This window comes from Bubalus kerabau, unplaced genomic scaffold, assembly GCF_029407905.1.
Source record: "Bubalus kerabau isolate K-KA32 ecotype Philippines breed swamp buffalo unplaced genomic scaffold, PCC_UOA_SB_1v2 scaffold_38, whole genome shotgun sequence".
Taxonomy (NCBI): domain Eukaryota; kingdom Metazoa; phylum Chordata; class Mammalia; order Artiodactyla; family Bovidae; genus Bubalus; species Bubalus kerabau.
The window spans coordinates 2,538,458-2,608,458 of NW_026577892.1; the positions used below are offsets into that span (position 1 = coordinate 2,538,458).

The window sequence follows — 70,001 nt, forward strand, 5'->3', positions numbered from 1 at the left end:
AGTTAGAGGGGCCTCTCGGGACTCCACTAGGTTTGACGAAATGAAAGAGGGCCTCATCTCGATTGGAGGCAGGAACCTCAGGCTTCCTCTCCATTTCTGACTCCGACCGCAGGGTCCCTGCAGAGTTGGGACAGGAGAGTCAGGCCTCGTCTTGTCTGAGTAACGGAACTCTGCTTGCCTCTCGAGTCGTTCAGGGGGTCTCAGGGCCCTTGACAAGCTGTGTGTGGAACCTGCAGGTGTTTCCAGAAGATGCATGGGGGTGTCAGTGCCCCTTCGTTTTGTGCCTTCCCCCACAGGGTTGCCTTCAAAGAGGTGTCCGGGCATCGGGTTCATTTCAAGAGCGGACCGGGAAATCGGGGTCATTCGGCATGTGGCACCAACCACGTGGCTCATCTCGAATTTCCTCCTGAGACCAGCATCATCCTGAGGTGCGCCAGGAAGGCCGGGAACCCCTTCCACACAAAGTAGGGGAATCGATTCTCCTGTCGCGATCAGGAGGGGAGATGGGGCTCAGATGAAGTGGTGCCGGGACCCTCGGTGTTCCACTCGAGGGAACCCGGCGTTTCAGGGAACTTTAGGTGTCGCATCAAGGGAGCCAAGTACCGTTTCCCACTTCAGGACGGAACATGGGACTTCCCTGGAGACGCTGTAGCGGGCAAGGGCCTCATCCTGTGAAGACGTTGGAACCACGTCGTTTTTCTTGAGTTGCATCGGGATTCTCGAAAACGACAGGAATTTCAGGTCTCTCTTGGGTTGGCCCTGGGAAGCCCAATCTTCAATTCGAGTTGCGATGGAAAGCTGGGGGTTCTGCTCGAGTCACTACAGGGCCAAAGAGACCTCATCGAGACGTGTGTCCAGGACCTAATATTCCTCTCAAGGGAAGACAGGGATCCAGGGTTTCCATTCCAGACTCCCCAGGGGAGTCAGGATTCGCCTGGAGGGGAAGCAAAGGACTCCGCTTTCCTCTCAAGTCGCGACACGGATCTCTTGGAGCCCACTGAGTGGACTCAAGGGTGTCGAGCCTCCTCTTCAGTTTGGAGAGAGGACTCGGGATTGCTCTCCAGGCCAGGCAGGAAAAGAAGGCCCTCATCTCGCGATGACGGGGGCGTCTCATGGGTTTCCTCAGGCTGCTGCGCCCATGGGGGTTTTCTCACGAGGCACGACGAGGACCTCAGGGAGCCTCTCGTGCGGCGCCAGGGAAGTCAGGTCTCCATGCGCATGGCGAGGGGGAGCTGGTCATCACTCTCGAGTCATGGGAAGCGGCTAGGTCCTCAAGAGGCGTTGAAGAAGGACTCTCGAGGTCTTTCTTGGGTTGCGGCGGGAAACCCTCGTTTCCCTCGACTTCTGCAGCGGACCTTAGGGAACTTCCCACGGTGCCTCTGAGAGGTGAGGGATGCTGTGTAGTTGGCAGGGCCTCTCGGGACTCTGCTGGGTTCGGCGCAATGGAAGAGGGCCTCATCTCGAGGGGAGGCAGGAACCTCAGGCTTCCTCTCGGTTTCGGACTCTGACTGCACGGTCCCTGCAGTGTTGGGACAGGAGAGTCATGCCTCGTCTTGTCTGAGGAATGGAATTCTGGTTACCTCTCGAGTTGTTCCGGGAGTCTCAGGCCCCTTGTCGAGCTGTGTGTAGACCCTGCGGGTTTTTCCGGATGATGCACGGGGGTGTCAGTGCCCCTTCGTGTTGTGACTTCACCCACAGGGTTGCCTTCGAAGAGGTGTCCGGGCATCGGGTTCTTATCAAGAGCGGACCGGAAAATCGGGGTCGTTCGGCACGTGGCACCTCACACGTGGCTAGTCTCGAATTTCCTCCTGAGACCGGCCTCATCCTGAGGTGCGCCAGGAAGGCCGGGAACCCCTTCCAGACCACGCAGGGGAATCGACTCTCCTGTCGCGATCAGGAGGGGAGAAAGGGCTCAGATGAAGTGGTGCGGGACTCTCGGTGTTCCCCTCGAGGGAACCCAGCGTGTCGGGGAACTTTTGCGGTCGCATCAAGGGTGTCAAGTACCGTTTCGCACTTAAGGACGGAATATGGGACTTCCCTGGAGACACCAGGAACTTCGGTGTTCCCTTGGAGTGAGACCGGTATGTTGGGGAACTTTGGGGTCGCATCAAGGGTGCCAAGTAGCATTTCGAACTTTAAGATGGAACGTGGGACTTCTCTTGAGACTCTAGCTGGCAAGGGCCTCATATTGGGATGAAGGGGGAACCACATGGTTTTTAAGACTTGAGGCTGAATTCTCGAATTACGATGGGAAATTCAGACTTCCTCTTGTGTTGACCGTGGGAAGACCAATCTTCCATTCAAATTGTGAGGGAGAGATGGAGGTTGCTCTCGAGTCACTGTAGGGCAAAATAGACCTCATCTAGGCTTGTGTCTAGGACAAAATGTTCCACTCCAGGGGCGACAGGGATCTCGGGGTTGCATTCCAAACTCACCCGGGGAGTCAGGCCTCGTCTCCAGGGAAGCAAAGGACTCCGCTCTCCTCTCGAGTCGCACCGGGTATTTCTTGGACCCAACTGAGTGGCCTAAAGGGAGTCAATACTCCTGTGAAGTTTGGAGAGAGGACCAGGAATTGCTCTCCAGGTCAGGCAGGAAAAGAAGGCCCCCATCTCTCCTTGACGGGGGCATCTTGTGGTTTTTCTCAAACTGCGGCGCCAGTGTGGGTTTTCTCACGAGGTACGATGGGGTACTCAGGGAGCCTCTTGTGTGGTACTAGGGAAGTCAGTTTTCCTGCTTGTGGCGAGGGGAGCGCGTCCTTGCTCTGGAGTCATGGTAGGGGAATCGGGCATCAAGAGACGTTGAAAAAGGACTCTCCAAGTCTTTCTCGGGTTACTTCAGGAAACTCTGGGTTCCCTCGACTTGTGCCAGTGACCTCAGGTAGCTTCTCACGGAGCCTCTGAGAATTCAGGGATACTGTGGTGTTGGGAGGGGCCTCTCGGGACACCACTGAGTTTGGTTCAATGGAAGAGGGCCTCTTCTCTAGTTGAGGCAGGAACCTCAGGGTTCCTCTCCATTTCTGACTCCAATTGCAGGGTCCCTGAAGAGTTGGGACAGGAGAGTAAGGCCTCGTCTTGTGTGAAGGAATGCAACTTCACTTGCCTCTCGAGTTGTTCACGAGGTGACAGTCCACATTTGGAGCTGTGAGTGGAATCTGCGGGTTTTTCCAGACGATGCATGGGGATGTCAGTGTCCCTTCGTGTTGTGCCTTCATCCACAGGGTTGCCTTTGAAGAGATGTCCGGGCGTCAGGTTCTTATCTAGAGTGGACCGGGAATTCGGGATCTTTCAGCGTATGGCACCAACCATGAGGCTACTTTTCGAATTTCCTCATGAGACCGGCCTCATCCGGAGGTTCGCGGGGAACGTCGGGAACCCCTTGCAGACAAAACATGGGAATCGACCCTTCTGTCGCGATCAGGAGGGGTGAAGGGGCTCACAGGAAGTGGTGCCGTGAACTTTGGTGTTTCCCTCGAGTGAGACCGGTATGTCAGGGAACTTTGGGGGTCGCATCAAGGGTGCCAAGTACCGTTTTGTACTTCAGGATGGAACGTGGGACTTCTCTTGATACGCTGTAGTGGCCAAGGGCCTCATCTTGCGATGACGGGGGAGCCACGTGGTTTTTCTCGAGTTGCGGCGGGATTCTCGAGTTACGACGGGGATTTCAGGCTTCCTCTTGTGTTGGGCCAGGGAAGTCCAATCATCCATTCGAGTTGCGAGGGAGAGCTGGGGGTTGCGCTCGAGTCACTGCAGGGCAAAGGAGACCTCATCTAGGCTTCTGTCCAGGACCTAATGTTCCTCTCCAAGGGCCACAGGGATCTCAGGTTTGCATTCCAGACTCACCCAGGGAGTCAGGCCTCATGTCGAAGGGAAGCAAAGGACTCCGCTCTCCTTTCGAGTCGCGACGGGCCCCTCTTGGAGCCCACTTTGTGGCCTAAAGGGAGTCAAGCCTCCTGTGAAGTTTGGAGAGAGGACTTGGGACTGCTCTCCAGGCCATGCAGGAAAAGATGGCCCTCATCTCGCGATGACGGAGGGATCTTGTGGGTTTTCTCGAGCTGCGGCGCCAGTGTGGGGTTTCACACGAGGTAGGACGGGGAGCTCAGGGAGCCTCTCGTGTGGTGCCAGGGAAGTCAGGTCTCCATGTGCGTGGCGAGGGGGAGCGCATTATTGCTCTCGAGCTATGGTAGGGGAATCTGACCTCAAGACGCATTGAAGAAGGACTCTCGAGGTCTTTCTTCGGTTGTGGCAGGAAACTCTTATTTCCCTCGACTTTTGCCGGTGGCCTCAAGGAGCTTCTCAGAATGCCTATGAGAAGTCAGGGATACTGTGGAGATGGGAGGGGCCTCTCGGGACTCCGCTGGCGTTGTCGCAATGGAAGAGGGCCTTATCTCGAGGGGAGGCAGTAACCTCAGGCTTCCTCTCTGTTTCTGACTCCGACCCTCCGACCTCAGGGTCCCTGCAGAGTTGGGAGCGGAGAGTTAGGCCTCGTCTTGTCTGAGGAAGGGAACTCCGCTTGCCTCTCGAGTTGCTCAGGGGGTCTCAGGCCCCTCTTCGAGCTGTGTGTGGAACCCACGGGTGTTTCTGGACGATGCACGGGAGTGTCAGTGCCCCTTCGTGTTGTGCCATCACCCACAGGGTTGCCTTCGAAGAGGTGTCCGTGCAACGGGTTCTTCTCAAGAGTGGACCGGGAAATCGAGGTCGATCGGCATGTGGCACCACCCCCGTGGCTCATCTCGAATTTCCTTGTGCGGACGGCCTCATCCTGAGATGCGCCGGGAAGGCCGGGAATCCCTTCCAGACCACGCAGGGGAATCGACACTCCTGTCGCCATCAGGAGGGGAGAAGGGGCTCAGATGAAGTGGTGTCGGGACCCTCGGTGTTTCCCTCGAGGGAACTCAATGTGTCGGGGAAATTCTGGGGGTCGCATGAAAGGTGTCAGGTACTGTTTGGCACTTCAGGACAGAAACTGGGACTTCCCTTGAGACGCCATAGCGGGCAAGAGGCTCATCTTGCAAAGACGTAGGAACCACGTGGTTTTCCTCGAGTTGCGGCGGGATACTCGAGTTACGACGGGGATCTCAGGCTTCCCCTTGGGTTGGCCCTGGGAAGCCCAATCTTCCCCTCGAGTGAGAGGGAAAGCTGGGGGTTGCGCTCGAGTCACTGCAGGGCCAAGAGACCTCACCTAGGCGTGTGTCCGGGACCTAATATTCCTCTCCAGGGAAGGCAAGGATCTCGGGGTTGCATTCCAGGCTCCCCTGGGGAGTCAGGCCTCGTCTCGAGGGGAAGCCAAGGACTCCGCTCTCCTCTCGAGTCGCGACGCGGGTCTCTGGGAGCCCCCTGAGCGGCCTCAAGGGAGTCCAGCCTCCTTTTCAGTTTGGAGACAGGACACGGGATTGCTCTGCAGGCCATGCAGGAAAAGAAGGCCCTCAGCTCGCGAGGACGGGGGCGTCTCAGGGGTTTCCTCGAGCTGCGGTGCCCATTGGGGTTTTCTCCCGAGGCACTACGAGGATCTCAGGGAGCCTCTCGTGCGGCGCCAGGGAAGTCAGGTCTCCATGCGGTGGCGATGGGGATCGAATCATGGCTCTCGAGTCATGGGAGGGGACTAGGGCCTCGAGACGCGTTGAAGAAGGACTCTCGAGGTCTTTTTCGGGGGGCGGCGGGAAACCCTCGTTTCCCTCGCCTTCTGCCGGGGACCTTAGGGAACTTCCCAGGGTGCCTCTGAGAGGCGAGGGATCCTGTGGAGTTGGCGGGGCCTCTCGGGACTCCGCTGGGTCTGGCAAAACGGAAGAGGGCCTCACCTCGAGGGGAGGCAGGAACCCCAGGCTGCCTCTCCGTTTCGGACTCCGACCGCAGGGTCCCTGCAGAGTTGGGACAGGAGAGTCAGGCCTCGTCTTGCCTGAGGAAGAGAACCCCGCTTGCCTCTCGAGTTGTTCAGGGGGTCTCAGGCCCCTCGTCGTGCTGTGTGTGGAATCCGCGGGTCTTTGCGGACGATGCACGGGGGTGGCAGTGCCCCTTTGTGTTGCGCCTTCACCCACAGGGTTGCCTTCGAAGAGGGGTCCGGGCCTCGGGTCCTTCTCAAGGGCGGACCGGGGAACCGGGGGCGTTCGGCATGTGGCACCACCCACGTGGCTCGTCTCGAATTTACTTGTGAGACCGGCCTCATCCTGAGGTGCGCCGGGAAGGCCGGGAACCCCTTCCAGACCACGCAGGGGAATCGCCTCTCCTGTCGCGATCAGGAGGGGAGAAGGGGCTCAGAGGAAGCGGTGCCGGGACCCTCGGTGTTCCCCTCGAGGGAACCCGGCGTGTCGGGGGACTTTTGGGGGTCGCAGGAAGGCTGTCAGGGACCGTTTCACCCTTCAGGGCGGAACAGGGGCTTCCCTTGAAACGCCGTGGCGAGCAAGGGCCTCATCTTGCCAAGAGGTGGGAACCACGTGGTTTGTCTCGAGTTGCGGCGGGATTCTCGAGTTACGACGGGGATCTCAGCCTTCCACTTGGGTTGGCCCTGGGAAGCCCAATCTTCCCCTCGGGTTGCGAGGGAAAGCTGGGGGTTGCGCTCGAGTCACTGCAGGGCCGAAGAGACCTCACCTAGGCGTGTGTCCGGGACCTAATATTCCTCTCCAGGGAAGGCAGGTATCTCGGGGTTGCATTCCAGGCTCCCTCGGGGAGTCAGGCCTCGTCTCGAGGGGAAGCCAAGGACTCCGCTCTCCTCTCGAGTCGCGACGCGGGTCTCTTGGAGCCCCCTGAGCGGCCTCAAGGGAGTCCAGCCTCCTCTTCCGTTTGGAGAGAGGACCCGGGATTGCTCTCCAGGCCATGCAGGAAAAGAAGGCCCTCAGCTCGCGAGGACGGGGGCGTCTCAGGGGTTTGCTCGAGCTGCGGCGCCCGTGGGGGTTTTCTCCCGAGGCACGACGAGGATCTCAGGGAGCCTCTCGTGCGGCGCCAGGGAAGTCAGGTCTCCATGCGCGTGGCGAGGGGGAGCGCGTCCTGGCTCTCGAGTCACGGGAGGGGACTAGGGCCTCGAGACGCGTTGAAGAAGGACTCTCGAGGTCTTTCTCGGGGGGCGGCGGGAAACCCTCGTGTCCCTCGCCTTCTGCCGGGGACCTTAGGGAACTTCCCAGGGTGCCTCTGAGAGGCGAGGAATCCTGTGGAGGTGGCGGGGACCCTCGGGACTCCGCTGGGTCTGGCGCAACAGAAGAGGGCCTCACCTCGAGGGGAGGCAGGAACCTCAGGCTTCCTCTACGTTTCGGACTCCGACCGCAGGGTCCCTGCAGAGTTGGGACAGGAGAGTCAGGCCTCGTCTTGTCTGAGGAAGGGAATCCCGCTGTCCTCTCGAGTTGCTCAGGGGGTCTCAGGCCCCTCGTCAAGCTGTGTGTGGAACCCGCGGGTCCTTGCGGACGATGCACGTGGGTGGCAGTGCCCCTTCGTGTTGTGCCTTCACCCACAGGGTTGCCTTCGAAGAGGGGTCCGGGCTCGGGTCCTTCTCAAGGGCGGACCGGGGAACCGAGGGCTTTCGGCATGTGTCCCCACCCACGTGGCTCGTCTCGAATTTCCTCGTGAGACCGGCCTCATCCTGAGGTGCGCCGGGAAGGCCGGGAACCCCTTCCAGACCACGCAGGGGAATCGCCTCTCCTGTCGCGATCAGGAGGGGAGAAGGGGCTCAGAGGAAGCGGTGCCGGGACCCTCGGTGTTCCCTTCGGGGGAACCCGGCGTGTCGGGGGACTTTTGGGGGTCGCAGGAAGGCTGTCAGGGACCGTTTCGCCCTTCAGGGCGGAACAGGGGACTTCCCTTGAGACGCCGTCGCGGGCAAGGGCCTCATCTTGCCAAGAGGTGGGAACCACATGGTTTTTCTCGAGTTGCGGCGGGATTCTCGAGTTACGACGGGGATCTCAGCCTTCCCCTTGGGTTGGCCCTGGGAAGCCCAATCTTCCCCTCGGGTTGCGAGGGAAAGCTGGGGGTGGCGCTCGAGTCACTGCAGGGCCGAAGAGACCTCACCTAGGCGTGTGTCCGGGACCTAATATTCCTCTCCAGGGAAGGCAGGGATCTCGGGGTTGCATTCCAGGCTCCCCCGGGGAGTCAGGCCTCGTCTCGAGGGAAAGCCAAGGACTCCGCTCTCCTCTCGAGTCGCGACGCGGGTCTCTTGGAGCCCCCTGAGCGGCCTCAAGGGAGTCCAGCCTCCTCTTCCGTTTGGAGAGAGGACCCGGGATTGCTCTCCAGGCCATGCAGGAAAAGAAGGCCCTCAGCTCGCGAGGACGGGGGCGTCTCAGGGGTTTCCTCGAGCTGCGGCGCCCGTGGGGGTTTTCTCCCGAGGCACGACGAGGATCTCAGGGAGCCTCTCGTGCGGCGCCAGGGAAGTCAGGTCTCCATGCGCGTGGCGAGGGGGAGCGCGTCCTGGCTCTCGAGTCACGGGAGGGGACTAGGGCCTCGAGACGCGTTGAAGAAGGACTCTCGAGGTCTTTCTCGGGGGGCGGCGGGAAACCCTCGTGTCCCTCGCCTTCTGCCGGGGACCTTAGGGAACTTCCCAGGGTGCCTCTGAGAGGCGAGGGATCCTGTGGAGGTGGCGGGGCCCCTCGGGACTCCGCTGGGTCTGGCGCAACGGAAGAGGGCCTCACCTCGAGGGGAGGCAGCAACCTCAGGCTTCCTCTCCGTTTCGGACTCCGACCGCAGGGTCCCTGCAGAGTTGGGACAGGAGAGTCAGGCCTCGTCTTGTCTGAGGAAGTGAACCCCGCTGGCCTCTCGAGTTGCTCAGGGGGTCTCAGGCCCCTCGTCGAGCTGTGTGTGGAACCCGCGGGTCTTTGCGAGCGATGCACGGGGGTGGCAGTGCCCCTTCGTGTTGTGCCTTCACCCACAGGTTTGCCTTCGAAGAGGGGTCCGGGCCTCGGGTCCTTCTCAAGGGCGGACCGGGGAACCGGGGGCGTTCGGCATGTGGCACCACCCACGTGGCTTGTCTCGAATTTCCTCGTGAGACCAGCCTCATCCTGAGGTGCGCCGGAAAGGCCGGGAACCCCTTCCAGACCACGCAGGGTAATCGCCTCTCCTGTCGCGATCAGGAGGGGAGAAGGGGCTCAGAGGAAGCGGTGCCGGGACCCTCGGTGTTCCCCTCGGGGGAACCCGGCGTGTCGGGGGACTTTTGGGGGTCGCAGGAAGGCTGTCAGGGACCGCTTCGCCCTTCAGGGCGGAACAGGGGACTTCCCTTGAGACGCCGTGGCGGGCAAGGGCCTCATCTTGCCAAGAGGTGGGAACCACGTGGATTTTCTCGAGTTGCGGCGGGATTCTCGAGTTACGACGGGGATCTCAGCCTTCCCCTTGGGTTGGCCCTGGGAAGCCCAATCTTCCCCTCGGTTTGCGAGGGAAAGCAGGGGGTTGTGCTCGATTCACTGCAGGGCCGAAGAGACCTCACCTAGGTGTGTGTCCGGGACCTAGTATTCCTCTCCAGGGAAGGCAGGGATCTCGGGGTTGCATTCCAGGCTCCCCCAGGGAGTCAGGCCTCGTCTCGAGGGGAAGCCAAGGACTCCGCTCTCCTCTCGAGTCGCGACGCGGGTCTCTTGGAGCCCCCTGAGCGGCCTCAAGGGAGTCCAGCCTCCTCTTCCGTTTGGAGAGAGGACCCGGGATTGCTCTCCAGGCCATGCAGGAAAAGAAGGCCCTCAGCTCGCGAGGACGGGGGAGTCTCAGGGGTTTCCTCGAGCTGCGGCGCCCGTGGGTGCCGGGGTCCAGCTCCGGCTGATCCAGGGTCTTCGAAGGAGAGACGGCTAGGCGACCTATTCAAATGTTAATTAGATATAATAAAGAGGAATAGAATGATGATAGCTCAGTAGGAAAATTCAGTGGAGAAAAGAAGCTGAGTGGCTTGGTTTACGCGGAAAATCAATATAACCCGTGACACCAGGTTAGCTCTGACCACGGAGGCCGCAGGCGCCCTCTCGAATAGCGGAAGGTGCCCCACCTTAGACACCTTCTCGAGTGGGTCTTAGAAGCCCAGGCAAATAAATGGTCGCAGAGGACATCCACGCTCCAGATGGACACTCAGCTAGAAGTTAAAGGGAAGAATGACATGGGGAGACCAAGCGTTGGTGAGCAAGGCCCATAGCTTTATTTTCAACAGGGGCTTTTATACCCTAAGTTACACATAGAGGACAATAGGGGATGCAAAATCAGCAGTCTTTGATGCTTATCAAAAACCAGGGTTTCTTTCCTGCAGATTTATCGTATACAAATGGTTTAGGTGATTTACATCATCTTCTGGCCAGAGGCCTATTAACATTTTATGACTCTTGACAAGGACTTATCAACAAAGACTTATTTTCTCTAAGAGTAATTATTTTAAGGTTTGGCGCCATCCTCCGAAGATAAGATTACGTTCCTATAGGGTGGATGTGTAATGGGTTTACAAAGGAAAGAATTTACTACCTTAAGGGTCTAAAGTTACTAACACCAAGGCCACTACTTATTTTTTCTACATACCAACTATATTATTTAATGCACATTCAAGGATACAATTCAAGGGATGTGAAAACTTGGCAACAAACATTGGCTCATCAATGAAATCTTTTACTAGTTTTATTCTGACAGTTTCTAATTCTCTGAGAGGCTCTAAGCTATTTGAATATCTTAAGCTTCCCGTGCCTCTGGAGGCTGGGAGACTGTAAACAATCGTATGCATAGCTGTAGGTGTCTGGGTAAACTTGTCAGGCGAGTTAGAGAGCCATCTGAGGGGTTTGGATTTAAACACTCCTAATTGCCCAGGAACTTTATTAATTGGAGCTGTAAGTTAACTCTTTGACAGAGAGAGTGAGATGGTGGTGGGGGACAGCCCCCAGTAAAGTCAGAGGCGAGAGCACAAAGCAATAAAGTAGGCAGACTCTGGTTTTTGGGGGGTAGATGCTCGAGAATATCCGGGGGCACGCCCGAGGCTCGATCCCGCCTTTGCGCATGCCGAGCCCCCTTCCTCATGACCTTTGTCACGAGTGGAATGTCTCTCGCCGGCTCCCGGCATCTCCCCCTTTTTTATTTCTTAAAACAGCCAGATGTAGCTCAGTCGCGAGCCTCTGAATGCTCTGCCGAAGAATCCTGACAATACAAGGAAGAATGAATATGAGAAGCAGAATTAAAACAGCCACAGTAACATAGCTAAGGAAGGTAGACAGCATATTTTTTCCTGAAATGTAGTTAGAGAAAGTATGGAAGAAATCATTTGCTGTTCCAGCGGCAGTAAAATCTAATCGGGAGTGTTCCATAGTTGCTATTTGATTGTGAAGTTTCCCTAAGTCTAGACCAATGTCAGAGCTGTTCCAGATACCTGAAATATGGTTTTTAATCTTTTCCCATTCAAAATCTGTCTCATTTACTTTCAGGGGTGTTACACATATCCACCGATAGTCAGCATGACAGGACAATGCCATTTTCACCTTTAAAGCCTGCAATTCAGTCCCAATGTGTATTACTGCTTCCTCTAGGGCGTCTACCCTCATTTCTAATTTCGTGTCTATAGCTTCCTGTGTTGCCAATGCTAAAGAAACATTTTTGGACATAGAATCAACATATTGAGCAGTATGTACTTGTTGAGTCAATGATATTGCTGTCACAGTAACAGAAGTGATTGCACTTATCAAAGCTGCTATTCCCAAGATAAGTAAGCCCACAAACTGTCGGGTTCGCATTAAATCCTGCAGTTGTTGTGATACAGCCAAACCGTAATTATCATACCAATAAGAATGCACAGACACAGGTATCATGAGATAGGGTGGGCGTTTCAACACAACAAAAGAACAAACATTATATTGGGGGGTCAAACAAGATGAAAGCACACATTGTTCACAACACCACTACCACAAAGGAGCAAACAGTATATTGAGGGTTTAAACAAGATGAGCCAGGAAGCAGCTGCAGGCGTCGGCCCCGGGGAGCAGTGTCCCCAGCTCAGGAGGCAGAACGCGAGCGGCAAGCTGTGGGCCTCGGCGCTTACGGCGGGCGGAGGGGCGGGGCTCGCGGCCTTGGGCTAGCCGCCGCGGCTTGGGCTCTCAGCGTTCCCCTCTCGCCGGCGGGAGCGCGCTGGTCTGGACTGCATTCCGCGGGCGCGCTTTCCTCTCTGGCCCTCACTCACCGCACAGACTTCTTTGCTCTAGGTCGCAGGGTGCAGCGAGAAGGGTACTGGGCGCTGCTGGCGGCGCGGAGGCGAGAGCTGGCTGGGGGAGGGGGAGCGAGCGAGTGCGCGCCGCGAACCTGGTCTTTGGGGAACGTGACATGACGAATTTGTCTGAGATCCAAATCGAAGAATCTGCATTCTGTAGAAATATACAAGCATACCCTCTCCCACAAGTTAGCAACACATCTGGCCTTTTTCACTCTCCAGTATGGAGGTCTTTTTACCTGACCAGGGGCCGAGTCGTAGCCTGTAATTCAGGCATCTAGTGTCTCATCATTGTAGTCTGCCCCTGTGTGTTTACGTTTAAGTGATTAATTACAATTTGGACATAACTATTTGTCTAGCTGTTTACCTAGAGATATGAAATTTATACCTTGAACCAGCTGCATTTTGATGGTGAATTTTGTGAGAATTTTTGGCCTTATCAATCTTTTTATTTAAGTTTAAAACAATTACTTTAGTCAATGCATCTGCCAAAGCATTTCCTTCATGTAAAGGGCCGGGCAAGCTGGAATGGGCTCTATGTCCCACAAAATATTTTTTATCTCTGTGTTTAATCTTTCTGTAAATCAGATAACAAGGAGAAGATAGTTTTATTTTTTGGAATATTAGCAGTTTCAATATGAGGAAACAACCCTACAATATATCAGGAGTCAGTCAAAAGATTAAAGGTGTGGTCTCCTAAATGTTGAAAGGCCTAAATAACTGCTTGTAACTCAGTCTTGACATTTTATTCCCTTGAATTAAAAGATCTTTTAAAGGCCTTGGAGCTGTAATTTCCTGCACCCAAAAGGCTAGATCACTAGATTCAAATGTTTTGTGGCTCTTATCTTGAGAAGTCAAGTTTTTTCTTTTCTGATAATAAGGTAAAAGCAAAAGCTATGTTACTCTTTAACCTTTATTAATTTATACAGTTTTGGTAGACAGTGAGATCAAGACTTTAATTTCTCAATATCATCAGAATCTACTACACCATGCACCACCGAAATTTCTTTTTTTCTTTCTTTTTTTTTTTTTTTTATTTGAAAAGAAAGCGAGCTACGCCCCAGGACAAATCTTCCAAAGTCCTCGGGTAGGGGGCCAGCCACTCCCGTTGGAATTGAAGTAAGCGGCACGTCAGGGGTTAATATTGTTGCTCAATCCTCTTGCCTTTTCTCCTAGCCTGGGTGAGACCCCCCCTGAGGGGGTTTTCTCCAAGGAGCACGCTCTGCATATTGTGTACTAAAAGCTCCTTTGTTTAAAAAACTTTTTATCTTCCTCAGGCTTAGGCAACTCTTTGAGAGGCTTTGGGGGCAAAGTGGGGAACTCCTGGGTCCTGGGAGGCACAAACGGAGGCGGTGGCAATCGCCTTAAATCAGAAAGTGGTGGATAAGTTTTTTAAAGGTTTGCGCAGAGGGGGAGGGAGCTCGCCAGGGCGCTCAGCCGCAGCGTCCTGTAAGCCCTCTCCTTCCTTGGGAGGTAAAGCACTTTCTCCCTCTTTTTTTTTTTTTTCCAATAGCAGAAATTATGATCTGTGCAGAAAGTGGAGACTCACCAACATCCACCGCTATAGCCTCTCTCATAGGCTATTTAACAGCCTCATGACGGAGGTCCAGGACATGTCTAATCATAATACACAGAGCCAATAAACATTTGTCTATTCTTAGATGCAGAGAAACCCATTTTTTTTTTTGAGAATATTTTTATTTATTTTGTACCCTCTTTACCCTATCTAAACTGCAGAGGGGACTAAAAAAGAAGCCTCAAGGTGAGGATCAAATTTATCCTCGGGACTAGAGAAAACCCCTTTCCGGGAAACTCCTAGCGGAGGCCCTTTACCCCCACATGGAGGAGGAGGCATGGGGGGATGGGAGCGTCCCGTATTTCTCTTCTCCTGTTCTGGAGATCTTTTAACTGTTTGGTGACTAAATCTTACAGACTGTCTGATAAGGGATGTTTCCCTCAAGCTCCTAGGAACGGGTGGTCTGACAGGGGAAGTTCCTCTTAGGCCTTTTGGGGCATCATTGTTTAAGAGATGCCGATCTCCATCAGAGTGATATTTAGCTATTATCTCGCCTAAATTCTCTTTTTCTTTTGGGGAAGGCTGATCTTGTTTCTCATCCCTAACTTTAAGTTGTTCCTGAGTAGTCATGGCTGCTAACATTTTTCTTAGTTGCCGATAGTCAGGTGGGTCTTCATTTTTCTCATTTTCCTGAGGTTTAACTACAGTTTCGACCTCATTTTCCTCTTTAAAGGTTACTTTTTTAGATTCAGGGGCAGGTTTAGCCACAGCATTTTCTTCACTATCCCCTTTAAGATGTACTTTTTCTGAATCGGGGGCAGGGTCTAAGACATCTCTAATGATGTTCCATAAGGAAAAAGCGTCATTAGGGACATTTTCTGAGCCATGTTCGGCATGGTAAGTTTTTAGCTGTTTTCCTACTTTTTCCCAGACATCTAAGTTAACAGAGCCTTCGTCTGGGAACCAGGGACAGTGCTCTTGTACAAATGAAAAAAATGATTGAATGGCAGATTTTTTAACTTTGATTCCTCTTTTATTTAATAACTGTAAGATTACTCCTATAAAGAGCTGTCTTTCATTTGATTCAGTGTTACCCATGTCAGAAAATTAAGTATAGTAAAAGATTTTGCTTTTAGCTATCAAAAGATCAGGCTTTTCTTTGGCCTTTTAACTTCAGAAACTGTTTTCTCTCTCTAAGTCTAACACTTTAACACTTTCAACACTTCCCACTCCTCTCGCCCTGTCTGTCCTACAGGGGGGTCCGCGGCACCCTTGAGTGGGGTCCTAGCCGTCCCGAACACTGGAAGGACATTAGGGCTGATGACCCAGATTGTCCCGGGGGGGGAACAGAAGGCTGGTGACCCAAACTGTTCCGAGGGGGGAGCAGTATTGCTGATGACCCAAACTGCTCCGTGGGGGAACAAGAGAGCTGATGACCCAGTTGTTCCGAGAACGGGGGAGCAAAAGGGCTGATGACCCTAATTGCTTTGGGGAGCTTACCTTCGAAAAACCTGTTTCGGGCGCCACCTGCCGGGGTCCAGCCCCGGCTGATCCAGGGTCTTCGAAGGAGAGACGGCTAGGCGACCTATTCAAATGTTAATTAGATATAATAAAGAGGAATAGAATGAGGATAGCTCAGTAGGAAAATTCAGTGGAGAAAAGAAGCTGAGTGGCTTGGTTTACGCTGAAAATCAATATAACCCGTGACACCAGGTTAGCTCTGACCACGGAGGCCGCAGGCGCCCTCTCGAATAGCGGAAGGTGCCCCACCTTAGACACCTTCTCGAGTGGGTCTTAGAAGCCCAGGCAAATAAATGGTCGCAGAGGACATCCACGCTCCAGATGGACACTCAGCTAGAAGTTAAAGGGAAGAATGACATGGGGAGACCAAGCGTTGGTGAGCAAGGCCCATAGCTTTATTTTCAACAGGGGCTTTTATACCCTAAGTTACACATAGAGGACAATAGGGGATGCAAAATCAGCAGTCTTTGATGCTTATCAAAAACCAGGGTTTCTTTCCTGCAGAATTATCGTATACAAATGGTTTAGGTGATTTACATCATCTTCTGGCCAGAGGCCTATTAACATTTTATGACTCTTGACAAGGACTTATCAACAAAGACTTATTTTCTCTAAGAGTAATTATTTTAAGGTTTGGCGCCATCCTCCGAAGATAAGATTACGTTCCTATAGGGTGGATGTGTAATGGGTTTACAAAGGAAAGAATTTACTACCTTAAGGGTCTAAAGTTACTAACACCAAGGCCACTACTTATTTTTTCTACATACCAACCATATTAATTAATGCACATTCAAGGATACAATTCAAGGGATGTGAAAACTTGGCAACAAACATTGGCTCATCAATGAAATCTTTTACTAGTTTTATTCTGACAGTTTCTAATTCTCTGAGAGGCTCTAAGCTATTTGAATATCTTAAGCTTCCCGTGCCTCTGGAGGCTGGGAGACTGTAAACAATCGTATGCATAGCTGTAGGTGTCCGGGTAAACTTGTCAGGCGAGTTAGAGAGCCATCTGAGGGGTTTGGATTTAAACACTCCTAATTGCCCAGGAACTTTATTAATTGGAGCTGTAAGTTAACTCTTTGACAGAGAGAGTGAGATGGTGGTGGGGGACAGCCCTCAGTAAAGTCAGAGGCGAAAGCACAAAGCAATAAAGTAGGCAGACTCTGGTTATTGGGGGGTAGATGCTCGAGAATATCCGGGGGCACGCCCGAGGCTCGATCCCGCCTTTGCGTATGCCGAGCCCCCTTCCTCATGACCTTTGTCACGAGTGGAATGTCTCTCGCCGGCTCCCGACACGTGGGGGTTTTCTCCCGAGGCACGACGAGGATCTCAGGGAGCCTCTCGTGCGGCGCCAGGGAAGTCAGGTCTCCATGCGCGTGGCGAGGGGGAGCGCGTCCTGGCTCTCGAGTCACGGGAGGGGACTAGGGCCTCGAGACGCGTTGAAGAAGGACTCTCGAGGTCTTTCTCGGGGGGCGGCGGGAAACCCTCGTGTCCCTCGCCTTCTGCCGGGGACCTTAGGGAACTTGCCAGGGTGCCTCTGAGAGGCGAGGGATCCTGTGGAGGTGGCGGGGCCCCTCGGGACTCCGCTGGGTCTGGCGCAACGGAAGAGGGCCTCACCTCGAGGGGAGGCAGGAACCTCAGGCTTCCTCTCCGTTTCGGACTCCGACCACAGGGTCCCTGCAGAGTTGGGACAGGAGAGTCAGGCCTCGTCTTGTCTGAGGAAGGGAACCCCGCTGGCCTCTCGAGTTGCTCAGGGGGTCTCAGGCCCCTCGTCGAGCTTGGTGTGGAACCCGCGGGTCTTTGCGGACGATGCACGGGGGTGGCAGTGCCCCTTCGTGTTGTGCCTTCACCCACAGGGTTTCCTTCGAAGAGGGGTCCGGGCCTCGGGTCCTTCTCAAGGGCGGACCGGGGAACCGGGGGCGATTGCCATGTGGCACCAAACACGTGGCTCGTCTCGAATTTCCTCGTGAGACCGGCCTCATCCTGAGGTGCGCCGGGAAGGCCGGGAACCCCTTCCAGACCACGCAGGGGAATCGCCTCTCCTGTCGCGATCAGGAGGGGAGAAGGGGCTCAGAGGAAGCGGTGCCGGGACCCTCGGTGTTCCCCTCTGGGGAACCCGGCGTGTCGGGGGACTTTTGGGGGTCGCAGGAAGGCTGTCAGGGACCGTTTCGCCCTTCAGGGCGGAACAGGGGACTTCCCTTGAGACGCCGTGGCGGGCAAGGGCCTCCTCTTCCCAAGAGGTGGGAACCACGTGGTTTATCTCGAGTTGCGGCGGGATTCTCGAGTTACGACGGGGATCTCAGCCTTCCCCTTGGGTTGGCCCTGGGAAGCCCAATCTTCCCCTCGGGTTGCGAGGGAAAGCTGGGGGTTGCGCTCGAGTCACTGCAGGGCCGAAGAGACCTCACCTAGGCGTGTGTCCGGGACCTCATATTCCTCTCCAGGGAAGGCAGGGATCTCGGGGTTGCATTCCAGGCTCCCCCGGGGAGTCAGGCCTCGTCTCGAGGGGAAGCCAAGGACTCCGCTCTCCTCTCGAGTGGCGACGCGGGTCTCTTGGAGCCCCCTGAGCGGCCTCAAGGGAGTCCAGCCTGCTCTTCCGTTTGGAGAGAGGAACCGGGATTGCTCTCCAGGAAATGCAGGAAAAGAAGGCCCTCAGCTCGCGAGGACGGGGGCGTCTCAGGGGTTTCCTCGAGCTGCGGCGCCCGTGGGGGTTTTCTCCCGAGGCACGACGACGATCTCAGGGAGCCTCTCGTGCAGCACCAAGGAAGTCAGGAGTCCATGTGCGTGGCGAGGGGGAGCGCGTCCTGGCTCTCGAGTCACGGGAGGGGACTAGGGCCTCTAGACGCGTTGAAGAAGGACTCTCGAGGTCTTTCTCGGGGGGCGGCGGGAAACCCTCGTGTCCCTCGCCTTCTGCCGGGGACCTTAGGGAACTTCCCAGGGTGCCTCTGAGAGGCGAGGGATCCTGTGGAGGTGGCGGGGCCCCTCGGGACTCCGCTGGGTCTGGCGCAACGGAAGAGGGCCTCACCTCGAGGGGAGGCAGGAACCTCAGGCTTCCTCTCCGTTTCGGACTCCGACCGCAGGGTCCCTGCAGATTTGGGACAGGAGAGTCAGGCCTCGTCTTGCCTGAGGAAGGGAACCCCGCTGGCCTCTCGAGTTGCTCAGGGGGTCTCAGGCCCCTCGTCGAGCTGTGTGTGGAACCCGCGGGTCTTTGCGGACGATGCACGGGGGTGGCAGTGCCCCTTCGTGTTGTGCCTTCACCCACAGGGTTGCCTTTGAAGAGGGGTCCGGGCCTCGGGTCCTTCTCAAGGGCGGACCGGGGAACCGGGGGCGTTCGGCATGTGGCCCCAGCCACGTGGCTCGTCTCGAATTTCCTCGTGAGACCGGCCTCATCCTGAGATGCGCTGGGAAGGCCGGGAACCCCTTCCAGACCACGCAGGGGAATCGCCTCTCCTGTCGCGATCAGGAGGGGAGAAGGGGCTCAGATGAAGCGGTGCCGGCACCCTCGGTGTTCCACTCGAGGGAACCCGGCGTATCGGGGAACTTTTTGGGGTCGCATGAAGGCTGTCAGGTTCCGTTTCGCACTTCAGGGCGGAACAGGGGACTTCCCTTGAGACGCCGTCACGGGCAAGTGCCTCATCTTGCCAAGAGGTGGAACCACGTGGTTTTTCTCGAGTTTCGGCGGGATTCTCATGTTACGACAAGGGATTACAGGCTTCCTCTTGTGTCGGCCCTGGGTAACCCAACCTTCTATTCTACTAGCGAGGGAAAGCTGGGGGTTGCGCTCGAGTCACTGCAGGGCCAAAGAGACCTCATCTAGGCGTGTGTCCAGGACCTAATGCTCCTCTCCAGGGAAGACAAGGATCTCGGGGTTGCATCCCATGCTCCCCCGGGGAGTCAGGCCTCGCCTCGAGAAGAAGCAAAGGACTCCGCTCTCCTCCCGAGTCGCGACGCGGATATCTTGGTGCCCCCTGAGTGGCCTCAAGGGCGTCCAGCCTCCTCTTCACTTTTGAGAGAGGACTCCTGATTGCTCTCCATGCCAGGCAGGAAAAGACGGCCCTCACCTCGCGAGGACGGTGGCATCTCAGGGGTTTCCTCGAGCTGCGGCACCCGTGGGGGTTTTCTCCCGAGGCACGACGAGGATCTCAGGGAGCCTCTCGTGCGGCGCCAGGGAAGTCATGTCTCCATGCACGTGGCGAGAAGGAGCGCGTCATTGTTCTCGAGTCAATGGAGGGGACTAGGGCCTCAAGACGCGTTGAAGAAGGACTCTCGATGTCTTTCTCGGGTTGCAGCGGGAAACCCTCGTTTCCCCCGACTTTTGTCGGGGACATGAGGGAACTTCCGAGGGTGCCTATGAGAGGTGAGGGTCGCTGTGGTGTTGGTGGGGCCTCTCGGGACTCCACTGGGTTTGTCGCAATGGAAGAGGGCCTCATCTCGAGTGGAGTCAGGAACCTCAGTCTTCCTCTCCAATTCTGACTCTGATCGTAGTGTCCCTGCAGAGTTGGGACAGGAGAGTCAGGCTATGTCTTTTCTGAGGAATGGAACTCCGCTTGCCTCTTGAGTTGTTCATGGGGTTTCAGGCCCCTTGTCAAACTGTGTGTGAAATCTGCAGGTTTTTCCAGACGATGCATGGGGGTGTCAGTGACCCTTCGTTTTGTGTCTTCATCCACAGGGTTGCCTTCGAAGAGGTGTCCGGGCATCGTGTTCTTATGAAGAGTGGACTGGGAAATCGGGGTCGTTCAGCATTTGGCACCACCCACGTGGCTAATCTCGAATTTCCTCATGAAACCGGCCTCATCCTGAGGTGTGCCGCGAAGGTCATGAAAGCCTTCCAGACAAAGAAGAGGATTCGACCCTCCTGTGGCGATCAGGAGGAGAGAAGTGGCTCAGATGAAATGCTGCTGGGAACCTCGGTGTTTCCCTCAAGTGAGACAGGTATGTCGGGTAACTTTTTGGGTCGCATAAGGAGTTCCAAGTACCGTTTCTCTCTTCAAATTGGAACGTGGGACTTCTCTTGGGGTGCTCCAGCGGGCAAGGGCCTCATCTTGGAATGACTGGGGAACCACTTGGTTTTTCTCTAGTTGCGGTGGGATATTTGAGTTACCATAGGGAATTCATGCTTCCTCTTGTGTTGGCCCACAAAAGTCTTATCTTCCATTCGAGATTCGAGGAAGAGCTGGAGGTGCGCTCTAGTCACTGAAGGCAAAAGAGACCCCACCAAGGCTTGTGTGCAGGACCTAATGTTCATGTCAAGGGGCGACAGGAATCTCGGGGTTGCATTCCAGACTCACCCTGGAGTCAGGCCTCGTCTCGAGGGGAAGCAAAGGACTCTGCTCTCCTCTCGAGTCGGACGGGTATGTCTTGGAGCCCACTGAGTGGCTTAAAGGGAGTCAAACCTCCTCTGGTGTTTGGAGGGAGGACACAGGATTGCTCTCCAGGCAATGCAGGAAATGAAGGCCCTCGTCTCCCGATGACTGGGGCGTCTCGTAGGTTTTCTCGAGCTGTGGCGCTAGTGTGGGGTTTCTCACGAAGTAAGACTGGGAGCTCAGTGAGCCTCTCATGTGGTGCCAGGGCAGTCAGGTCTCTATGCACGTGGTGAGAGGGAGCCCGTCATTGTTCTCGAGTCATGGTAGGGGAATTGGGCCTGAAAACGTGTTAAAGAAGGACTCTCGAGGTCTTTCTTGGGTTGAAGCAGGAAACCCTGGGTTCCATCGACTTGTGCCAGTGACCTCAGGAAGCTTCTCAGCGTGCCTCTGAGAAGTCAGGGTCACTGTGGAGTTGGGAGGGGCCTCTCGGAACTCCACTGGGTTTGGTGCAATGGAAGAGGGCCTCATGACAAGTTGAGGCAGGAACCTCAGGGTTCCTCTCCTGGCTTCGAATGCGCCGGATCTGACTCGGATCGCAGAGTCCCTGCAGAGCTGGGACAGGAGAGTCAGGCCTCGTCTTGTGTGGAGGAATGGAACTCCGCTTGACTCTCGCGTTGTTCATGGGGTGACAGGCCACTTGTCGATTTGTATGTGGAACTTGCGGGTTTTTCTGGACGATGCACTGGGGTGTCACTGCCCCTTCGTGTTGTGCCTTGTTCCACAGGATTGCCTTCGAGTTGGGTTCTGCCATCGGGTTCTTATCAAGAGCGGACCAGGGAATCGGGGTCTTTTGGCATGCCGCACCACCCACGAGGCTATGTCTCGAATTTCCTCGTGAGACTGGCCTCATCTTGATGTGCGCCAGGAAGGTCGGGAACGCCTTCCAGACAAAGCAGGGGAATCGAACCTCCTGTTGCGATCAAGAGGGGAGAAGAGTCTCAGATGAAGTGGTGCCGGGAACCTCGGTGTTCTCCTCAAGTGAGACTGGTATGTCGGGGAACTATTGGGGTCGCATCAAGGGTTCCAAGTAACTTTTCGCTCTTCAATACGGAACGTGGGACTTCTCTTGAGACGCTGTAGTGGGCAAGGGCCTCATCTTGGGATGACGGGGGAACCACGTGGTTTTTCTTGAGTTGGGGCGGGATTCTCGAGTTACAACCGGGAATTCAGGCTTCCTCTTCAACTGGCCCAGGGAAGTCCAGTTTTCATTCGAATTGTGAGTTAGAACTGGGGATTGCTCTCGAGACACTGCAGGGCCAAATAGACCTCATCTAGGCTTGTGTCCAGGACCTAATGTTCCTCTGCTGGGGCGAAAGCGATCTCAGCATTGCATTCTCGACTCACCCGGGGAGTCAGGCCTCGTCTCGAGGGGAAGCCAAGGACACCGCTCTCCTGTCAAGTCGCGACGGGTATATCTTGGAGCTCACTGTGTGGCCTAAAATGAGTCAAGCCTCCTGTGGAGTTTGGAGAGAGGACTCAGGATTGCTCTCCAGGCCATACAGCAAAAGAAGGCCCTCATCTCGTGAGGACTGGGGCGTCTCGTGGGTATTCTCGAGCTGTGGCTCCAGTGTGGTGTTGCTCACGAGGTATAATGGGGAGCTCAGGGAGCCTCTCCTGTGGCGCCAGGGAAGTCAGGTTTCTATGCGCGTGGCTAGGGGGAGCGCGTCATTGCTCTCGAGTCATGGTAGGGGAATCGCACCTCAAGACGCGTTGAAGAAGGACTCTCGAGGTCTTTTACGGGTTGGGGCAGGAAACCCTTGGTTCCCTCGACTTGTGCCGGTGATCTCAGGAAGGTCTAAGGGTGCCTCTGAGAAGTCAGGGATACTGTGCAGTTGGGAGGGGTCTCTTGGGACTCCACTGGGTTCGGTGCAATGGAAGAGGGCCTCATCTCGAGTGGAGGCAGGAAACTCATGTTTCCTCTCCTGACTTCCCCTGGGCCAGATCTGACTCGGATCGCAGTTTCGCTGCAGAGTTCGAACAGGAGAGTCAGGCCTCGTCTTGTGTGGAGGAATGGAACTCTGCTTGCCTCTCCAGTTGTTCACGGGGTGACAGGTCACTTCTCGAGCTGTGTGTGGTACCTGCGGGTTTCTCCGGACGATACCCAGGGGTGTCAGTGCCCCTAAGTGTTGTGCCTTCATCAAAAGGGTTATCTTCAAAGAGGTGTCCGGGCATCAGGATCTTATCAAGAGTGGACCGGGAAATCGGGGTCTTTTGGCATGTGTCACCATCCACGTGGCTATGTCTCGAATATCCTCGTGAGACCGGCCTCATCCTGAGATGCACCAGGAAAGGCGGGAACCCCTTCAAGACAAAACTGGGGAATCGACCCTCCTGTCACGATCAGGAGGGGAGAAGGGGCCCAGATGTAGTGGTGCCAGGAACCTCGGTGTTCTCCTCGAGTCAGACTGGTGTGTCGAGGAACTTTTGAGGTCGCATCAAGGGTGCCAATACCGTTTCGCACTTCAAGACGGAACGTGGGACTTCTCTTGAGACGCTGTAGGGGGCAAGGGCCTCATCTTGGGATGACGGGGGAACCACGTGGCGTTTCTCGAGTTGTGGCGGGATTCTCGAGTTTCGACGGGGAATACAGTCTTCCTCATGTGTTGGGCCAGGGAAGTCATATCTTCCATTCGAGTTTAAAGGGAGAGCTGGGGATTGCTCTCGAGTCACTGCAGGGCAAAATAGACCTCATCTAGGCTTGTGTCCAGGACTTAATGTTCGTCCCTAGGGGCGACATGGATCTTGGGGTTGCATACCAGACTCACCCGGGGAATCAGGCCTCGTCTCGAGGGGAAGCAAAGAACTCCGCTGTCCTTTTGAGTCGCGATGGGTATCTCTTGGAGCCCACTGTGTGCCCTAAAGGGAGTCAAGCCTCCTGTGCTGTTTGGATAGAGGACTCGGGATTCCTCTCCAGGCCATGCAGGAAAAGAAGGCCCTCATCTCGCGATGATGGCGGCGTCTCGTGGGTTTTCTAGACTGCTGCGCTAGTGCCGGGTTTCTGACGAGGTACGAGAGGGAGCTCAGGGAGCCTCTCGTGTGGCGCCAGGGAAGTCAGGTCCCCATGAGATGGCTAGGGGGAGCTCGTTATTGCTCTCAAGTCATGGTAGGGTAATCGGGCCTCAAGACGGGTTGAAGAAGGACTCTCGAGGTCTTTCTCGGGTCACTGCATAAAACCCAGGGTTCCCTTGACTTGTGCCTGCGACCTCAGGGAGCTTCTCAGAGTGCCTCTGAGAAGTCAGGGATACTGTGCAGTTTGGAGGGGCCTCTCGAGACTCCTCTGCATTTGGTGGAATGTAAGAGGGACTCATCTCGAGTTGAAGCAGGAACCTCAGTGTTCCTCTCCATTTCTGACTCAGATCGCAAGGTCCCTGCATGTTGGTACAGGAGAGTCAGGCCTCGTCTTTTCTGGAGGATGGGACTCCTCTTGCCTCTCGAGTTGTTCTCGAGGTGACAGGCCACTTGTCGAGCTGTGTGTGTAACCTGCCCGTTTTTCTGGATGATGCACAGGTGTGTTAGTGCCCCTTCGTGTTGTACCTTCATACTCAAGGCTGCCTTCCAAGAGGTGTCTGAGCATCGGATTCTTATCAAGAGCGGACCGGGAAATTGGAGTCTTTCAGCAAGTGGCACCACCCACAAAGCTACGTATCAAATTTCCCCATGAGACCGGCCTCATCATGAGTTGTGCAGGGAAGGTCGGGCCCCCTTGCAGACAAAGCAGGGGAATCGACCCACGGGTCACGATCAGGAGGGGAGAAGGGGCTTAAATGAAGTGGTGCCGGGAACCTCGGTGTTCCCCTTGAGTGAGACCGGCGTGTTGGGGGACTTTTGGGGTCGCATCAAGGGTGCCAAGTACCGTTTCGCATTTCAAGACGGAACCTGGGACATCTTTTGAAACGCTGTAGCGGGCAAGGGCCTCATCTTGCGATGACGGGAGAACCACGTGGTTTTGCTCGAGTTGCGGCGGGATTCTCGAGTTATGACCGGGAATTTAGGCTTCCTCTTGTTGGCCTTGAAATCCAATCTTCCATTCGGGTTGCGAGGGGGAGCTGGGGATTGCGCTAGAGTCACTGCAGGGCAAAAGAGACCTAATCTAGGCTTGTGTCCAGGATCTAACGTTGCTCTCCAGGGGCGAGAGGGATCTCGGGTTTGCATTCCAGACTCATCCGGGGAGTCAGTTCTCACCTCGAGGGTAAGCAAAGAATTCCGCTCTCGTCTCGAGTCGCGATGGGTATCTCTTGGAGCCCACTGTGTGTACTAAAGGGAGTCAAGCCTCCTGTGGAGTTTGGAGAGAGGACTCGGGATTGGACTCCAGGCCATGCAGGAAAAGAAGGCCCTCATCTCGAGATGACGGTGGCGTCTCGTGGGTTTTCTCGAGCTGCGGCGCCAGTGTGGGGTGTCTCATGAAGTACCACGGGGATCTCAGGGAGCCTCTTGTGTGGCGCCAGGAAAATCCAGTATTCCATTCGAGTTGCAAGTTAGAACTGGGGATTGCTCTCCAGTCACTGCAGGGCAAAATAGACCTCATCTACGCTTGTGTCCAGGACCTAGTGTTCCACTACTGGGCCAACAGAGATCTCAGGGTTGCATTCTCGACTCACCCGGAGAGTCAGGCCTCGTCTTGAGGGGAAAAAAAGGACTCCGCTCTCCTGTCGAGTCGCGACGGGTATCTCTTGGAGCCCACTGCGTGGCGTAAAGGGAGTGAAGCCTCCTATGGAGTTTGGAGAGATGACTCGGGATTGTTTTCCTGGCCATGCAGGAAAAAAGGCCCTCATCTCGCGATGACGGGGGCATCTCGTGGGTTTTCTCCAGCTGCGGCGCCAGTATCAGATTTCTCACGAGGTACAACAGGGAGCTCAGAGAGCCTCTCGTGTGGTGCTAGGGACGTCAGGTCTCCGTGCGTGTGGTGAAGGGGAGTGCGTGATTGCTCTCGAGTCATAGTAGGCGAATCGGGCCTCAAGACGCATTGAAGAAAGACTCTTGAGGTCTTTCTCGGGTTGCGGCAGGGAACCCTGGGTTCCCTTGATTTGTGTCGGTGACCTCAGGCAACTTCTAAGGGTGCCTCTGAGAAGTCAGGGACACTGTGGATTTGGGAGGGGCCCTTCGTTACTCAACTGGGTTTGGTGCAATCGAAGAGGGCCTCATCTCGAATGGAGGCAGGAACGTCAGGGGTCCTCTCCATTTCTGACTAGGGTCGCAGGGTACCTGCAGAGTATGGACAAGAGAGTCACGCCTCGTCTTCTGTGGAGGAATGGATTTCCCCTTGCCTTTCGAGTTGTTCACGGAGTGACAGGCCACTTGTTGAGCTGAGTGTGGAACCTGCGGGGTTTTCCGGACGATGCACGGGGGTGTCAGTGCCCCTTCGTGTTGTGCCTTTATCCAAAGGGTTGCCTTCAAAGAGGTTTCCGGGCATCGGGTTCTTTTCAAGAGCGTACCGGAAAATTGGGGTCTTTCAGCATGTGGTACCACCCACGAGGCTACGTCTCGAATTTCCTCGGGATACCGGCCTCATCCTGAGGTGCGCCGGGAAGGTCGGGAACCCCTTGCAGACAAAGCAGGGGAATCGACCCACCGCTCGCGATCAGAAGGGGAGAAGGGGCTCAGATGAAGTGGTGCCGGGAACCTCGGTGGTCCCCTCGAGTGAGACCGGTATGTCACGGCACTTTTGAGGTCGCATCAAGGCTGCCAAGTACAGTTTCGCACTTCAAGACGGAACGTGGGAATTCTCTGGAGATGCTCTAGCGGGCAAGGGCCTCATATTGCGATGACGAGGGAAACACGTGGTTTTTCTCGAGTTGAGGCGGGATTCTCGAGTTACAACGGGGAATTCAGGCTTCCTCTTGTGTTGGCCCAGGAAGTCCAATCTTCCATTCAACTTGTCAGAGAGAGCTGGGGGTTGCTCTCGAGTCACTTCAGGGCAAAGAGTCCTCATCTAGGCTTGGGTCCAGGACGTAATGTTCCTCTCCAGGGGCGACAGGGATATCGGGGTCGCATTCCAGTCTCACCCGGTGGGTCACGCCTCGTCTCGAGTGGAAGCAAAGGACTCCACTATCCTCTCGAGTCGCGACACGTAACTCTTGGAGCCCAATGAGTGGCCTAAAGGGAGTCAAGAGTCCTGTGTAGCTTCGACAGAAGGTTCACGCTTGATCTGCATACCATGCAGTTAAAGATGGCCCTCCTCTCGAGATGATGGGGGCGTCTCATGGGTTTTCTCGAGCTGCGGCGCCAGTGTGGGGTTTCTCACGAGATATGATGGGGAGTTCAGGGAGCCTCTTGTGCAGCGCCAGAGAAGCCTGACTCCATGCGTGTGGCCAGGCAGATCGCGTCATTGCTCTCGAGTCATGGGAGGGACTAGGGCCTCAAGAGGCATTTAAGAAGGACTCTCAAGGTCTTTCTTGGGTTGGGGCGGGAAACACTCGTTTCCCTCGACCTCTACAGGGGACCTTAGGGAACTTCCCAGGTGCCTCTGAGAGGTGAGGGATACTGAGGAGTTAGAGGGGCCTCTCGGGACTCCACTAGGTTTGACGAAATGAAAGAGGGCCTCATCTCGATTGGAGGCAGGAACCTCAGGCTTCCTCTCCATTTCTGACTCCGACCGCAGGGTCCCTGCAGAGTTGGGACAGGAGAGTCAGGCCTCGTCTTGTCTGAGTAACGGAACTCTGCTTGCCTTTCGAGTCGTTCAGGGGGTCTCAGGGCCCTTGACAAGCTGTGTGTGGAACCTGCAGGTGTTTCCAGAAGATGCATGGGGGTGTCAGTGCCCCTTCGTTTTGTGCCTTCCCCCACAGGGTTGCATTCAAAGAGGTGTCCGGGCATCGGGTTCATTTCAAGAGCGGACCGGGAAATCGGGGTCATTCGGCATGTGGCACCAACCACGTGGCTCATCTCGAATTTCCTCATGAGACCAGCATCATCCTGAGGTGCGCCAGGAAGGCCGGGAACCCCTTCCACACAAAGTAGGGGAATCGATTCTCCTGTCGCGATCAGGAGGGGAGATGGGGCTCAGATGAAGTGGTGCCGGGACCCTCGGTGTTCCACTCGAGGGAACCCGGCGTTTCAGGGAACTTTAGGTGTCGCATCAAGGGAGCCAAGTACCGTTTCCCACTTCAGGACGGAACATGGGACTTCCCTGGAGACGCTGTAGCGGGCAAGGGCCTCATCCTGTGAAGACGTTGGAACCACGTCGTTTTTCTTGAGTTGCATCGGGATTCTCGAAAACGACAGGAATTTCAGGTCTCTCTTGGGTTGGCCCTGGGAAGCCCAATCTTCAATTCGAGTTGCGATGGAAAGCTGGGGGTTCTGCTCGAGTCACTACAGGGCCAAAGAGACCTCATCGAGACGTGTGTCCAGGACCTAATATTCCTCTCAAGGGAAGACAGGGATCCAGGGTTTCCATTCCAGACTCCCCAGGGGAGTCAGGATTCGCCTGGAGGGGAAGCAAAGGACTCCGCTTTCCTCTCAAGTCGCGACACGGATCTCTTGGAGCCCACTGAGTGGACTCAAGGTTGTCGAGCCTCCTCTTCAGTTTGGAGAGAGGACTCGGGATTGCTCTCCAGGCCAGGCAGGAAAAGAAGGCCCTCATCTCGCGATGACGGGGGCGTCTCATGGGTTTCCTCAGGCTGCTGCGCCCATGGGGGTTTTCTCACGAGGCACGACGAGGACCTCAGGGAGCCTCTCGTGCGGCGCCAGGGAAGTCAGGTCTCCATGCGCATGGCGAGGGGGAGCTGGTCATCACTCTCGAGTCATGGGAAGCGGCTAGGTCCTCAAGAGGCGTTGAAGAAGGACTCTCGAGGTCTTTCTTGGGTTGCGGCGGGAAACCCTCGTTTCCCTCGACTTCTGCAGCGGACCTTAGGGAACTTCCCACGGTGCCTCTGAGAGGTGAGGGATGCTGTGTAGTTGGCAGGGCCTCTCGGGACTCTGCTGGGTTCGGCGCAATGGAAGAGGGCCTCATCTCGAGGGGAGGCAGGAACCTCAGGCTTCCTCTCGGTTTCGGACTCTGACTGCACGGTCCCTGCAGTGTTGGGACAGGAGAGTCATGCCTCGTCTTGTCTGAGGAATGGAATTCTGGTTACCTCTCGAGTTGTTCCGGGAGTCTCAGGCCCCTTGTCGAGCTGTGTGTAGACCCTGCGGGTTTTTCCGGATGATGCACGGGGGTGTCAGTGCCCCTTCGTGTTGTGCCTTCACCCACAGGGTTGCCTTCGAAGAGGTGTCCGGGCATCGGGTTCTTATCAAGAGCGGACCGGAAAATCGGGGTCGTTCGGCACGTGGCACCTCACACGTGGCTAGTCTCGAATTTCCTCCTGAGACCGGCCTCATCCTGAGGTGCGCCAGGAAGGCCGGGAACCCCTTCCAGACCACGCAGGGGAATCGACTCTCCTGTCGCGATCAGGAGGGGAGAAGGGGCTCAGATGAAGTGGTGCGGGACTCTCGGTGTTCCCCTCGAGGGAACCCAGCGTGTCGGGGAACTTTTGCGGTCGCATCAAGGGTGTCAAGTACCGTTTCGCACTTAAGGACGGAATATGGGACTTCCCTGGAGACACCAGGAACTTCGGTGTTCCCTTGGAGTGAGACCGGTATGTTGGGGAACTTTGGGGTCGCATCAAGGGTGCCAAGTAGCATTTCGAACTTTAAGATGGAACGTGGGACTTCTCTTGAGACTCTAGCTGGCAAGGGCCTCATATTGGGATGAAGGGGGAACCACATGGTTTTTAAGACTTGAGGCTGAATTCTCGAATTACGATGGGAAATTCAGACTTCCTCTTGTGTTGACCGTGGGAAGACCAATCTTCCATTCAAATTGTGAGGGAGAGATGGAGGTTGCTCTCGAGTCACTGTAGGGCAAAATAGACCTCATCTAGGCTTGTGTCTAGGACAAAATGTTCCACTCCAGGGGCGACAGGGATCTCGGGGTTGCATTCCAAACTCACCCGGGGAGTCAGGCCTCGTCTCCAGGGAAGCAAAGGACTCCGCTCTCCTCTCGAGTCGCACCGGGTATTTCTTGGACCCAACTGAGTGGCCTAAAGGGAGTCAATACTCCTGTGAAGTTTGGAGAGAGGACCAGGAATTGCTCTCCAGGTCAGGCAGGAAAAGAAGGCCCCCATCTCTCCTTGACGGGGGCATCTTGTGGTTTTTCTCAAACTGCGGCGCCAGTGTGGGTTTTCTCACGAGGTACGATGGGGTACTCAGGGAGCCTCTTGTGTGGTACTAGGGAAGTCAGTTTTCCTGCTTGTGGCGAGGGGAGCGCGTCCTTGCTCTGGAGTCATGGTAGGGGAATCGGGCATCAAGAGACGTTGAAAAAGGACTCTCCAAGTCTTTCTCGGGTTACTTCAGGAAACTCTGGGTTCCCTCGACTTGTGCCAGTGACCTCAGGTAGCTTCTCACGGAGCCTCTGAGAATTCAGGGATACTGTGGTGTTGGGAGGGGCCTCTCGGGACACCACTGAGTTTGGTTCAATGGAAGAGGGCCTCTTCTCTAGTTGAGGCAGGAACCTCAGGGTTCCTCTCCATTTCTGACTCCAATTGCAGGGTCCCTGAAGAGTTGGGACAGGAGAGTAAGGCCTCGTCTTGTGTGAAGGAATGCAACTTCACTTGCCTCTCGAGTTGTTCACGAGGTGACAGTCCACATTTGGAGCTGTGAGTGGAATCTGCGGGTTTTTCCAGACGATGCATGGGGATGTCAGTGTCCCTTCGTGTTGTGCCTTCATCCACAGGGTTGCCTTTGAAGAGATGTCCGGGCGTCAGGTTCTTATCTAGAGTGGACCGGGAATTCGGGATCTTTCAGCGTATGGCACCAACCATGAGGCTACTTTTCGAATTTCCTCATGAGACCGGCCTCATCCGGAGGTTCGCGGGGAACGTCGGGAACCCCTTGCAGACAAAACATGGGAATCGACCCTTCTGTCGCGATCAGGAGGGGTGAAGGGGCTCACAGGAAGTGGTGCCGTGAACTTTGGTGTTTCCCTCGAGTGAGACCGGTATGTCAGGGAACTTTGGGGGTCGCATCAAGGGTGCCAAGTACCGTTTTGTACTTCAGGATGGAACGTGGGACTTCTCTTGATACGCTGTAGCAGCCAAGGGCCTCATCTTGCGATGACGGGGGAGCCACGTGGTTTTTCTCGAGTTGCGGCGGGATTCTCGAGTTACGACGGGGATTTCAGGCTTCCTCTTGTGTTGGGCCAGGGAAGTCCAATCATCCATTCGAGTTGCGAGGGAGAGCTGGGGGTTGCGCTCGAGTCACTGCAGGGCAAAGGAGACCTCATCTAGGCTTCTGTCCAGGACCTAATGTTCCTCTCCAAGGGCCACAGGGATCTCAGGTTTGCATTCCAGACTCACCCAGGGAGTCAGGCCTCATGTCGAAGGGAAGCAAAGGACTCCGCTCTCCTTTCGAGTCGCGACGGGCACCTCTTGGAGCCCACTTTGTGGCCTAAAGGGAGTCAAGCCTCCTGTGAAGTTTGGAGAGAGGACTTGGGACTGCTCTCCAGGCCATGCAGGAAAAGATGGCCCTCATCTCGCGATGACGGAGGGATCTTGTGGGTTTTCTCGAGCTGCGGCGCCAGTGTGGGGTTTCACACGAGGTACGACGGGGAGCTCAGGGAGCCTCTCGTGTGGTGCCAGGGAAGTCAGGTCTCCATGTGCGTGGCGAGGGGGAGCGCATTATTGCTCTCGAGCTATGGTAGGGGAATCTGACCTCAAGACGCATTGAAGAAGGACTCTCGAGGTCTTTCTTCGGTTGTGGCAGGAAACTCTTATTTCCCTCGACTTTTGCCGGTGGCCTCAAGGAGCTTCTCAGAATGCCTATGAGAAGTCAGGGATACTGTGGAGATGGGAGGGGCCTCTCGGGACTCCGCTGGCGTTGTCGCAATGGAAGAGGGCCTTATCTCGAGGGGAGGCAGTAACCTCAGGCTTCCTCTCTGTTTCTGACTCCGACCCTCCGACCTCAGGGTCCCTGCAGAGTTGGGAGCGGAGAGTTAGGCCTCGTCTTGTCTGAGGAAGGGAACTCCGCTTGCCTCTCGAGTTGCTCAGGGGGTCTCAGGCCCCTCTTCGAGCTGTGTGTGGAACCCACGGGTGTTTCTGGACGATGCACGGGAGTGTCAGTGCCCCTTCGTGTTGTGCCTTCACCCACAGGGTTGCCTTCGAAGAGGTGTCCGTGCAACGGGTTCTTCTCAAGAGTGGACCGGGAAATCGAGGTCGATCGGCATGTGGCACCACCCCCGTGGCTCATCTCGAATTTCCTTGTGCGGACGGCCTCATCCTGAGATGCGCCGGGAAGGCCGGGAATCCCTTCCAGACCACGCAGGGGAATCGACACTCCTGTCGCCATCAGGAGGGGAGAAGGGGCTCAGATGAAGTGGTGTCGGGACCCTCGGTGTTTCCCTCGAGGGAACTCAATGTGTCGGGGAAATTCTGGGGGTCGCATGAAAGGTGTCAGGTACTGTTTGGCACTTCAGGACAGAAACTGGGACTTCCCTTGAGACGCCATAGCGGGCAAGAGGCTCATCTTGCAAAGACGTAGGAACCACGTGGTTTTCCTCGAGTTGCGGCAGGATACTCGAGTTACGACGGGGATCTCAGGCTTCCCCTTGGGTTGGCCCTGGGAAGCCCAATCTTCCCCTCGAGTGAGAGGGAAAGCTGGGGGTTGCGCTCGAGTCACTGCAGGGCCAAGAGACCTCACCTAGGCGTGTGTCCGGGACCTAATATTCCTCTCCAGGGAAGGCAAGGATCTCGGGGTTGCATTCCAGGCTCCCCTGGGGAGTCAGGCCTCGTCTCGAGGGGAAGCCAAGGACTCCGCTCTCCTCTCGAGTCGCGACGCGGGTCTCTGGGAGCCCCCTGAGCGGCCTCAAGGGAGTCCAGCCTCCTTTTCAGTTTGGAGACAGGACACGGGATTGCTCTGCAGGCCATGCAGGAAAAGAAGGCCCTCAGCTCGCGAGGACGGGGGCGTCTCAGGGGTTTCCTCGAGCTGCGGTGCCCATTGGGGTTTTCTCCCGAGGCACTACGAGGATCTCAGGGAGCCTCTCGTGCGGCGCCAGGGAAGTCAGGTCTCCATGCGGTGGCGATGGGGATCGAATCATGGCTCTCGAGTCATGGGAGGGGACTAGGGCCTCGAGACGCGTTGAAGAAGGACTCTCGAGGTCTTTGTCGGGGGCGGCGGGAAACCCTCGTTTCCCTCGCCTTCTGCCATGGACCTTAGGGAACTTCCCAGGGTGCCTCTGAGAGGCGAGGGATACTGTGGAGGTGGCGGGGCCCCTCGGGACTCCGCTGGGTCTGGCGCAACGGAAGAGGGCCTCACCTCGAGGGGAGGCAGGAACCTCAGGCTTCCTCTCTGTTTCGGACTCCGACCGCAGGGTCCCTGCAGAGTTGGGACAGGAGAGTCAGGCCTCGTCTTGTCTGAGGAAGGGAACCCCGCTGGCCTCTCGAGTTGCTCGGGGGGTCTCAGGCCCCTCGTCGAGCTGTGTGTGGAACCCGCGGGTCTTTGCGGACGATGCACGGGGGTGGCAGTGCCCCTTCGTGTTGTGCCTTCACCCACAGGGTTGCCTTTGAAGAGGGGTCCGTTCCTCGGGTCCTTCTCAAGGGCGGACCGGGGAATCGGGGGCGTTAGGCATGTGGCACGACCCACTGGCTCGTCTCGAATTTCCTCATGAGACCGGCCTCATCCTGAGGTGCGCCGGGAAGGCCGGGAACCCCTTCCAGACCACGCAGGGGAATCGCCTCTCCTGTCGCGATCAGGAGGGGAGAAGGGGCTCAGAGGAAGCGGTGCCGGGACCCTCGGTGTTCCTCTCGGGGGAACCCGGCGTGTCGGGGGACTTTTGGGGGTCGCAGGAAGGCTGTCAGGGACCGTTTCGCCCTTCAGGGCGGAACAGGGGACTTCCCTTGAGACGCCGTCGCGGGCAAGGGCCTCATCTTGCCAAGAGGTGGGAACCACGTGGTTTTTCTCGAGTTGCGGCGGGATTCTCGAGTTACGACGGGGATCTCAGCCTTCCCCTTGGGTTGGCACTGGGAAGCCCAATCTTCCCCTCGGGTTGCGAGGGAAAGCTGGGGGTTGCGCTCGAGTCACTGCAGGGCCGAAGAGACCTCACCTAGGCGTGTGTCCGGGACCTCATATTCCTCTCCAGGGAAGGCAGGGATCTCGGGGTTGCATTCCAGGCTCCCCCGGGGAGTCAGGCCTCGTCTCGAGGGGAAGCCAAGGACTCCGCTCTCCTCTCGAGTCGCGACGCGGGTCTCTTGGAGCCCCCTGAGCGGCCTCAAGGGAGTCCAGCCTCCTCTTCCGTTTGGAGAGAGGACCCGGGATTGCTCTCCAGGCCATGCAGGAAAAGAAGGCCCTCAGCTCGCGAGGACGGGGGCGTCTCAGGGGTTTCCTCGAGCTGCGGCGCCCGTGGGGGTTTTCTCCCGAGGCGCGACGAGGATCTCAGGGAGCCTCTTGTGCGGCGCCAGGGAAGTCAGGTCTCCATGCGCGTGGCGAGGGGGAGCGCGTCCTGGCTCTCGAGTCACGGGAGGGGACTAGGGCCTCGAGACGCGTTGAAGAAGGACTCTCGAGGTCTTTGTCAGGGGGCGGCGGGAAACCCTCGTTTCCCTCGCCTTCTGCCGGGGACCTTAGGGAACTTCCCAGGGTGCCTCTGAGAGGCGAGGGATCCTGTGGAGGTGGCGGGGCCCCTCAGGACTCCGCTGGGTCTGGCGCAACGGAAGAGGGCCTCACCTGGAGGGGAGGCAGGAACCTCAGGCTTCCTCTCCGTTTCGGACTCCGACCCCAGGGTCCCTGCAGAGTTGGGACAGGAGAGTCAGGCCTCGTCTTGTCTGAGGAAGGGAACCCCGCTGGACTCTCGAGTTGCTCGGGGGGTCTCCGGCCCCTCGTCGAGCTGTGTTTGGATCCCGCGTTTCTTTGAGGACGATGCACGGGGGTGGCAGTGCCCATTCGTGTTATGCCTTCACCCACAGAGTTGCCTTCGAAGAGGGGTCCGGGCCTCGGGTCCTTCTCAAGGGCGGACCGGGGAATCGGGGTCCTTCGGCATGTGGCCCCACCCACGTGGCTCGTCTCGAGTTTCCTCGTGAGACCGGCCTCATCCTGAGGTGCGCCGGGAAGGCCGGGAACCCCTTCCAGACCACGCAGGGGAATCGCCTCTCCTGTCGCGATCAGGAGGGGAGAAGGGGCTCAGAGGAAGCGGTGCTGGGACCCTCGGTGTTCCCCTCGAGGCAACCCGGCGTGTCGGGGGACTTTTGGGGGTCGCAGGAAGGCTGTCAGGGACCGTTTCGCACTTCAGGGTGGAACAGGGGACTTCCCTTGAGACGCCGTGGCGGGCAAGGGCCTCCTCTTGCCAAGAGGTGGGAACCACGTGGTTTTTCTCGAGTTGCGGCGGGATTCTCGAGTTACGACGGGGATCTCAGCCTTCCCCTTGGGTTGGCCCTGGGAAGCCCAATCTTCCCCTCGGGTTGCGAGGGAAAGCTGGGGGTTGCGCTCGAGTCACTGCAGGGCCGAAGAGACCTCACTTAGGCGTGTGTCCGGGACCTCATATTCCTCTCCAGGGAAGGCAGGGATCTCGGGGTTGCATTCCAGGCTCCCCCGGGGAGTCAGGCCTCGTCTCGAGGGGAAGCCAAGGACTCCGCTCTCCTCTCGAGTCGCGACGCGGGTCTCTTGGAGCCCCCTGAGCGGCCTCAAGGGAGTCCAGCCTCCTCTTCCGTTTGGAGAGAGGACCCGGGATTGCTCTCCAGGCCATGCAGGAAAAGAAGGCCCTCAGCTCGCGAGGACGGGGGCGTCTCAGGGGTTTCCTCGAGCTGCGGCGCCCGTGGGGGTTTTCTCCCGAGGCGCGACGAGGATCTCAGGGAGCCTCTCGTGCGGCGCCAGGGAAGTCAGGTCTCCATGCGCGTGGCGAGGGGGAGCGCGTCCTGGCTCTCGAGTCACGGGAGGGGACTAGGGCCTCGAGACGCGTTGAAGAAGGACTCTCGAGGTCTTTGTCGGGGGGCGGCGGGAAACCCTCGTTTCCCTCGCCTTCTGCCGGGGACCTTAGGGAACTTCCCAGGGTGCCTCTGAGAGGCGAGGGATCCTGTGGAGGTGGCGGGGCCCCTCGGGATTCCGCTGGGTCTGGCGCAACGGAAGAGGGCCTCACCTCGAGGGGAGGCAGGAACCTCAGGCTTCCTCTCCGTTTCGGACTCCGACCGCAGGGTCCCTGCAGAGTTGGGACAGGAGAGTCAGGCCTCGTCTTGTCTGAGGAAGGGAACCCCGCTGGCCTCTCGAGTTGCTCGGGGGTTCTCAGGCCCCTCGTCGAGCTCTGTGTGGAACCCGCGGGTCTTTGCGGACGATGCACGGGGGTGGCAGTGCCCCTTCGTGTTGTGCCTTCACCCACAGGGTTGCCTTCGAAGAGGGGTCCGGGCTTCGAGTCCTTCTCAAGGGCGGACCGGGGAATCGGGGGCATTCGGCATGTGGCACCACCCACGTGGCTCGTCTCGAATTTCCTCGTGAGACCGGCCTCATCCTGAGGTGCGCCGGGAAGGCCGGGAACCCCTTCCAGACCACGCAGGGGAATCGCCTCTCCTGTCGCGATCAGGAGGGGAGAAGGGGCTCAGAGGAAGCGGTGCCGGGACCCTCGGTGTTCCTCTCGGGGGAACCCGGCATGTCGGGGGACTTTTGGGGGTCGCAGGAAGGCTGTCAGGGACCGTTTCGCCCTTCAGGGCGGAACAGGGGACTTCCCTTGAGACGCCGTCGCGGGCAAGGGCCTCATCTTGCCAAGAGGTGGGAACCACGTGATTTTTCTCGAGTTGCGGCGGGATTCTCGAGTTACGACGGGGATCTCAGCCTTCCCCTTGGGTTGGCCCTGGGAAGCCCAATCTTCCCCTCGGGTTGCGAGGGAAAGCTGGGGGTTGCGCTCGAGTCACTGCAGGGCCGAAGAGACCTCACCTAGGCGTGTGTCCGGGACCTCATATTCCTCTCCAGGGAAGGCAGGGATCTCGGGGTTGCATTCCAGGCTCCCCCGGGGAGTCAGGCCTCGTCTCGAGGGGAAGCCAAGGACTCCGCTCTCCTCTCGAGTCGCGACGCGGGTTTCTTGGAGCCCCCTGAGCGGCCTCAAGGGAGTCCAGCCTCCTCTTCCGTTTGGAGAGAGGACCCGGGATTGCTCTCCAGGCCATGCAGGAAAAGAAGGCCCTCAGCTCGCGAGGACGGGGGCGTCTCAGGGGTTTCCTCGAGCTGCGGCGCCCGTGGGGGTTTTCTCCCGAGGCGCGACGAGGATCTCAGGGAGCCTCTCGTGCGGCGCCAGGGAAGTCAGGTCTCCATACGCGTGGCGAGGGGGAGCGCGTCCTGGCTCTCGAGTCACGGGAGGGGACTAGGGCCTCGAGACGCGTTGAAGAAGGACTCTCGAGGTCTTTGTCGGGGGGCGGCGGGAAACCCTCGTTTCCCTCGCCTTCTGCCGGGGACCTTAGGGAACTTCCCAGGGTGCCTCTGAGAGGCGAGGGATCCTGTGGAGGTGGCGGGGCCCCTCGGGACTCCGCTGGGTCTGGCGCAACGGAAGAGGGCCTCACCTGGAGGGGAGGCAGGAACCTCAGGCTTCCTCTCCGTTTCGGACTCCGACCGCAGGGTCCCTGCAGAGTTGGGACAGGAGAGTCAGGCCTCGTCTTGTCTGAGGAAGGGAACCCCGCTGGCCTCTCGAGTTGCTCGGGGGGTCTCCGGCCCCTCGTCGAGCTATGTTTGGATCCCGCGGTCCTTTGCGGACGATGCACGGGGGTGGCAGTGCCCATTCGTGTTATGCCTTCACCCACAGGGTTGCCTTCGAAGAGGGGTCCGGGCCTCGGGTCCTTCTCAATGGCGGACCGGGGAATCGGGGGCCTTCGGCATGTGGCACCACCCACGTGGCTCGTCTCGAGTTTCCTCGTTAGACCGGCCTCATCCTGAGGTGCGCCGGGAAGGCCGGGAACCCCTTCCAGACCACGCAGGGGAATCGCCTCTCCTGTCGCGATCAGGAGGGGAGAAGGGGCTCAGAGGAAGCGGTGCTGGGACCCTCGGTGTTCCCCTCGAGGCAACCCGGCGTGTCGGGGGACTTTTGGGGGTCGCAGGAAGGCTGTCAGGGACCGTTTCGCACTTCAGGGTGGAACAGGGGACTTCCCTTGAGACGCCGTGGCGGGCAAGGGCCTCCTCTTGCCAAGAGGTGGGAACCACGTGGTTTTTCTCGAGTTGCGGCGGGATTCTCGAGTTACGACGGGGATCTCAGCCTTCCCCTTGGGTTGGCCCTGGAAAGCCCAATCTTCCCCTCGGGTTGCGAGGGAAAGCTGGGGGTTGCGCTCGAGTCACTGCAGGGCCGAAGAGACCTCACTTAGGCGTGTGTCCGGGACCTCATATTCCTCTCCAGGGAAGGCAGGGATCTCGGGGTTGCATTCCAGGCTCCCCCGGGGAGTCAGGCCTCGTCTCGAGGGGAAGCCAAGGACTCCGCTCTCCTCTCGAGTCGCGACGCGGGGCTCTTGGAGCCCCCTGAGCGGCCTCAAGGGAGTCCAGCCTCCTCTTCCGTTTGGAGAGAGGACCCGGGATTGCTCTCCAGGCCATGCATGAAAAGAAGGCCCTCAGCTCGCGAGGACGGGGGCGTCTCAGGGGTTTCCTCGAGCTGCGGCGCCCGTGGGGGTTTTCTCCCGAGGCGCGACGAGGATCTCAGGGAGCCTCTCGTGCGGCGCCAGGGAAGTCAGGTCTCCATGCGCGTGGCGAGGGGGAGCGCGTCCTGGCTCTCGAGTCACGGGAGGGGACTAGGGCCTCGAGACGCGTTGAAGAAGGACTCTCGAGGTCTTTGTCGGGGGGCGGCGGGAAACCCTCGTTTCCCTCGCCTTCTGCCGGGGACCTTAGGGAACTTCCCAGGGTGCCTCTGAGAGGCGAGGGATCCTGTGGAGGTGGCGGGGCCCCTCGGGACTCCGCTGGGTCTGGCGCAACGGAAGAGGGCCTCACCTGGAGGGGAGGCAGGAACCTCAGGCTTCCTCTCCGTTTCGGACTCCGACCGCAGGGTCCCTGCAGAGTTGGGACAGGAGAGTCAGGCCTCGTCTTGTCTGAGGAAGGGAACCCCGCTGGCCTCTCGAGTTGCTCAGGGGGTCTCAGGCCCCTCGTCGAGCTGTGTGTGGAACCCGCGGGTCTTTGCGGACGATGCACGGGGGTGGCAGTGCCCCTTCGTGTTGTGCCTTCACCCACAGGGTTGCCTTCGAAGAGGGGTCCGGGCCTCGGGTCCTTCTCAAGGGCGGACCGGGGAATCGGGGGCCTTCGCCATGTGGCCCCACCCACGTGGCTCGTCTCGAATTTCCTCGTGAGACCGGCCTCATCCTGAGGTGCGCCGGGAAGGCTGGGAACCCCTTCCAGACCACGCAGGGGAATCGCCTCTCCTGTCGCGGTCAGGAGGGGCAAGGGGCTCTGAGGAAGCGGTGCCGGGAACCTCGGTGTTCCCCTCGAGGGAACCCGGCGTGTCGGGGGACTTTTGGGGGTCGCAGGAAGGCTGTCAGGGACCGTTTCGCCCTTCAGGGCGGAACGGGGTCTTCCCTTGAGACGCCGTCGCGGGCAAGGGCCTCCTCTTGCCAAGAGGTCGGAACCACGTGGTTTCTCTCGAGTTGCGGCGGGATTCTCGAGTTACGACGGGGATCTCAGCCTTCCCCTTGGGTTGGCCCTGGGAAGCCCAATCTTCCCCTCAGGTTGCGAGGGAAAGCTGGGGGTTGCGCTCGAGTCACTGCAGGGCCGAAGAGACCTCACCTAGGCGTGTGTCCGGGACCTACTATATCTCTCCAGGGAAGGCAGGGATCGCGGGGTTGCATTCCAGGCTCCCCCGGGGAGTCAGGCCTCGTCTCGAGGGGAAGCCAAGGACTCCGCTCTCCTCTCGAGTCGCGACGCGGGTCTCTTGGAGCCCCCTGAGCGGCCTCAAGGGAGTCCTGCCTCCTCTTCCGTTTGGAGAGAGGACCCGGGATTGCTCTCCAGGCCATGCAGGAAAAGAAGGCCCTCAGCTCGCGAGGACGGGGGCGTCTCAGGGGTTTCCTCGAGCTGCGGCGCCCGTGGGGGTTTTCTCCCGAGGCACGACGAGGATCTCAGGGAGCCTCTCGTGCGGCGGCAGGGAAGTCAGGTCTCCATGCGCGTGGCGAGGGGGAGCGCGTCCTGGCTCTCGAGTCACGGGAGGGGACTAGGGCCTCGAGACGCGTTGAAGAAGGACTCTCGAGGTCTTTCTCGGGGGGGCGGCGGGAAACCCTCGTGTCCCTCGCCTTCTGCCAGGGACCTTAGGGAACTTCCCAGTGTGCCTCTGAGAGGCGAGGGATCCTGTGGAGGTGGCGGGGCCCCTCGGGACACCGCTGGGTCTGGCGCAACGGAAGAGGGCCTCACCTCGAGGGGAGGCAGGAACCTCAGGCTTCCTCTCCGTTTCGGACTCCGACCGCAGGGTCCCTGCAGAGTTGGGACAGGAGAGTCAGGCCTCGTCTTGTCTGAGGAAGGGAACCCCGCTGGCCTCTCGAGTTGCTCAGGGGGTTTCAGGCCCCTCGTCGAGCTGTGTGTGGAACCCGCCGGTCTTTGCGGACGATGCACGGGGGTGGCAGTGCCCCTTCGTGTTGTGCCTTCACCCACAGGGTTGCCTTCGAAGAGGGGTCCGGGCCTCGGGTCCTTCTCAATGGCGGACCGGGGAATCGGGGGCGTTCGGCATGTGGCCCCACCCACGTGGCTCGTCTCGAATTTCCTCGTGAGACCGGCCTCATCCTGAGGTGCTCCGGGAAGGCCGGGAACCCCTTCCAGACCACGCAGGGGAATCGCCTCTCCTGTCGCGATCAGGAGGGGAGAAGGGGCTCAGAGGAAGCGGTGCCGGGACCCTCGGTGTTCCCTTCGAGGGAACCCGGCGTGTCGGGGGACTTTTGGGGGTCGCAGGAAGGCTGTCAGGGACCGTTTCGCCCTTCAGGGTGGAACAGGGGACTTCCCTTGTGACGCCGTGGCGGGCAAGGGCCTCCTCTTGCCAAGAGGTGGGAACCACGTGGTTTTTCTCGAGTTGCGGCGGGATTCTCGAGTTACGACGGGGATCTCAGCCTTCCCCTTGCGTTGGCCCTGGGAAGCCCAATCTTCCCCTCGGGTTGCGAGGGAAAGTTGGGGGTTGCGCTCGAGTCACTGCAGGGCCGAAGAGACCTCACCTAGGCGTGTGTCCGGGACCTACTATTCCTCTCCAGGGAAGGCAGGGATCTCGGGGTTGCATTCCAGGCTCCCCCGGGGAGTCAGGCCTCGTCTCGAGGGGAAGCCAAGGACTCCGCTCTCCTCTCGAGTCGCGACGCGGGTCTCTTGGAGCCCCCTGAGCGGCCTCAAGGGAGTCCAGCCTCCTCTTCCGTTTGGAGAGAGGACCCGGGATTGCTCTCCAGGCCATGCAGGAAAAGAAGGCCCTCAGCTCGCGAGGACGGGGGCGTCTCAGGGGTTTCCTCGAGCTGCGGCGCCCGTGGGGGTTTTCTCCCGAGGCTCGACGAGGATCTCAGGGAGCCTCTCGTGCGGCGCCAGGGAAGTCAGGTCTCCAGGCGCGTGGCGAGGGGGAGCTCGTCCTGGCTCTCGAGTCACGGGAGGGGACTAGGGCCTCGAAACGCGTTGAAGAAGGACTCTCGAGGTCTTTCTCGGGGGGGCAGCGGGAAACCCTCGTGTCCCTCGCCTTCTGCCGGGGACCTTAGGGAACTTCCCAGGGTGCCTCTGAGAGGCGAGGGATCCTGTGGAGGTGGCGGGGCCCCTCGGGACTCCGCTGGGTCTGGCGCAACGGAAGAGGGCCTCACCTCGAGGGGAGGCAGGAACCTCAGGCTTCCTCTCCGTTTCGGACTCCGACCGCAGGGTCCCTGCAGAGTTGGGACAGGAGAGTCAGGCCTCGTCTTGTCTGAGGAAGGGACCCCCGCTGGCCTCTCGAGTTGCTCAAGGGGTTTCCGGCCCCTCGTCGAGCTGTGTGTGGAATCCGCGGGTCTTTGCGGACCATGCACGGGGGTGGCAGTGCCCCTTCGTGTTGTGCCTTCACCCACAGGGTTGCCTTCGAAGAGGGGTCCGGGCCTCGGGTCCTTCTCAAGGGCGGACCGGGGAATCGGGGGCGTTCGGCATGTGGCACCACCCACGTGGCTCGTCTCGAATTTCCTCGTGAGACCGGCCTCATCCTGAGGTGCGCCGGGAAGGCCGGGAACCCCTTCCAGACCACGCAGGGGAATCGCCTCTCCTGTCGCGATCAGGAGGTAGAAGGGGCTCAGAGGAAGCGGTGCCGGAAACCTCGGTGTTCCCCTCGGGGGAACCCGGCGTGTCGGGGGACTTTTGGGGGTCGCAGGAAGGCTGTCAGTGACCGTTTCGCCCTTCAGGGCGGAACAGGGGACTTCCCTTGAGACGCCGTCGCGGGCAAGGGCCTCATCTTGCCAAGAGGTGGGAACCACGTGGTTTTTCTCGAGTTGCGGCGGGATTCTCGAGTTACGACGGGGATCTCAGCCTTCCTCTTGGGTTGGCCCTGGGAAGCCCAATCTTCCCCTCGGGTTGCGAGGGAAAGCTGGGGGTTGCGCTCGAGTCACTGCAGGGCCGAAGAGACCTCACCTAGGTGCCGGGGTCCAGCCCCAGCTTATATAGGGTATTCAAAGGAGAGACGGCTAGGCGAGGGTCAGGAAACAACTGCTTAATTAAACGTTAATTAAGGAAAAGAATAAGGATAGCTCAGTAGGAAAATTCAGTGGAGAAAAGAGGCTGAGTAGCTTGGTTTACGCGGGGGACCAATAAAACTTCAAGACAAGAAGCTTGCACCACTTACGTAGGCCGCAGGCGTCCTTCCGTTCTCCCGAAGGAGAGGAGACACTGAGGCCTCCCCGGTCGGATCTTAGAAGCCCAGGCATTATTAGTAAGCATGGTGGGTTCCGCGCTCCAGATGGAGACTCAACCAGATTGAGAGAGAGAGAGAGACATGGGGAGACCAGTCTTTCGAGGAACTGATCCCAATTCTTTATTTTCCATGGTCTACTTTTATACACTGAGGTGTTATGCAAAAGTCACGTGGGGTCAGCAGTCCTGACTTTTATCAAAGTCAGGTGCTTCATACAAAAGTATACAGAGGTCTTAGGGGTGTTACATCATCTTCTGGCCAGGGGGCCTGCTGACAATTTACGACCCTCTCCTTGTGACAGCGGTCAGTCAACCAGGACACTTATTTCTCCAGGGGTGATTATTCTTAAAACAGACGCCACCCAAATAAAGTTACATTCCTATAGGGTGAGGGTGTAGTGGGTTTTAGTTAAGGAAAGAATTTACTTAGCCTAAGGTCTAACGTGATTTATATCAAAGGTTAATACTTATTTCTTCTATATATTCATTAATGTGTATAAGGTCAGGGGATATGGAGACTTAGCAGTAAACATTGGCTCAACAAATGAAAAAACCCTTCACCAATACAATTTCTAATCAGCCCATTACACTTATACTAATAATTTTCTAACTTTTCTAAAGAACCTGTTTTTAGAAGGTTTAAAGCGTCTTGTGCCTCTCATGGTTGGGAGGCTGTGAGCAATCACATGTGGCCGGACAAGCCTGTCAGGCAGGCTAGAGAACCTTCAGAGGAGTTTGTAGGTTAAAACACTCTTGTCATGCCTAGGAGTTTTTATCAACTGGAGCTCTAGGTTAACTCCTTCTCCGAAAGAGGTGGTGGGGGACAGCCCCCCGTAAAGTCAGAGGTGTAGGTGAGAGCACAAAGTAGTAAAGTAGGCAGGCTCTGGTTATGGGGGTAGATGCTTGAGGATTTCCAGGGGGACTCCTGAGGCTCGATCCCGCCTTTGCGTATGTCCAGCCTCCTTCCTCATGACCTTTGCCATGGGCGGAGTGCCTCACGCTGGCTCCAGGCAGTGATAGAATTCCAGTTGAGCTATTACAGATCCTCACTCAATATGCAATATGCCGGCTCCCGGCATCTCCCCCTTTTTTATTTCTTAAAACAGCCAGATGCAGCTCAGTCGAGAGCTTCCGAATGCTCTGCCGAAGAATCCTGACAATACAAGGAAGAATGTTTATGAGAAGTAGGATTTGAGCACCAACGACAGCATAACTAGGGATATTAGACAGAATATTTTTTCCAGAAATAAAGTTAGAGAAGGTATGAAAAAAGTCATTAGCTGCTCCAGCGGCGGTAAAATCCAGTTGAGAGTGTTCCAAGGTCTGTATTTGATTATGAACTTTCCCTAAGTCCAGGCCAATATCAGAACTATTCCAAACACCTGAGATATGATTTTTAATCTTTTCCCATTCATAATCTGTCTCGTTTACCTTCAAAGATGTCACGCATATCCACCTGTAATCAGCGTGGCATGTCAAAGCCATCTTCACCTTTAAAGCCTGTAACTCAGTGCCACTATGCATTATTGCCTCTTCTAAGGCGTCTACTCTCATCTCTAAATTTCTATCTATAACTTCCTGTGTTGCTAGAGTTAAAGAGACATTTTTAGACATAGTATCAACATATTGGGCAGTATGCACTTGTTGAGTCAATGATATTGCTGCCGCAGTAACAGAACTAATTGCTGCTATTAAAGCTGATATTCCTAAAATAAGTAGGCCCACAAACCGTCACGATCGCATTAAATCCTGTAGTTGCTGTAACACGGCAAGACCATAGCTATCATATAGGCACCATAAGATAGGATGGGCATTGTAACACCACAAAGGAGCAAACATTACATTGAGGGTTTAAACAAGATGAAAGCATACATTGTTCACAAGTTACCACGTTAGGTCCACCTGAATAACTCATGAATACATTAAGTTTGTTGGAGTCATTAGTAAAAAGGAAAACATAAGGCAAGGGTAGACAAGCTAAAACAGAATAAATAGAATTATTTTTTGGTTGGAGTTCACGCTGCAGCAGCCCTGTCAGTCTCGCTGGGATCTCGATGTTTATCTTGTCTCCCCTGCTGGCGGGCGCCGCGCTGGTCTGGATGGCACTTTGCGGGTGCGCTCTCCTCTCTGGCCCTCACTTGCTGCACAAACTTCTTTGCTCTAGGTCGTGGGGTGCAGCGAGGAGAGTGCAGGGCGAGGCTGGAAGCGCGGAGGCGAGAGCTGCCTGGTGGGCGGGGCGAGCAAGCGCGTGCCTCGAACCTGGCCTGTCTGGAACCCAAATTGGTGAATCTGCGTCCTCTGGAAAAATACAAGCACATCCTCGACCGCTAGTTAATAATGGGTCAGGACCCTCCCATTGTCCTGAGAAGAGGTCCTTCCATTTGAATAATGGTTTTGCATTTAATTGCTCTAGGCACCAATGACGAAGCATTGCAGTAGTTCCAGCCAGATCAGTATTTAGAATATTTATTACGAAAAGAGCATGTTTGATGGGGAGATTTGATGGGGAGAGCTATACTTAAACTCCCCTTCTTTTAGTTTTTGAATTTGGATTTTTAATGTTTGATGCGCTCTTTCAACAATGGCCTGTCCCTGGGGATTATAAGGGATGACAGTATTATGTTTAATTTGAAACTTTATACAAAATTCCTGAAAAGACTTAGAAGTGTAAGCAGGAGCGTTGTCAGTTTTTTAGAGCTTTTGGCAGGCCCAAATATGAAAAACAAGTAAAGAGATGTTGTATCACATCTTTAACTACTTCCCCTGTACGAGCAGTTGCAATAATAACGTGAGAAAAGGTATCTACAGTTACATGAACAAAGGAAAGTTTTCCAAATGAAGAGACGTGAGTTACATCCATTTGCCAGAGTACGTTAGGTTTGAGACCGCGAGGATTAACTCCCATAGGTAAACTATTATAAACAGTGGGGCAGTGTAAGCAAGAGCGCACAATCTCCCTAGCAGTTTCTCTGGGAATTTGGAATTGATATCTTAAGGCAGTAGCATATTGATGATGAAGTGAGTGAGAGGCTCTGGCTTCCTCAATCGCCGTAGCCACTGTATTTCTGGTCAACAAGTCAGCCAAATCATTAAAGGCATTTAAAGGGCCGGGCAATCCGGAATGAGCCCGAATGTGTCCAATGAAAAATATTTTATTCCTTTTCCAAATTTGTTGCTGTAATTTACTTAACAAATGAAATATGGTAGTTTTATTTTCAGCAAAACCACAGTTTCAATATGTGGAAACAACCTGACAATATACTGAGAATCAGAATAAAAGTTAAATTTTTCATCTGCAAACATAGCAAAAGCCTCTATGACTGTTGTTATTTCAGCTCTTTGACCTGAAGTTTCCCATGTTTCTAAAACCTTTTGGTGATTTTTAGTGACTATGGAGGCTTTACCATTTGCTGACCCATCAGTAAAAACTATCTGGGCATTTGGAATAGGAGATTGTTTACATCTGACAGGAAAAATAACTGGATGTCTGGATATAAAATTCAACAAAACATGTGAAGGTAAATGATGCAAAAATTTGACCAAAATAGTTTCCTATAGCAATCTGCCAATTTTCAAACATTAGAAGAGCATCAAGTTGTTTCTTATTATATGGAATTACAATTTCTGATGTCTCTTTACCAAATAATTTAATGTTCCGCTTTTTTCTTTTAATATCAAAGTAGCTATCAATCCTGGATAAGAAGCCACTACTTTTTTAGTTTGAGCGGGAAGATGGACCCACTCTAGGGGGGCCGTTTTGCCATAAAACCAATTTTTTGTCTGGCTACCCCAATTACACCTATGGGGGTTTTATGGTAAAGGAATTGTCAAGCAGTTGTCAATTTAATTTTTAAAATTTTTAAAATTTACATTTTAACAACATAAATTTAGGGATATGTTAATTTAGGTCTAATGTTTAGTTTAGGTCTCTGTATAAATTTAAATAATAAATGTATAAACTCCTTATCTCATTTTGGTATATAGATATGCCTAAATGCAAAATGTATTTATATATGTATTTATATATGGCAACAAGTATAAACTTATTGACATCTAATATATATAAATCAATATACTTGAATTAATCTTTATAATTATTAATTAATATATATTAAAGCAATACAATACGTACACAGCTAATACCAACCAACACAAACCAATATACTGTAATAATATATGTCACACATATATAATATAATTATACAGTATATAGAACATATATCATCACAGCATCAATCCATACCAATTAATATCAGCCACTCACACATTATATTACTGCAATATACATTTAATTATATAGTATATATATAATATGCATATATAGTATACATATTAATTATATACAAATTAAGTATAGATCTATAAATAGAATTAAGTATACCTTTATTATATTTTATTTGTACCCATACCTAATTAGGCAAACTGTAAGTAGGCAAATATATTTATATTATGTATTTATAATAATAATATATATAGTATTGTTAATTGTACCGCCTGTTGATAACTAAGAAATTGAAAAAACCCTTCTCTGAGTATCTCCTATTTGAGACAGCACGTCCCTCCCCCATAGGGTAAAGGGGAGCGTAGGAACTACATAGGGTTGGAAAGTTCCACAGGTATCCTCAAACTGCCAATCTAACATTTTTGAACTTTTAACTACTGTGGGGGCTTGAGGGCAAATGAAACAAAATTTGACCCCTGAAATCTATCAGGGCAACTTGCCAATCATCACTATTTTGTAAAAGACTTGCAGTTGATCCTTATTGAATGGAATTACTATATTTGCTACTTCTTTTCTAAAAAGTTCCATACTTCTTTTTTCCTCCTTTTATACTTAATTGTGCAACCAAGCTGGGATAAGATAAAACTATTTTTCTTGGGGTCACTGGTAGATGGAACCAACGGGCCTTTTTGTCACAAGCACCCTGTAGGTGTATGTTTTGTGGCAAGAATAATTTAATCTCATCTTTTGGTAATATTAATCCTAATTAACTGATCATTTAAAGTCTCATCTACTTTAACCAGAGCCGTCTGTCTTAGTCAACTTTCGCTTAGAACTGGAATTAGGATCGCTTTTTAAGTAATCAAACAAAGGCTTTAAATCTGCAGTAGTCAGTTTTGAATGTGGGCGTATCCAATTAATGTCCCCTAATAATTTTTGGAAATCATTTAAAGTTAGTAAACAATCTCTCCGCTTCAAAGGGGCAGTTTTTTAAACTTTCGGCAGACTTAAATATGAGAAGCAAGTAAAGAGGTGTTGTACAACATCTTTATAAGCTTTTCCAGTTATCATTTTGTAACCTAAATCTGGTCTATAGCCTTTTAGATGACAAGCAACCATCTAATCTTTGCTTGAATACTTCCAGCAATGGGGAACTCACTACTCTTCAAGGTTTTAAACTCTCCCTCACCCTTTTTTTTCTACAGCATTCCCACCCTGCATACCACTTTTTCTAATCTCACCAACTCATTTTCAGTACTATGCGTGGGCCAGGAACTGGGCCAGTCTTTCCCAGCAATGTTAAGAGACGTTTGTTCTTGTGTCTAATAGCCCTGACATTTTATTTTCTTGAATTAAAAGATCTTTTAAAGGCCTTGGAGCTGTAATTTCCTGCACCCAAAAAGCTAGATCACTAAATCCAAATACTCTGTGGCTCTTAGCTTGAGAAGTCAAATTTTTTCCTGTCTGATAAGGTAAAAGCAAAAACTGTGTTATTCTTTGACCTTTATTAATTTGCACAGTTTTAGTAGGCGGTGAGGTCAAAATTTTAATTTCTCAATATAATCAGAATCTACTACACCGTGCACCACCAAAATTTTTTGAAAAGAAAGCGAGCTACGCCCTAGCACAAGTCCTACAATGCCCTCAGGTAGGGGGCCAGCCACTCCCATTGGAATTGGAGTAACCGGCTTGTCAAGGGTTAATATTGTTGCTAAATCCCCTTACCGTTCTGCTTTTCTCTTAGCCTGGGTGAGACCCCCCTGAGGGGGTTTTCTCCAAGGAGCACCTTTGCATATTGTGCATGCAGTCTGTTTTAAAAGCTCCACTGTTTAAAAAACTTTTTATCTTTTTCAGGCTTAGGCAACACTTTGAGAGGCTTTGGGGGCAAAGTGGGGAACTCTTGGGCCCTGGAAGGCGCAAACGGAGGCGGCGGCTATCGCCCCAAATCAGAAAGTGGTGGATAAGTTTTTTTTAAAGTTTGCGCAGAGGGGGAGGTAGCTCGCCAGGGCGTCAGGCCACAGTGTCCTCTAAGTCCTCTCCTCTCTCCTCTGCTGATTTTTTTTTCCTTCTTCTCTAAATCTTTCTCAAGTTTTCTTTCCCTCACTCTATCTTTTTTCCTTCCTCTTCTCTTCTCTTTTACTTTCTATCATTTCCTTCCTGTTTCCCTCTTTCATTCCCCCTTTTTCCTTCTTACTTTATTTCTCTCTCTCCCCTCTCTTTCTCTCTGTATCTCTTTTTCTAACTTCCTTTTTTCCTTTTTCTATCTTGCTGCATTCCCTGATTCCTTATTTCTCCGTTCCTCTCTCCTTTTCACTCTTTAGTTCTTTTTTTATCTTTAGATCTTTCTCTATTTTCTTTCCTTTTTTCTTTTTCACTTTTTTCTTTTTCTCTTTTTTTTTTTTTTTGCTTGGGTGAGGCCCCCCTGAGGGGGTTTTTTGCAAGGAGCAGGCTCTGTATATTGTGTATTCTTTAAAAGCTACTTTGTTTAAAAGAAAACTTTTAATCTTTTTCAACCTTAGGCAATGCTCTGGGAGGCTTTGGATGTAAACTGGGGAATTCTTAGGCCCTGGGAGGTGCAAGCGGAGGTGGAGTAGTCGCCTTAAATCAGAAATTGTTGGATAAATTTTTAAAGGTTTGTGTAGAGGGAGAGGGGGCTCACCAGGGCGCCCGGCCGCAGCGTCCTGTAAGCCCTCTCACTCCTCGGGAGGTAGAGCACAGTCTCCCTCCTTTTCCTCATCAATGGCAGAAAATGTGATCTGCGCAGAAGGTGGAGACCCACTACCATCCACCGCTATAGCCTCTCCCATAGGTTATCCCACAGCCTCATGACGAGAGTCCAGAACATTTTGAATCATATTTATAGGATAAGTTTTTAGTTGGTTTTTTACCTTCACCCAAGTATCTAAATTAACAGTAGCCTCTTTAACAGTTTCAAGATTACTTGTATAAAGAGTTGCCATTCTTAGTTTCAGTGTTACCCATGTCAGAAAATTAAGTATAATAGATTTTGCTTTTAGCTATCAAAAGATCAGGCCTTTCTTGTCAGCCTTTTTAGAAACCGTTTTTTCTCTCTAACTCTTCAACACTTCCCACTCCTCTCGCCCTGTCTATCCTACAGGGGGGTCCGCGGCACCCTTGAGTGGGGTCCTAGCCGTCCCGAACACTGGAAGAACAATTGGGCTGATGACCCAGATTGTCCCGGGGGGGGAACAGAAGGCTGATGACCCAAACTGTTCCGAGGGAGGAGCAGTAGAGCTGATGACCCAAACTGCTCCATGGGGGAACAAGAGAGCTGATGACCCAGTTGTTCCGAGAACGGGGGAGCAAAAGGGCTGATGACCCTAATTGCAGGGAGCTTACCTTGGAATATCCTGTCTCGGGCGCCACCTGCCGGGGTCCAGCCCCAGCTGATCCAGGGTATTCGAAGGAGAGACGGCTAGGCGAGGGTCAGGAAACAACTGCTTAATTAAACGTTAATTAAGGAAAAGAATAAGGATAGCTCAGTAGGAAAATTCAGTGGAGAAAAGAGGCTGAGTAGCTTGGTTTACGCGGGGGACCAATAAAACTTCAAGACAAGAAGCTTGCACCACTTACGTAGGCCGCAGGCATCCTTCCGTTCTCCCGAAGGAGAGGAGACACTGAGGCCTCCCCGGTCGGATCTTAGAAGCCCAGGCAAAATTAGTAAGCTTGGTGGGTTCCGCGCTCCAGATGGAGACTCAACCAGAGTGAGAGAGAGAGAGAGACATGGGGAGACCAGTCTTTCGAGGAACTGATCCCAATTCTTTATTTTCCATGGTCTACTTTTATACACTGAGGTGTTATGCAAAAGTCACGCGGGGTCAGCAGTCCTGACTTTTATCAAAGTCAGGTGCTTCATACAAATGTATACAGAGGTCTTAGGGGTGTTACATCATCTTCTGGCCAGGGGGCCTGCTGACAATTTACGACCCTCTCCTTGTGACAGCGGTCAGTCAACCAGGACACTTATTTCTCCAGGGGTGATTATTCTTAAAACAGACGCCACCCAAATAAAGTTACATTCCTATAGGGTGAGGGTGTAGTGGGTTTTAGTTAAGGAAAGAATTTACTCAGCCTAAGGTCTAACGTGATTTATATCAAAGGTTAATACTTATTTCTTCTATATATTCATTAATGTGTATAAGGTCAGGGGATATGGAGACTTAGCAGTAAACATTGGCTCAACAAATGAAAAAACCCTTCACCAATACAATTTCTAATCAGCCCATTACACTTATACTAATAATTTTCTAACTTTTCTAAAGAACCTGTTTTTAGAAGGTATAAAGCATCTTGTGCCTCTCATGGTTGGGAGGCTGTGAGCAATCACATGTGGCCGGACAAGCCTGTCAGGCAGGCTAGAGAAACTTCAGAGGAGTTTGTAGGTTAAAACACTCTTGTCATGCCTAGGAGTTTTTATCAACTGGAGCACTAGGTTAACTCCTTCTCCGAAAGAGGTGGTGGGGGACAGCCCCCCGTAAAGTCAGAGGTGTAGGTGAGAGCACAAAGTAGTAAAGTAGGCAGGCTCTGGTTATGGGGGTAGATGCTTGAGGATTTCCAGGGGGACTCCTGAGGCTCGATCCCGCCTTTGCGTATGTCCAGCCTCCTTCCTCATGACCTTTGCCATGGGCGGAGTGCCTCACGCTGGCTCCAGGCAGTGATAGAATTCCAGTTGAGCTATTACAGATCCTCACTCAATATGCAATATGCCAGCTCCCGGCACCTAGGCGTGTGTCCGGGACCTCATATTCCTCTCCAGGGAAGGCAGGGATCTCGGGGTTGCATTCCAGGCTCCCCCGGGGAGTCAGGCCTCGTCTCGAGGGGAAGCCAAGGACTCCGCTCTCCTCTCGAGTCGCGACGCGGGTCTCTTGGAGCCCCCTGAGCGGCCTCAAGGGAGTCCAGCCTCCTCTTCCGTTTGGAGAGAGGACCCGGGATTGCTCTCCAGGCCATGCAGGAAAAGAAGGCCCTCAGCTCGCGAGGACGGGGGAGTCTCAGGGGTTTCCTTGAGCTGCGGCGCCCCTGGGTGCCGGGGTCCAGCCCCGGCTGATCCAGGGTCTTCGAAGGAGAGATGGCTAGGCGACCTATTCAAATGTTAATTAGATATAATAAAGAGGAATAGAATGATGATAGCTCAGTAGGAAAATTCAGTGGAGAAAAGAAGCTGAGTGGCTTGGTTTACGCGGAAAATCAATATAACCCGTGACACCAGGTTAGCTCTGACCACGGAGGCCGCAGGCGCCCTCTCGAATAGCGGAAGGTGCCCCACCTTAGACACCTTCTCGAGTGGGTCTTAGAAGCCCAGGCAAATAAATGGTCGCAGAGGACATCCACGCTCCAGATGGACACTCAGCTAGAAGTTAAAGGGAAGAATGACATGGGGAGACCAGGCGTTGGTGAGCAAGGCCCATAGCTTTATTTTCAACAGGGGCTTTTATACCCTAAGTTACACATAGAGGACAATAGGGGATGCAAAATCAGCAGTCTTTGATGCTTATCAAATACCAGGGTTTCTTTCCTGCAGATTTATCGTATACAAATGGTTTAGGTGATTTACATCATCTTCTGGCCAGAGGCCTATTAACATTTTATGACTCTTGACAAGGACTTATCAACAAAGACTTATTTTCTCTAAGAGTAATTATTTTAAGGTTTGGCGCCATCCTCCGAAGATAAGATTACGTTCCTATAGGGTGGATGTGTAATGGGTTTACAAAGGAAAGAATTTACTACCTTAAGGGTCTAAAGTTACTAACACCAAGGCCACTACTTATTTTTTCTACATACCAACTATATTAATTAATGCACATTCAAGGATACAATTCAAGGGATGTGAAAACTTGGCAACAAACATTGGCTCATCAATGAAATCTTTTACTAGTTTTATTCTGACAGTTTCTAATTCTCTGAGAGGCTCTAAGCTATTTGAATATCTTAAGCTTCCCGTGCCTCTGGAGGCTGGGAGACTGTAAACAATCGTATGCATAGCTGTAGGTGTCTGGGTAAACTTGTCAGGCGAGTTAGAGAGCCATCTGAGGGGTTTGGATTTAAACACTCCTAATTGCCCAGGAACTTTATTAATTGGAGCTGTAAGTTAACTCTTTGACAGAGAGAGTGAGATGGTGGTGGGGGACAGCCCCCAGTAAAGTCAGAGGCGAGAGCACAAAGCAATAAAGTAGGCAGACTCTGGTTTTTGGGGGGTAGATGCTCGAGAATATCCGGGGGCACTCCCGAGGCTCGATCCCGCCTTTGCGTATGCCGAGCCCCCTTCCTCATGACCTTTGTCACGAGTGGAATGTCTCTCGCCGGCTCCCGGCATCTCCCCCTTTTTTATTTCTTAAAACAGCCAGATGTAGCTCAGTCGCGAGCCTCTGAATGCTCTGCCGAAGAATCCTGACAATACAAGGAAGAATGAATATGAGAAGCAGAATTAAAACAGCCACAGTAACATAGCTAAGGAAGGTAGACAGCATATTTTTTCCTGAAATGTAGTTAGAGAAAGTATGGAAGAAATCATTTGCTGTTCCAGCGGCAGTAAAATCTAATCGGGAGTGTTCCATAGTTGCTATTTGATTGTGAAGTTTCCCTAAGTCTAGACCAATGTCAGAGCTGTTCCAGATACCTGAAATATGGTTTTTAATCTTTTCCCATTCAAAATCTGTCTCATTTACTTTCAGGGGTGTTACACATATCCACCGATAGTCAGCATGACAGGACAATGCCATTTTCACCTTTAAAGCCTGCAATTCAGTCCCAATATGTATTACTGCTTCCTCTAGGGCGTCTACCCTCATTTCTAATTTCATGTCTATAGCTTCCTGTGTTGCCAATGCTAAAGAAACATTTTTGGACATAGAATCAACATATTGAGCAGTATGTACTTGTTGAGTCAATGATATTGCTGTCACAGTAACAGAAGTGATTGCACTTATCAAAGCTGCTATTCCCAAGATAAGTAAGCCCACAAACCGTCGGGTTCGCATTAAATCCTGCAGTTGTTGTGATACAGCCAAACCGTAATTATCATACCAATAAGAATGCACAGACACAGGTATCATGAGATAGGGTGGGCGTTTCAACACAACAAAAGAACAAACATTATATTGGGGGGTCAAACAAGATGAAAGCACACATTGTTCACAACACCACTACCACAAAGGAGCAAACATTATATTGAGGGTTTAAACAAGATGAGCCAGGAAGCAGCTGCAGGCGTCGGCCCCGGGGAGCAGTGTCCCCAGCATCAGGAGGCAGAACGCGAGCGGCAAGCTGTGGGCCTCGGCGCTTACGGAGGGCGGAGGGGTGGGGCTCGCGGCCTTGGGCTAGCCGCCGCGGCTTGGGCTCTCAGCGTTCCCCTCTCGCCGGCGGGAGCGCGCTGGTCTGGACTGCATTCCGCGGGCGCGCTTTCCTCTCTGGCCCTCACTCACCGCACAGACTTCTTTGCTCTAGGTCGCAGGGTGCAGCGAGAAGGGTACTGGGTGCTGCTGGCGGCGCGGAGGCGAGAGCTGGCTGGGGGAGGGGGAGCGAGCGAGTGCGCGCCGCGAACCTGGTCTTTGGGGAACGTGACATGACGAATTTGTCTGAGATCCAAATCGAAGAATCTGCATTCTGTAGAAATATACAAGCATACCCTCTCCCACAAGTTAGCAACACATCTGGCCTTTTTCACTCTCCAGTATGGAGGTCTTTTTACTTGACCAGGGGCCGAGTCGTAGCCTGTAATTCAGGCATCTAGTGTCTCATCATTGTAGTCTGCCCCTGTGTGTTTACGTTTAAGTGATTAATTACAATTTGGACATAACTATTTGTCTAGCTGTTTACCTAGAGATATGAAATTTATACCTTGAACCAGCTGCATTTTGATGGTGAATTTTGTGAGAATTTTTGGCCTTATCAATCTTTTTATTTAAGTTTAAAACAATTACTTTAGTCAATGCATCTGCCAAAGCATTTCCTTCATGTAAAGGGCCGGGCAAGCTGGAATGGGCTCTATGTCCCACAAAATATTTTTTATCTCTGTGTTTAATCTTTCTGTAAATCAGATAACAAGGAGAAGATAGTAGTTTTATTTTTTGGAATATTAGCAGTTTCAATATGAGGAAACAACCCTACAATATATCAGGAGTCAGTCAAAAGATTAAAGGTGTGGTCTCCTAAATGTTGAAAGGCCTAAATAACTGCTTGTAACTCAGACTTGACATTTTATTCCCTTGAATTAAAAGATCTTTTAAAGGCCTTGGAGCTGTAATTTCCTGCACCCAAAAGGCTAGATCACTAGATTCAAATGTTTTGTGGCTCTTATCTTGAGAAGTCAAGTTTTTTCTTTTCTGATAATAAGGTAAAAGCAAAAGCTATGTTACTCTTTAACCTTTATTAATTTATACAGTTTTGGTAGACAGTGAGATCAAGAATTTATTTCTCAATATAATCAGAATCTACTACACCATGCACCACCGAAATTTCTTTTTTTCTTTCTTTCTTTTTTTTTTTTTTTATTTGAAAAGAAAGCGAGCTACGCCCCAGGACAAATCTTCCAAAGTCCTCGGGTAGGGGGCCAGCCACTCCCGTTGGAATTGAAGTAAGCGGCACGTCAGGGGTTAATATTGTTGCTCAATCCTCTTGCCTTTTCTCCTAGCCTGGGTGAGACCCCCCCTGAGGGGGTTTTCTCCAAGGAGCACGCTCTGCATATTGTGTACTAAAAGCTCCTTTGTTTAAAAAACTTTTTATCTTCCTCAGGCTTAGGCAACTCTTTGAGAGGCTTTGGGGGCAAAGTGGGGAACTCCTGGGTCCTGGGAGGCACAAACGGAGGCGGTGGCAATCGCCTTAAATCAGAAAGTGGTGGATAAGTTTTTTAAAGGTTTGCGCAGAGGGGGAGGGAGCTCGCCAGGGCGCTCAGCCGCAGCGTCCTGTAAGCCCTCTCCTTCCTTGGGCGGTAAAGCACTTTCTCCCTCTTTTTTTTTTTTCCAATAGCAGAAATTATGATCTGTGCAGAAAGTGGAGACTCACCACCATCCACCGCTATAGCCTCTCTCATAGGCTATTTAACAGCCTCATGACGGAGGTCCAGGACATGTCTAATCATAATACACAGAGCCAATAAACATTTGTCTATTCTTAGATGCAGAGAAACCCATTTTTTTTTTGAGAATATTTTTATTTATTTTGTACCCTCTTTACCCTATCTAAACTGCAGAGGGGACTAAAAAAGAAGCCTCAAGGTGAGGATCAAATTTATCCTCGGGACTAGAGAAAACCCCTTTCCGGGAAACTCCTAGCGGAGGCCCTTTACCCCCACATGGAGGAGGAGGCATGGGGGGATGGGAGCGTCCCGTATTTCTCTTCTCCTGTTCTGGAGATCTTTTAACTGTTTGGTGACTAAATCTTACAGACTGTCTGATAAGGGATGTTTCCCTCAAGCTCCTAGGAACGGGTGGTCTGACAGGGGAAGTTTCTCTTAGGCCTTTTGGGGCATCATTGTTTAAGAGATGCCGATCTCCATCAGAGTGATATTTAGCTATTATCTCGCCTAAATTCTCTTTTTCTTTTGGGGAAGGCTGATCTTGTTTCTCATCCCTAACTTTAAGTTGTTCCTGAGTAGTCATGGCTGCTAACATTTTTCTTAGTTGCCGATAGTCAGGTGGGTCTTCATTTTTCTCATTTTCCTGAGGTTTAACTACAGTTTCGACCTCATTTTCCTCTTTAAAGGTTACTTTTTTAGATTCAGGGGCAGGTTTAGCCACAGCATTTTCTTCACTATCCCCTTTAAGATGTACTTTTTCTGAATCGGGGGCAGGGTCTAAGACATCTCTAATGATGTTCCATAAGGAAAAAGCGTCATTAGGGACATTTTCTGAGCCATGTTCGGCATGGTAAGTTTTTAGCTGTTTTCCTACTTTTTCCCAGACATCTAAGTTAACAGAGCCTTCGTCTGGGAACCAGGGACAGTGATCTTGTACAAATGAAAAAAATGATTGAATGGCAGATTTTTTAACTTTGATTCCTCTTTTATTTAATAACTGTAAGATTACTCCTATAAAGAGCTGTCTTTCATTTGATTCAGTGTTACCCATGTCAGAAAATTAAGTATAGTAAAAGATTTTGCTTTTAGCTATCAAAAGATCAGGCTTTTCTTTGGCCTTTTAACTTCAGAAACTGTTTTCTCTCTCTAAGTCTAACACTTTAACACTTTCAACACTTCCCACTCCTCTCGCCCTGTCTGTCCTACAGGGGGGTCCGCGGCACCCTTGAGTGGGGTCCTAGCCGTCCCGAACACTGGAAGGACATTAGGGCTGATGACCCAGATTGTCCCGGGGGGGGGAACAGAAGGCTGGTGACCCAAACTGTTCCGAGGGGGGAGCAGTAGAGCTGATGACCCAAACTGCTCCGTGGGGGAACAAGAGAGCTGATGACCCAGTTGTTCCGAGAACGGGGGAGCAAAAGGGCTGATGACCCTAATTGCTTTGGGGAGCTTACCTTCGAAAAACCTGTTTCGGGCGCCACCTGCCGGGGTCCAGCCCCGGCTGATCCAGGGTCTTCGAAGGAGAGACGGCTAGGCGACCTATTCAAATGTTAATTAGATATAATAAAGAGGAATAGAATGAGGATAGCTCAGTAGGAAAATTCAGTGGAGAAAAGAAGCTGAGTGGCTTGGTTTACGCGGAAAATCAATATAACCCGTGACACCAGGTTAGCTCTGACCACGGAGGCCGCAGGCGCCCTCTCGAATAGCGGAAGGTGCCCCACCTTAGACACCTTCTCGAGTGGGTCTTAGAAGCCCAGGCAAATAAATGGTCGCAAAGGACATCCACGCTCCATATGGACACTCAGCTAGAAGTTAAAGGGAAGAATGACATGGGGAGACCAAGCGTTGGTGAGCAAGGCCCATAGCTTTATTTTCAACAGGGGCTTTTATACCCTAAGTTACACATAGAGGACAATAGGGGATGCAAAATCAGCAGTCTTTGATGCTTATCAAAAACCAGGGTTTCTTTCCTGCAGATTTATCGTATACAAATGGTTTAGGTGATTTACATCATCTTCTGGCCAGAGGCCTATTAACATTTTATGACTCTTGACAAGGACTTATCAACAAAGACTTATTTTCTCTAAGAGTAATTATTTTAAGGTTTGGCGCCATCCTCCGAAGATAAGATTACGTTCCTATAGGGTGGATGTGTAATGGGTTTACAAAGGAAAGAATTTACTACCTTAAGGGTCTAAAGTTACTAACACCAAGGCCACTACTTATTTTTTCTACATACCAACTATATTAATTAATGCACATTCAAGGATACAATTCAAGGGATGTGAAAACTTGGCAACAAACATTGGCTCATCAATGAAATCTTTTACTAGTTTTATTCTGACAGTTTCTAATTCTCTGAGAGGCTCTAAGCTATTTGAATAACTTAAGCTTCCCGTGCCTCTGGAGGCTGGGAGACTGTAAACAATCGTATGCATAGCTGTAGGTGTCCGGGTAAATTTGTCAGGCGAGTTAGAGAGCCATTTGAGGGGTTTGGATTTAAAAACTCCTAATTGCCCAGGAACTTTATTAATTGGAGCTGTAAGTTAACTCTTTGACAGAGAGAGTGAGATGGTGGTGGGGGACAGCCCTCAGTAAAGTCAGAGGCGAGAGCACAAAGCAATAAAGTAGGCAGACTCTGGTTATTGGGGGGTAGATGCTCGAGAATATCCGGGGGCACTCCCGAGGCTCGATCCCGCCTTTGCGTATGCCGAGCCCCCTTCCTCATGACCTTTGTCACGAGTGGAATGTCTCTCGCCGGCTCCCGGCACGTGGGGGTTTTCTCCCGAGGCACGACGAGGATCTCAGGGAGTCTCTCGTGCGGCGCCAGGGAAGTCAGGTCTCCATGCGCGTGGCGAGGGGGAGCGCGTCCTGGCTCTCGAGTCACGGGAGGGGACTAGGGCCTCGAGACGCGTTGAAGAAGGACTCTCGAGTTCTTTGTCGGGGGGCGGCGGGAAACCCTCGTTTCCCTCGCCTTCTGCCGGGGACCTTAGGGAACTTCCCAGGGTGCCTCTGAGAGGCGAGGGATCCTGTGGAGGTGGCGGGGCCCCTCGGGACTCCGCTGGGTCTGGCACAACGGAAGAGGGCCTCACCTCGAGGGGAGGCAGGAACCTCAGGCTTCCTCTCCGTTTCGGACTCCGACCGCAGGGTCCCTGCAGAGTTGGGACAGGAGAGTCAGGCCTCGTCTTGTCTGAGGAAGGGAACCCCGCTGGCCTCTCGAGTTGCTCAGGGGGTCTCAGGCCCCTCGTCGAGCTGTGTGTGGAACCCGCGGGTCTTTGCGGACGATGCACGGGGGTGGCAGTGCCCCTTCGTGTTGTGCCTTCACCCACAGGGTTGCCTTCGAAGAGGGGTCCGGGCCTCGGGTCCTTCTCAAGGGCGGACCAGGTAACCGGGGGCGTTCGGCATGTCGCACCACCCACGTGGCTCGTCTCGAATTTCCTCGTGAGACCGGCCTCATCCTGAGGTGCGCCGGGAAGGCCGGGAACCCCTTCCAGACCACGCAAGGGAATCACCTCTCCTGTCGCGATCAGAAGGGGAGAAGGGGCTCAGAGGAAGCGGTGTCGGGACCCTCGGTGTTCCCCTCGAGGGACCCCGGCGTGTCGGGGGACTTTTGGGGGTCGCAGGAAGGCTGTCAGGGACCGTTTCGCCCTTCAGGGCGGAACAGGGGACTTCCCTTGAGACGGCGTCGCGGGCAAGGGCCTCATCTTGCCAAGAGGTGGGAACCACGTGGTTTTTCTCGAGTTGCGGCGGGATTCTCGAGTTACGACGGGGATCTCAGCCTTCCCCTTGGGTTGGCCCTGGGAAGCCCAATCTTCCCCTCGGGTTGCGAGGGAAAGCTGGGGGTTGCGCTCGAGTCACTGCAGGGCCGAAGAGACCTCACCTAGGCGTGTGTCCGGGACCTAATATTCCTCTCCAGGGAAGGCAGGGATCTCGGGGTTGCACTCCAGGCTCCCCCGGGGAGTCAGGCCTCGTCTCGAGGGGAAGCCAAGGACTCCGCTCTCCTCTCGAGTCGCGACGCGGGACTCTTGGAGCCCCCTGAGCGGCCTCAAGGGAGTCCAGCCTCCTCTTCCGTTTGGAGAGAGGACACGGGATTGCTCTCCAGGCCATGCAGGAAAAGAAGGCCCTCGGCTCGCCAGGACAGGGGCATCTCAGGGGTTTCTTCGAGCTGCGGCGCCCGTGGGGGTTTTCTCCCGAGGCACGACGAGGATCTCAGGGAGCCTCTCGTGGGGCGCCAGGGAAGTCAGGTTTCCATGCGCGTGGCGAGGGGGAGCGCGTCCTGGCTCTCGAGTCACGGGAGGGGACTAGGGCCTCGAGACGCGTTGAAGAAGGACTCTCGAGGTCTTTCTCGGGGGACGGCGGGAAACCCTCGTGTCCCTCGCCTTCTCCCGGGGACCTTAGGGAACTTCGCAGGGTGCCTCTGAGAGGCGAGGGATCCTGTGGAGGTGGCGGGGCCCCTCGGGACTCCGCTGGGTCTGGCGCAACGGAAGAGGGCCTCACCTCGAGGGGAGGCAGGACCCTCAGGCTTCCTCTCCGTTTCGGACTCCGACCGCAGGGTCCCTGCAGAGTTGGGACAGGAGAGTCAGGCCTCATCTTGTCTGAGGAAGGGAACCCCGCTGGCCTCTCGAGTTGCTCAGGGGGTCTCAGGCCCCTCGTCGAGCTGTGTGTGGAACCCGCGGGTCTTTGCGGACGATGCACGGGGGTGGCAGTGCCCCTTTGTATTGTGCCTTCACCCACAGAGTTGCCTTCGAAGAGGGGTTCAGGCCTCTGGTCCTTCTCAAGGGCGGACCGGGGAACCGGGGGCGTTCGGCATGTGGCCCCACCCACGTGGCTCGTCTCGAATTTCCTCGTGAGACCGGCCTCATCCTGAGGTGCGCCGGGAAGGCCGGGAACCCCTTCCAGACCACGCAGGGGAATCGCCTCTCCTGTCGCGATCAGGAGGGGAGAAGGGGTTCAGAGGAAGCGGTGCCGGGACCCTCGGTGTTCCCTTCGGGGGAACCCGGCGTGTCGGGGGACTTTTGGGGGTCGCAGGAAGGCTGTCAGGGACCGTTTCGCCCTTCAGGGCGGAACTGGGGACTTCCCTTGAGACGCCGTGGCGGGCAAGGGCCTCATCTTGCCAAGAGGTGGGAACCACGTGGTTTTTCTCGAGTTGCGGCGGGATTCTCGAGTTACAACGGGGATCTCAGCCTTCCCCTTGGGTTGGCCCTGGGAAGCCCAATCTTCCCCTCGGGTTGCGAGGGAAAGCTGGGGTTTGCGCTCGAGTCACTGCAGGGCCGAAGAGACCTCACCTAGGCGTGTGTCCGGGACCTAATATTCCTCTCAAGGGAAGGCAGGGATCTCGGGGTTGCATTCCAGGCTCCCCCGGGGAGTCAGGCCTCATCTCGGGGGGAAGCCAAGGACTCCGCTCTCCTCTCGAGTGGCGACGCCGGTCGCTTGGAGCCCCCTGAGCGGTCTCATGGGAGTCCAGCCTCCTCTTCCGTTTTGAGAGAGGACCCGGGATTGCTCTCCAGGCCATGCAGGAAAAGAAGGCCCTCAGCTCGCGAGGACGGCGGCGTCTCAGGGGTTTCCTCGAGCTGCGGCTCCCGTTTGGATTTTCTCCCGAGGCACGACGAGGATCTCAGGGAGCCTCTCGTGCGGCGCCAGGGAAGTCAGGTCTCCATGCGCGTGGCGAGGGGGAGCGCGTCCTGGCTCTCGAGTCACGGGAGGGGTGTAGGGCCTCGAGACGCGTTGAAGAAGGACTCTCGAGGTCTTTCTAGGGCGGCGGCGGAAAAACCTCGTTTCCCTCGCCTTCTGCCGGGGACCTTAGGGAACTTCCCAGAGTGCCTCTGAGAGGCGAGGGATCCTGTGTAGGTGGCGGGGCCCCTCGGGACTCCGCTGGGTCTGGCGCAACGGAAGATGGCCTCACCTCGAGGGGAGGCAGGAACCTCAGGCTTCCTCTCCGTTTCGGACTCCGACCGCAGGGTCCCTGCAGAGTTGGGACAGGAGAGTCAGGCCTCGTCTTGCCTGAGGAAGGGAACCCCGCTTGCCTCTCGAGTTGCTCAGGGTGTCTCAGGCCCATCGTCGAGCTCTGTGTGGAACCCACGGGTCTTTGCGGATGATGCACGGGGGTGGCAGTGCCCGTTCTTGTTGTGCCTTCACCCACAGGGTTGCCTTCGAAGAGTGGTCCGGGCCGCGGGTCCTTCTCAAGAGCGGACCGGGGAATCGGGGGCGTTCGGCATGTGGCCCCACCCACGTGGCTCGTCTCGAATTTCCTCGTGAGACCGGCCTCATCCTTAGGTGCCCCGGGAAGACCTGGAACCCCTTCCAGACCACGCAGGGGAATCGACTCTCCTGTCGCGATCAGGAGGGGAGAAGGGGCTCAGAGGAAGCGGTTGCGGGACCCTCGGTGTTCCCCTCGAGGGAACCCGGCGTGTCAGGGAACTTTTGGGGGTCGCATGAAGGCTGGCAGGATCCTTTCCGCCCTTCAGGGCGGAAGAGGGGACTTCCCTTGAGACGGCGTCGCGGGCAAGGGTCTCATCTTGCCAAGAGTTTGGAACCACGTGGTTTTTCTCGAGTTGCTGCGGGATTCTCGAGTTACAATGGGGATCTCAGCCTTCCTCTTGGGTTGGCCCTGGGAAGCCCAATCTTCCCCTCGAGTTGCAAGGGAAATCTGGGGGTTGCGCTCGAGTCACTGCAGGGCCGAAGAGACCTCACCTAGGCGTGTGTCCAGGACCTACTTTTCCTCTCCAGGGAAAGGAGGCATCTCGGGTTTGCATTCCAGGCTCCCCCGGGGAGTCAGACCTCGTCTCGAGGGGAAGCCAAGGACTCCGCTCTCCTCTCGAGTCGCGACAAGGATCTGTTGGAGCCCCCTGAGCGGCCTCAACGGAGTCCAGCCTGCTCTTCAGTTTGGAGAGAGGACTCGTGATTGGTCTCCAGGCCATGCAGGTATATAAGGCCCTCATCTTGCGATGACCGGGGTGTCTCATGTGTTTCCTCGAGCTGCCGCGGCAGTGTGGGTTTCCTCACGAGGTACGATGAGGATCTCAGGGAGCCTCTCTTGCAGTGCCAGGTTAGTCAGGTCTCCATGCGCGTGAAGAGGGGGCGCGTGTCATGGCTCTCGAGTCATGGTAGGGGAATCGCGACTCAACACATTTTGAAGCACTCTTGAGGTCTTTCTCGAGTCATGGCAGAAAACCCAGGGTTCCCTCGACTTGTGCCTGTGACCTCAGGGAGCTTCTCATTGTGCCTCTGAGAATTCAGGGATACTGTGGAGTTGGTAGGGGCCTCTCGGGACTCCACTGGGTGTGGTGCAATGGAAGAGGGCCTCATCTCGAGTGGACGCAGGAACCTCAGGCTTCCTCTCCGTTTCTGACTCGGATCCCATGGTCCCTGCAGAGTAGGGACAAGAGAGTCACACCTAGTCTTCTGTTGAGGAATGGACCTTCGTTTGCCTTTCGAGTTGTTTACAGGATGACAGGCCACTTGTCGAAATGTCTGTGGGACCTGCGGGTTTTTCTGGACGATGCACGCGGGTGTCAGTGCCCCTTCATGTTGTGCCTTCATCCACAGGTTTTCCTTCAAAGAGGTGTGCTGGCATCGGGTTCTTTTCAAGAGTGGACCGTGAAATTGGGGTCTTTCGGCATGTGGCACCACCCACGAGGCTACGTCTCGAACTTCCTCATGAGACCGGCCTCATCCTGAGGTGCGCCCGGAAGGTCGGGAACCCCTTGCAGACAGAGAAGGGGAGTCGACCCTCCTGTCGCAATCAGGAGAGGAGAAGGGGTCAGATGAAGTGGTGCCGGGAACCTCGGTGTTCCCCTTGAGTGAGTCTGGTATGTCGCGGAACTTTTGGTGTCGCATCAAGGGTGCCAAGTACCGTTTCGCACTTCAGGATGGAACGTGGGACTTCTCTTGAGATGCTGTAGCGGACAAAGGGCCTCATCTTGCGATGACGAGGGAAGCACGTGGATTTTCTCGAGTTTCGGTGGGATTCTCGAGTTACGACGGGGAATTCAGGCTTCCTCTTGTGTTGGCCCAGGAAGTCTAATCTTCCATTCGAGTTGCCAGGGAGAGCTGTGGATTGGGCTCCATTCACTGAAGGGCAAACTAGACCTCATCTAGGCTTGTATCCAGGACTTAATGTTCCTCTCCATAGGCGACAGGGATTTGGGGTTGCATTCCATACTCACCCGGGGAGTCAGGCCTCATCTCGAGGGGAAGCAAAGGACTCCACTCTCTTCTCGAGCCGCGACAGGTATCTCTTGGAGCCCACTGAGTGGTCTTTGCTCTGTAGCAGAGCTCTAGTGTACATAAGCCTGTACATAAGTGAACACAGACATTCTGTGTGCATGTTGCTGCGTACCCAAAATAGGGCCACAAGGAGCCTCATGCTCTCCATGCAGCGCGGAAGCTGTGCAGCCACGCAGCAGCTGAAGAATCCAACCAATTGCTCTTTTCTTACCTCTGACAGAGCTCGCATTGCCGTAGCCCTTGGCAGTTTGGAAACACTGGACCCTAACCCCTCTCAAAGTAGGCCTGGGTTCTAGTTCGAATAGAAAGTTAATAGCGGAGCTGAGGACAGGAACGCGGCAGTCATTTATCACACGCTCCTGCAGCCTGCTACTACAGGGACACTAACGCTAGAAGCTAGGAATGTCTTTGCAAGGTGCGCAAAGGACAAGGGAGAACCTCGACCCTGACTCTAGTATTTCAGCCCCCTGAGCAGATCTGAGGTTCTCCCGCTGTAGAAGCTAACCCATTCCTTTCAAATACAGGCTTCCTAACACAGGGCCAGTTGGCTGCTTTCTCTTCCACGAAGCAGGCTTCCTTAACTTGCAAACTGCAAATTCCGCTTAACAGCCTGGAGGAAAAATCGCTTCTTGGAAGATTTTTTTCAGAGGCTGTATCCCCAGAGCTGGGGCCAAGCTAGGGGACCCATACTGGCAAGGGAAGGCAAAACCACATGCAATGTCTTTGCTCTGGAGGACAGCTTTGGTGAGCCTAAGTCTTTCAGGAATATTTCTGGCTCCAACAGAGTCAAATTCTGTGTGTGAAGCTGCACAGCCAAAATAGGGGAACAGAGAGCCTGATTCTCTCTGTGTAGCTTTGAAGCTGTCATTCAAACAACAGCTTGAGAATCCATACAATGCTCTCCCTTACTGCTAAGAGAATTCTCATTGCTGTAGTCCTTGACAGTTTGTAGAAATCCGCACCCTAACCCTTCTCCAAGTAGGCCTGGGTCCTAGCTCGGAACAACAGGCAACGGCGGAGCTGAGGCCAGTAAGGCACAAGTGAGGTCTCACACACTCTTGCAGCCTGATCGTCCAGGAGCAGTAAGGCCTCTTTTTCCCTGCAGGAGGCTCGCTTGCCTTGCCTCCTGTGAACTGCATTTCCCAGCCTGGGCGCAAAGCTGTTCCTGGAGATTTTTTCTCAGGGGCTGTTTCCCTGGAGCTGGGTCGGACCTCGGGGGCCCAACTCACAGGGGAAGACAAAACCACATGGACAGGTCTATGCTCTGTAGGAGAGCTCTAGTGAACCTCATCTCTCAGGAACATTCTTGGCTTCTACAGAGACACCTCTGTGCATGAAGCTACACACCCAACATAGTGGCAAAGGGAGTCTGATTCTCTCCGTGGGTGCTGATGCTTTGTGGCAAAGCACCTGCTAAGAATCCATCCGCATAGGCTTCCCTCACCTTGACAGAGGTCTCATTGCTGTAGTCCTTGGCAGTTTGGAAAGAAGCAGACCCTTACCCTTCACCAAGTAGGCCCTTGTCCTTGTTTGAATGGAAAGGCAGTAGCTGAGCTGAGGCCAGTAAGGCGCCAGTCAAGTCTGACATATTCCCGATGCCTGCTCCTTCATGGAAAATAACGTTAGAATCTGGGAATGTCTTTGCAAGGCTGGCAAAGGGCAGTCAGGAACCTCGACCCTGCCTCTGGAATTTCTATCTTCTCAGCGCATCCGGAGGTCTCGGTCAGGAGAAACTAACCCATTCCTTGCAAATATAGGCTTCCAAACACAGTCCGGTTGGCTGTCTCTTCTTGCCGAAGGAAGCTTGCTTATCCCACCTCCTGCGAACTCCGCTTCCCAGCCTGGGGGATAAGAGGTTCTTGGAGATCTTTTCTCAGAGGCTGTTTCCACGGAGCAGGGGCCGATCCCGGAGACCCACACGCACAGGGGAAGGGAAAACCGCATGGATAAGTCTTTGCTCTCTAGGAGTGCTCTAGTGAACCTCACTCTATGGGGAATGTTCTTGGCTCCAACGGGGACATCTCTGTGTGGGAAGCTGCATAGCCAACATAGAGACACAGAGACCTGATTCTCTCTGTGCAGCTTTGACGCTGTCGTTCAAACAACAAATTGAGAATTCACACAATGCTCTCCCTTACCACTGAGAGAATTATCATTGCTGTAGCCCTTCGCAGTTTCTGGAAATCGGCACACAAACACTTCTCCAAGTAGGCCTGGGTTCAAGTTCAGATGAACATGCAATAGCGGAGCTGAGGCCAGTAAGGCACCAGTCAGGTGTCACACACTCTGGCAGCCTGCTCCTCCAGGGACAGTAAGGCCTCTATTTCCCTTCAGGAGGCTCGCTTGCCTTACTTCCTGTGAACAGCGTTTCCCAGCCTGGGCGGAAAGCAGTTCCTGGAGATCTTTTCTCAGGGGCTGTTTCCCCGGAGTTGGGGCGGACCTCGGGGACCCAACTCACAGGGGAAGGCAAAACCAAATGGACAGGTCTATGCTCTGTAGGAGATCTCTAGTGAACTGCCGGGGTCCAGCCCCAGCTGATCCAGGGTATTCGAAGCAGAGACGGCGTAGGCGAGGGTCAGGGAACAACTGCTTAATTAAACATTAATTAAGGATATAAAGAGTAATAAAATGAGGATAGCTTAGTAGGAAAATTCAGTGGAGAAAAGAGGCTGAGTAGCTTGGTTTAGGCGGGGGACCAATAAAACTTCAAGACAAGAAGCTTGCACCACTTACGTAGGCCGCAGGCGTCCTTCCGTTCTCCCGAAGGAGAGGAGACACTGAGGCCTCCCCGGTCGGATCTTAGAAGCCCAGGCAAAATTAGTAAGCTTGGTGGGTTCCGCGCTCCAGATGGAGACTCAACCAGAGTGAGAGAGAGAGAGAGAGACATGGGGAGACCAGTATTTCGAGAAACTGATCCCAATTCTTTATTTTCCATGGTCTACTTTTATACACTGAGATGTTATGCCAAAGTCACGTGGGGTCAGCAGTCCTGACTTTTATCAAAGTCAGGTGCTTCATACAAAAGTATACAGAGGTCTTAGGGGTGTTACATCATCTTCTGGCCGGGGGGCCTGCTGACAATTTACGACCCTCTCCTTGTGACAGCGGTCAGTCAACCAGGACACTTATTTCTCCAGGGGTGATTATTCTTAAAACAGACGCCACCCAAATAAAGTTACATTCCTATAGGGTGAGGGTGTAGTGGGTTTTAGTTAAGGAAAGAATTTACTTAGCCTAAGGTCTAACGTGATTTATATCAAAGGTTAATACTTATTTCTTCTATATATTCATTAATGTGTATAAGGGCAGGGGATGTGGAGACTTAGCAGTAAACATCAGCTCAACAAATGAAAAACCCTTCACCAATATGATTTCTAATCAGCCCATTATACTTATACTAATAATTTTCTAACTTTTCTAAGGAACCTGTTTTTAGAAGGTTTAAAGCATCTCGTGCCTCTCATGGTTGGGAGGCTGTGAGCAATCACATGTGGCCGGACAAGCCTGTCAGGCAGGCTAGAGAACCTTCAGAGGAATTTGTAGGTTAAAACACTCTTGTCACACCCAGGGGTTTTTATCAACTGGAGCTCTAGGTTAACTCCTTCTCCGAAAGAGGTGGTGGGGGACAGCCCCCCGTAAAGTCAGAGGTGTAGGTGAGAGCACAAAGTAGTAAGGTAGGCAGGCTCTGGTTATGGGGGTAGATGCTCGAGGATTTCCAGGGGGACTCCTGAGGCTCGATCCCGCCTTTGCGTATGTCGAGCCTCCTTCCTCATGACCTTTGCCATGGGCGGAGTGCCTCACTCTGGCCCCCAACAGTGAACCTCCTCTCTCAGGAACATTTTTGGCTCCTATCGAGACACCTCTGTGTGTGTAGCTACACACGCAACGTAGGGGCAAAGGGAGCCAGATTCTTTCCGTGGGGTGCTGATGCTTTGTGGCAAAGCACCTGCTTGAGAATCTATCAGCTTACGCTTCCCTCGCCTTGACAGAGGCCTCATTGCTGTAGCCCTTGGCAGTTTGGAAAGAAGAGGACCCTTACCTTTCATAAAGTGGGCCCTTGTCCTAGTTTGAAAGGAAAGGCAAGAGCTGAGCTGAGGCCAATAAGGCGCCAGTCAAGTCTGACATATTCCCGAAGCCTGCTCCTTCATGGAAAATAACGCTGGAATCTAGGAATGTCTCTGCAAGGCTGGCAAAGGGCAGTCAGGAGCCTGCACCCTGCCTCTGGAATTACCGATTTCTAAGCAGATCTGGAGGTCTCCTTTAGGAGAATCTAACTCATTCCATCCATATTGAGACTTCCAACAACAGGCCGGTCGGCTGCCTCTTCGTGCCCGAAGGAGGCTTGCTTTTCCTGCCTCCTATGAACCCAGCTTCCCAGGCTCTGGGAAAAGCGGATATTGAAGATCTTTTCTCAGGGGTTTTTTCCATGGAGCTGGGGCCGAGACCAGAGACCCAATTGCACAGGGGAAGGAAAACCACATGGACAAGTCTTTGCTCTCCAGGAGACCTCTAAGTGAAACTTACTCTGTCAGGAACGTTCTTGACTCCTATGGAGACACCCCTGTGTGTGAAGCTGCGTACCCAACAAGGGGGCACAGAGAGACTGATTCTCTCTTTGCAGCTTTGAAGCTGTCATTCAAACAACAGCTTGAGAATCCATACAATGCTCTCCCTTACCTCTGAGAGAGTTCTCATTGCTGTAGCCCTTGGCAGTTTTTAGAAATCCGCACCCAAACCCTTCTCCAAGTAGGCCTGGGTCCTGGTTTGGATGGCCATGCAATGGCGGAGCTGAGGTCAGTAAGGCACCAGTCAGGTGTCACACATTCTGGTAGCCTGCTCCTCCAGGGACAGTAAGGCCTCTTTTTCCCTGCAGGAGTCTCGCTTGCCTTGCCTCCTGTGAACTGCGTTTCCCAGCCTGGGCGAAAAGCGGTTCCTGGAGATCTTTTCTAAGGAGTTGTTTCCCCGGAGCTGGGGTGGACCTCGGGGACCAAACTCACAGGGGAAGGCAAAACTACACGGACAAGTCTATGCTCTGTAGGAGACCTTAGTGAATCTCAAGTCTTAGGAACATTCTTGGCTCGTACAGAGACACCTCTGTGTGTAAAGCTACACACCGAACATAGGGGCACAGGGAGCCTGATTCTCTCCGTGGGGTGCTGATGCTTTGTGGCAAAGCACCTGTTTGAGAATCCATCCGCTTACGCTTCCCTCGCCTTGACAGAGGTCTCATTGCTGTGTCCCTTGGCAGTTTGGAAAGAAGCAGACCCTTAACCTTTACCAAGTAGGCCCTGATCCTAGTTTGAAAGGAAAGGCAATAGCTGAGCTGAGGCCAGTAAGGCACCCGTCAACTCTGACATATTCCCGATGCCTGCTCCTTCATGGAAAATAGCGCTAGAATCTAGGAATGTCTTTGCAAGGCTGGCAAAGGGCAGTCAGGAACCTCGACCCTGCCTCTGGAATATCTATCTTCTGAGCAGATCTGGAGGTCTCCTTCTGGAGAAGCTAACCCATTCCTTGCAAATAGAGGCTTCCAAACACAGGCTAGTTGGCTGCCTCTTCTTGCCCGAAGGAGGCTTGCTTTTCCTGCCTCCTATGATCCCTGGTTCCCAGCATGGGGGAAAAGCAGATCTTGGAGATCTTTGCTCAGGGGTTGTTTCCACGGAGCTGAGGTTATGCCCGGAGACCCACACATACAGAGGAAAGCAAAACTACATGAACAAGTCTTTGCTCTCTAAGAGAGCTCTAGTGAACCTCAGTCTTTGACGAACGTTCTTGGTTCCTACAGGGACAACTTATGGGGTCAGAGAGCCTGATTCCCTCTGTGAAGGTTTAACGCTGTCGTTCAGAAAACAGCTTGAGAATCCATACAATTCTCTCCCTTATCTCTGAGAGAGTTCTCATTGCTGTAGCCCTTGGCAGTTTTTTAGAAATCCGCACCCAAACCCTTCTCCTAGTAGGCCTGGGTCCTAGTTCAGAGGAACATGCAATGGCGGAGCTGAGGCCAGTAAGGCACCAGTCAGGTCTCACACACTCTTGCAGCCTGCTCCTCCAGGGGCAGTAAGGCCTCTTTTTCTCTGCAGGAGGCTCGCTTGCCTTGCCTTCTGTGAACTGCGTTTCCCAGTCTGGACGAAAAGCAGTTCCTGGAGGTGTTTTCTCAGGGGTTTCTTCCTCGGAGCTGGGGCGAACATCGGGAACCCAACTCACAGGGGAAGGCAAAACCATATG

At 54.1% G+C, this 70,001-nt stretch overlaps 1 long non-coding RNA gene across 1 annotated transcript; it reads right to left on the reverse strand.

The window, feature by feature from the left end:
• Positions 1-43,708: 43,708 nt before the first annotated feature.
• Positions 43,709-50,041, reverse strand: LOC129640723 (uncharacterized). Its single transcript, XR_008708935.1, has 2 exons — positions 49,874-50,041; positions 43,709-44,589 (listed from the first exon to the last, which is right to left on the reverse strand). It is a non-coding gene; the product is annotated as an uncharacterized LOC129640723 (long non-coding RNA).
• Positions 50,042-70,001: the final 19,960 nt, after the last annotated feature.